At 45.8% G+C, this 72,089-nt stretch overlaps 1 long non-coding RNA gene across 1 annotated transcript; it reads left to right on the plus strand.

The window, feature by feature from the left end:
- The first annotated feature begins 18,937 nt into the window (after nucleotides 1–18,937).
- LOC138522121 (uncharacterized) lies at nucleotides 18,938–59,090 on the plus strand. The gene is made up of 2 exons (XR_011283245.1): nucleotides 18,938–19,202; nucleotides 58,557–59,090. It is a non-coding gene; the product is annotated as an uncharacterized lncRNA (long non-coding RNA).
- Nucleotides 59,091–72,089: the final 12,999 nt, after the last annotated feature.

Raw genomic sequence — 72,089 nt, forward strand, 5'->3', positions numbered from 1 at the left:
TGTCTTCCCCTGTGTTCTCTAGTACCCCCATTGTCTTTTGTGGGGGTTTAACCATGCAGTTCCGGAGGAAGTGACCAGATTGGCCGCAATATAAGCAAAGTTTGTCCTGACGCCTCCGTTCTCTCTCTGCCTTGGTGAGTGGTCCCCTGAGAACACCCAATTGCATGGGCTCTGAGTGTGTTTCAGAAGCCTGTCGATGGGACGCTTCCTTTGGTCGGACATACACTTGTCTATGCTCTGATCTGGTTCGGTCGGCCTTGCGATCCTGTAACCGGTGGTCTGGTTGCATAGTTAGGTCGATGTATCCACTGTAATCTTCAGGAGAATTAACCACTTGCGCCAAGACATCTTTTAATTCTACTCTCAGTCCTCGATAAAATAACGTTATTTGTTTCTCCTCTGGCCAGCCTGATTCGGCTATTAAGCGATTGAATGTGGCTACATATGAGATAAGATCCTGACCACCCTGTTGCAGAGAGAGTAGCTCATCATCCAGGGCCTGACCTTGAGTCCAATGGGCAAATACGTTCACGCTGAAAACCTGGGTAATTTCTCAGTAAAGGTTCGTCCCTAAGCACTAATGGGACAGACCAGTCCGCCGTGTGCCCTCCTACATAGGAGAGGACGAAAGCTACTTTTGCTTGGTCGTAAGTGTCTGGTTTGCATATGAAGTGTAGTCAGCATTGATTCATGAACGCTCCAAATTTCTTGGGATCCCCAGAGAAGCGTTCCGGGGGTGCTAAATGGATGTTGCCTGGAAGCAATACCTGAGCAGGTGTGGCTACAGGTGTCACGGTAGGCTGCTCCTGAGGAACTCCACCTGGTAGGGGTGCTAGACCAGCTTGGGTCTGTAAGAGCTGTCTTGCCAAGTAGTCTGTTTTTTCCCTGTTGACTACCAGTTCGCGCCGTAAGGCATTTGTCTCAGAGCGGGCTGCATGGACCTCAGCCCGTAGTTCACCTAACAATAGGGAAAGCTGGTCTACCTCGGAGGTTTCCATCGCTCGGGCAGAGGTATTGAGGAAGGCTTTGTGTTCTGTCACACTCACCTGTGTCTCTGCAGGAGCGATGGACGAGCCTCTCCTGACCCCGAGTCTTCACTTCCCCTGTTTCACCCAGAGGAATACCTGTAAAATACAAGGTGTACACTCAGACCTGAATTCACCCGATTCCCCTGGGCCCTTCCCTTCTCTTTACTGTGTGCTGTGATGTCCCCCTATGGTCTTACCTTGATCTTTAGTTGGATGTGCACTCCATCCTGCATTTGCAGAGGCGCGATTCACTCATGTGATTGTTGCCAATGTCTGTAGGCTGAGTTCAGATGCCAAAAGCTGTTTTATGCTTACACAGCGAGGCTGAGAGTACAAGGCGGCAGTTTCTTCACTGGTTAGAAAGTCCATCCCACAAGTGAGCGTTGCGCGGAGAATGTTGAGTGTCCAAAATTATCCGTATTGTCTTTGTTTGCTGGTATTTTTGTGGGTGAGCAGTGCTGCGTGTAGAAGCTCGCTGCTGGTAGGTTTGCACAGCACCTTCAAATCTAGCGCGCCTGTTAATGTCTCTCCCTTTCCCTTGCAGAAGAAATTATGTGGTATTAGCGCCTCGAGTCTGGGTTCAGCGCTACTGGAGACTTGGTGATTTTGCACCGCGTAGAGAGAGAGAACACAGTGAAATAAGTGTCCACGTTATTGGAGCGAGCGCAATGAATAATGTCTCTTCTTTCTTACAGTGGTTTGTGCGCTCGTGCAACTAACCTGGATTCCATTGTCGTGGGAAGATTCGGTGAGTATGCACAGCGTTACTGATGTGCGCGTGTTAACGCTGTTCTTCTTTGTTCTTGCAGGTGCCGGTGTAGAAGACCCCTCTTGACTGGAGATAGCTGCGGCGTGGAGTAAGAACCAGGTAAGCTGAAGCTGAATGATCCGGAGCGGGTAAGCAGAAGTAGGATGATCCAGAGCAGGTAAGCAGATGCTGGCTGATCCAGAGCACGGCAAGTGCGTTGCAACAGCTCACAGTAAGCAACACGAAGCACTGGAAGAATCTTGGGTGTGGCTTATATAGCCAGCCACACCCAAACACTAGAGAGCTCATGAATCATAATGCACTTCCTGTTTGGCAACAGGAAGTGGTAACCAGGAAGTTGCTACAAACACTAGGAAGGGATTAAAGGAGGGATTTGCTATGGGTTCTTTATGTGCTTATGCCAGGCCTGCCAAGCCTCCACCGAGCTTGCCCCAACTACCTGCCTGTTACCCATGACAATCCTGCCTCACATCAGGGTAATTGATTCCCATGCAGCCTTTTGTAAGGCCATCAAAACTAGACTCTTTGTATCAAACAGCCTGTTTTCCCCAACTCCACTCTGTACTTGTAACTAAGTAACCTGATGTGCCCCTATCTCTGTATACCCTGCATTGTACCTTGCTCCAAGTCTACTTACGATGGGCAGCTTCACTGTAACCCTGAATCAAGCCTTCGTAAGCACTGATTATAGCGCCTCAATGCCTGCAGGCTGCAGTGCGCTCTACAAGTCCAAATAAATAAATTTTTGAGACTGGCATCACAACCTTCTGATAGAATTAATTGTATCTACATTGCCCCCAGTAAACTGAAACTCAGAAGCGTGTTTAAAAAATTCCTGCCAGTATTGCCCAATTAAAACATGCAAGTTTGATCATGTGGTTTACGAGTTGCATTGCTATATTTACACTGGCATCATCATTATGTCTGGGGTAACAGATACTAGCATGCTAAAAAAGAATTCCGCTGGAATAATAGCAATCGAGGTGCTGTTCACGCTAGAATGAAATTGATCATATATAATTTAATACAGCAGTTTGAAACTGACTCTGCATAGTTGAAATTGGCTTAGCAATGTTTAAACTGAAAGACTGCCACATTGCTGAGTATTGGCATGTTAAGTAACCTGGCATATTGGGCACCACACTTGCAGCTAATTCTGACTGATTGTTATGTTCCGGCAGCTAGATTGTATTTTAATAAATTGCATATGATAAATGATGGGTGTACCTAAAAAAGACGGATTTTTTTTCGGTCGATTTTGAGCGCTCCTCAGAAAGCGGGAAAATTACATGCCCGTGTGAACAAAATAAGGAATTCGAATGCTGGACTAATATATCCAGAATATTGGACAGATATTAGAAAACAGAGAATTTTGAGACAGGCACCGGTGAAGTTTGAATTACCCTGTCACATTGGATTTTTTTTAGATTTAAGTTTTCAAGTAACATGCACACTTAAAGATCACAAAATCCGCCTGAATATTCACCTCAGCAGGTGGTGAAACACGTATAGAGGTGTAAGTCAATTGAGTAAACAACTGATATAAATGAATAAGACAAACAGTCAATATGAATAATAAAAGTTATATTTGAAAAATCAACATTTTACAAGTGTTTGGTGCATCAAATCATGCAACCACAAGTACATTTATACTACTTCAACTTTTGGGCAGACAAAAAAAAGTAGTGGATTTAAGGAAAAACAACCAATAACTATTTAGGATCATCACCCTGTGAGAAGATTTAATGCCGGCACATTAATTCCATAAAATTAAGCTTGCATATTGTGGCAACACACTTGTAGCTAATTCTGGCTGATTGTTATGTTCTGGCAGTCAGATTGTATTTTAATATTTATTTTCTTTTTTAATTCGGGGGTTTTCACCCCTTGATCCCCTGTTTGCTCCTCCACACCCCACCCTCTCCCACGGGATTACCTCCCCACCCAAGACTCCCCCAAGCCAAAACACACACAGACACATGACATACACACCGACACACATGCACACACACATTTACCAGCTCTCCTTCTACTCCGCTTCTGGGTCCTGGTGAGCCTGTCAATCCTTGTGCGCACTCGTGTGCGCCAGGGGCATGACAGTTCAATTTAGAAATACCTCTCCATGCAGTCACAGAGCAGTCTTTCTAAATCGATTTTTTTTCCATTTGAAAAAAAAGGTAATTTGACCTAGAACGGTTAAATGATACATTCCCTGGCACTATATTAAAACTTTCTTCTTGCAAAAGTTTTACAATTTAATTTCCATTTCTTCTGACGCTGTAGTGGCACACTATATTAAACACTATTTCAGCAATCCTTTGGAGGATAGCTCACGTTTAAGGCACTCACCTGTGACATGGGGGTGGCATGCAGGTCACAGTTTCCAACTAAGTTCCTGATAGGACCAACTCATCCTACTGCACTTCCGTATTTGATGGAGTACCATTACATTTCTAGTAACAACTATTATTTCAGAGCTTTGAAGCGGGAGGAATCGAGCATGAAGTGCTAAATTAAAGTGCTAAATTAAAGCTTGATATTATTATCATTATGTGGCACATATTTGTCTCCTGTGCATTCATTGTTTCCATGGCATGCCAAGCAGGTGATTTGATGCTTCTAAATGCTCCTGTGAACTGTTGGGGACCTGGCATCTGAGGTTTTGAAATATGTCATGTGTTCTCCTACTGAGCTGCCTTTAACTGCTTGTCACAAACAACGCCTCCTACAAAGCACACAACCAACATTCAAATAAAACTCCACCACTGAAGAAACATGGCTCAAACCCCACCCAACAACTATTATCCCTGACATGTTTCCACCACACTATCTCACCCATGACAGAGACCTTCCACACAAACAAGGCAGTGGCATTGCCATCATATTTAAAGAGTCACTCACAATTAGAAGCCCCACTCTCATACACACACTTTGAAGCAGTCTCACTTACTTTCCCCGCTCTATTGCAACCACACCCCATCTTCCTCTACCTCATTTACCACCCCCAAAACACAATCCCAACTTCCACACTGATTGGACTGACTTTACAACTAACAACCACAGCTCCCTCGACCTCTTTTTCTACCTTGGTAATATTCACATCCTGACAGCAACCCCATACTAAGGAGTATTTTCACTCCACTCACTCCCTATGACTCATCACCTATCCCCCCAAACCCTCCACACACAGCTGGCAACACCAAGCACAATTTGAAAATCGAATCTGGGTGTTGGGGTCAGACCAGTTTGCAATCTCCTTCACGCTCACTTTACCACACAAGAACCCCCCACTTGCCATACATCCCTCTCGCATCCCAGCCAGAAAAACCGAACACATTACAGACACATCCTTAGCATCACGTATGCCACCCCACTGCCCCAAACACACATCCCTCCACTCTCCTCAACAATTACATTGCCATCATCACACAGGCACTCAACACAATTGCCACCCCTCCAATTACAAAACCGTGCAGCCACCACCATAAACCATGGTTCAACAGCTCTCTCCTCTCTATCAAGAATGAAGCCAACCACCCAGAAAGAGCCTGGCAAAATAAACCATGCCCAGCCACCAGAACACCACTCAAACACTGCAGAAACAAATACAAACAGCCATATGCAATGCCAAAACCACCCATTACCTCCAAGATTTTCAATCCACCACCAATTGTACATATAAACTACGCAACCATGGCAATTTCTTCTCCAAATCACCATCCACACCTTCCACACCTCCCATCCTCTGCATTATGCAGCTCCCTCATGGACGGCTTCAACTCCAGAATACAAAACATGAGGCACGCCCTCCCCACTGCTCTCCCACCCCCTGCTCCCAAACATTGCAACCAACACATGGGACACCTTCCACCCCATCGACACAGACACCCTCATCACACTTACTACAGAAACAAAACTGACACACATCCTGGATGATGCTTGCCCACCTCGAGCTGCATTCAATTGCATCAACGCTCTTGCTCACCACTGACTCTACACCAACTCTCGCATGGTACTATGCCATCTGCACACCAAACTGGACAAATCTCACTCCTCCTCAAAAAACAATTGTCAACCCCATATTCCCCAAAAATGACCACACCATCACTATTCCGCCGTGCCTCACCAGAAACATGGAACACTTTGACACTACCTAACTGCAACAACACATCAGCGCAAACAACCTACTTAACCCTTTCCAATCTGGATTTCGACCTGGGCACAGCACTGAGACTACTACACTTCACATCCTTGATAACCTCCAGAACATCATAGACAAACGACACATAGCACTATGAATACTCCCGAAGCCTTCAACATCATTGACAACACCATTCTACTCAAAATCCTATCCCACAGGATGAAATGCTCAGGCACCATTGTACCTCCTTCCTTACTGACAGGACACAATTTGTCTCCTTGCCCCCTTTTTGATTCGACCCCACCCTGGTCAGATATGGAGACCCGCAAGGCACCTACTTGTCCCCACTTCTCTTCAATATATAGGTTGAATCCCTGGGACAGACCTTTACCAAAAACAACGTCCATTTCCACCAATACGATGATGACACACAAATATACTTCCAAATCCCATTACCCTCAAAACTCCACATTCTGAAAAGTTGCCTTTTCACCATCACCACCTGGATGGTCAGCTACTTCTTGAAGCTCAACCTATCCAAAATGTAATACCTCCTCATCTGCCCTCTGCACCCCCCCAATCCCCAACCCAAACTCACCCCCTGGATCAAAGATCTCACCATGGAAAACCCACACATATCCCTCTACCCAACTGTCAAATCCCTTGGCTTCAACATCGACCCTCGCCTTTCCCAGCACTAGTTCTCTCCAAGCTGGATTTCGGCAATGCTCCTCCAGTGGACTGCCCAGCAGCACCCTTGTCTTCATGCAAGCCATACAAACTGCAGCAGCTAGACTCATCTTCCACCTACCAACATATTGACACATCACCCTACCTCTCACTTAGCTCCACTGGTTCCCCATACCACAAATCATTTCCTTTAAAGGACTGTGCATTGTTTTGAAAGCCTTAAGATCAGGGACTGCATCTCTCCTGCACTAAAAAGTCTTCACTGGTTAACGGTTACTGGATGTATTAAATTCAAAAGCCTCTGAATAATCCACAAGGCGGTCAGGGCCCAGGAAGCACACTATCTTCAACTTTATCTTACTAAATACTTTCCCTCTAGGCCACTTTGCTCCTCTGGCACCAACTCTTTGTGTGTAAAGCGTTTTGCTAAACAGAGGGCAGGGGGTCGCTCACTTTCCTCTGTGGGCTCCCTCCTTTGGATTAGACTCCCACTATGGCTTGAGCAGGATCTTCTCAAATTCCGGACGCTCCTTAAGACTTTCCTCTTTTACTCCTCCTTCGCCCCTTCTCTCCTCTGCTAATCCCACAGTTGCTGAATTCAGTGTCCTTGGCCCTTATGCATCTTCAGGGCCTTGACCTCCCACACCAATTCTTCCCAGCTCCTGTCTATCCACAGCACTTTTCATGTGCACACCCTCCGCTCTGGAGACTCACACTTACACTAAAGACCCTTGCACTCTGGAGACTTCTCTCTCCACTAAAGACAAATTCGCATAAGCTGCCTCCACCTACAAATTCGCCATCTTAAATGCTAAAAAAGAGATCTATAACTTGAGAATACAAAATGCCAAATCTGGCACTAAAGAACTTTTATCTATACTAAGAGAACTTGAATCACCATTGTCCCCTACAGAGAATTGCATCAAAGACAAGGCCTGGTGTAACAATATCCAGCTCGCCCTCGCCAACAAAATTGCCCTCTTACAAACGAGGATAGAAGCAAAAAAAGCTAGCCTGGCCTCCAAGCAGAACCCCAGCAGCAAAATAAACCACACCAACCCTAATTGCCCCTCATTCCACTTCTCACCAGTCACAGAAGAGGAAGCAATCAAGATAATCGCCAGTCTCAAACCATCCAACTGCAAAGGTGACATTTGCCCCGCATCTGCCATCAAAGACGGTGCTAATGAGTTAGCCCCTCTCATCACCTCTCTGATCAACTCCTTCAAAAACTCACTGGTCCCCAACAACCTTAAAGAAGCGTGGGTCCTACCCCTGCTCAACAAACCAAGCCTAGATCCCAACATTCCCACAAACTACAGGCCCATCACCACAGTCCCATTCCTTCTCAAAATCCTGGACAGGGTAGCCTATCTCCAAATACAACAACATTTGGAAGACAACAACCTCCTAGGCCTGCGACAATCCGGCTTTAGACCAAGGCACGGGACTGAAACTGCCCTCTTGGATCTAAAAATCCAAATGGATGACGCCAAAGACAAGGGCAAATTGGCCATCTTGCTCTTGTTGGATCTCTCCGCTGCCTTTGATCTGGTTGACCACCAGATCCTCACTCAACACCTCTCCTCGGCTGCTGCATTCTCTCAGAATGCCACTAAGTGGATCCAGTCATTTCTGTCTGACAGGTCGACTACAGTCTTCACCCCCACTGCGGCTGCGGACCCTACCCCAATCACATGTGGAGTGCCCCAAGGCTCCTGCATTTCTCCTACACTTTACAACATCTTCACAAAGCTCCTATTTGACCGTCTTGACGACCTGGGTGTCAGCTACACTAATTATGCTGATGACACCCAGGTCCTCATCACGCTCACTGGTAGCTATGAAGAAGATGTTGCAAAGCTCAATGATATCTACTTAGAAATCCAAGCCTGTATGGCTACACACAGTCTTTGCCTAAACGACGATAAGACAGAATTGCTTATCGTAGGCTCCCAGGCTCGCCTCAACAAACTGGACCAAAGGTACCAATCCTTTACCATTGATGGCAACATCATAAAAGTATCCAAAGAGGTCAAAACACTAGGTGTATACCTCGACTCTACCTTGTCACTAAAGAAACAAATAAACTCTACCATCTCAGCTACCACATACACCAATAAATTGATCAATTCCTGTAGGCCTTTTCTCTCCACCTCTAGTTGCCTCACCCTATCTAGAGCGCTGATACTATCTAAATTAGACTATTGCAACACACTCTACTTAGGTACTACCACAGAAAACTTGAACAGGCTCCAGATCCTGCAAAATAATGCACTAAGATGTGCCCTCAACCTCCCGCGCAAGGCGCACATATCCACGGTTAGCAAAGAAGTCCACTGGCTCCCGATCCGCGACAGAATTAAACTAACAACACTGGTCATCACCCACAAGTGCCTGTCACGTACTGCCCCAGACAAATTCTCTAGACATTGCCCCATTAGACCCACCAGAACTCCTTACCTGCACCAACTAAAGATCCCTAACTATAACCTAAAAACACAAGAGGCTCCAGTTTCCCAGTGCTCGCAGCACAATGTTGGAACACCCTCCCTCCTACAATTAGATCGGAAACTGCGTTCTGGCCATTCAGAGCCATGGTAAAATTGTGGCTAACCTAAACATCTAGACTCTCACCGACACGACCGGCCTGCCGTCTCTCTCTACCTGCAGTAATGTTTACTCTATCTGCAGCCTATTCAGGACCAACCTGTAACCCAGTCCTCACTCGCCACTGTAACTACTTTGTGCCTATTCTCTGTACATTCCATTCTCTGTATATTCTACTCTTGTATGTAAACATTCAGGGCCTGGTCTAATGTATGCTCTGTCTGCTGTATTATGATGTTCGTGTAACGATATGTAACTCTGCTGTGCACATGATTATGCGCCCAGCTACTTCAGGGTTCGGATGCGCTTTATAAATAAACAAACTAAACTAAACTAAACAAAACACCTCCCGCGGCCCAGGTCGTGTAGCACTCAACATTCCTAGTACTTCATCCATGGCTCACCCAAAGCTCGGACTCCCCAGCACTTACCCCCTATTCCCTCCTCCTTTCTGCACTTGCACATTCTGAATACTCACATGGCATAGTAGGTTCATCCCTCTCCCTCTTCCCCCACTGCTCTTAAATATTGTGTTGTAATGCATTCCCCCCCCTTCATCCCTGCCCTGTGGGCGCTTTGAAGCAGTATATTCGTATTGTATAAGTGCCTAACAAGCAAATAATAAATAAATAAAATACCCGATTTTATCTTTGTAAGAAACACCAGACGAGCAAACCAGCATCTCCACCACACTCCACTCTGCAACATAACATGCACTGAAAAACACGTATTTAGCCACTGGGCACACAGGGCAAGGAACATCCTGCCTCTTCAAATCCACACTGCATCCTTCATCACCACTTTCAGAAAGAGCCTCAAAGCATACCTGTTTCCCCACGCATAAGCCTGCACCTCCATCTTCCCATCTACCACTTGTCTATCCTAATCTTTCTATCCTATGCTGAACATTTTTGTAAGTTCTATTTCACCTCCTACCCTTTCAACCTTTGAAACTTGTACAGTGCTCCAAGACCCTCAGGATAGGTCAAGCGCTGAACAGGCATTCTAATAAATACATTTAATTCCTTTTTGTTTTTTATCTAATTGCACAGAAAAATGTGCTGTAAAAAACAGCCTTTTGACCCACCATGCAATAAATGAAACTACAAAATACCAAACTAAAGCTTGAAGCAAGGATTGCCTGAAACAGGATAAGGTCTTGCAACCTGCTATCATCAGAGGGATCAACATGCAAAGTGGGAAATCCTTATATCTTTATGGCTGCATCTGCCCTTTGGCAGTGTTTTTTCCAAGAGGATATTGCGTGTGTTTCGGGCCTGTTAGAGACACTGCAGCAGATTTCTGAAAAAATGACGACCAAGCCTCACTATTGACCCATTGGGTGTAGGCCTAATGTGCAAAAGCTCCAGTAGTGCCTACCTGGGCTCCACTGGGTACTGCGCCTGTACAAGGCGGGTTAAGGCATGAGAAGCCACTCACCCTGCCACTCAGGTACTTCTATAGGATAAATGGGAGCCTGCCTTTCCCATATCTAGCAAAGGTTTTTCCTCTCAACGAAAAGGCCCATGCCTCCCAGAAGCCTTGGAGTAAAGGGTGGTCTCCCCTCGCAGCCCTTTCCCTGATCAGCCACTCCCTGATTCTTGTTGATCACTGAGTAGAATACATCTATGAATATGAGAGACACCGAGGGGGAGAGATGGGCAAGAGATAGAGAGAGGAATAGAGATAGGAATGGCCACTGTCTGCAGAGGCCAGTAAGAGGGGTGTTGTGAGGAAACATTTTGATCATTTCTATATACTTTCGTGACTTGTTATGCTATATTATGTGATGTTAGGCTATGTCACAGTATGTCTTATGATGTTCTGCAAGGGTGCCAATTCAGGGGTCATAATTTGTAATTGTTTGCCAAAGACCTGCCTTTTAACCCATTACTGACATCTCACGGATATTGCAACCGCAGCACCATTTAGCCTTACATGGGGTGAAGATACAATGAGGCCGGACAGGCACCATGAATTAGCAACTCACATATGGCCTTGTTACAAGTTATGCGGTAATGGTGTTTCCACATCGTACCTGTTGTATTCATTATTTGTTTATTTATATTGCGCCGTATCCCACGGGCATCAGAGCGCACACAAACACAATGGGCAACAGATAAGAACAGGACAAAGGCAAGCGAGAAAGGATTGAATTTGGTCTAAATGAAGAGGAAGGTTTTCAGTGCTTTCTTAAAGGTACTCACGTTTGGGTCTGATCGCAAGGATGTGGGGAGGCTAATTTCCTAATTCTGGAGGATCAGTTTGCAAATGATCTACCTGGCCCTTTTGATTTCTTAAAAGATGGGCGAGCAACAAGACGGGTGTTCATTGATCTTAACAAAGGTAGGGATTTATAACATGAGGTGGTAGACTTCAGGTAAATGGGAGCTTTCCAATGCAGACACTTGTGAAGAAGGCTGCGACTGGTAGCCAGTGTAATTCCTGCTGGTAAATTGAGATAGGGCATCCTCTTGGGACCTTTTTGATGATCCGGACCACATCATTTTGAATGATTTGGAGGCACTGGGTGCTTCTCCACTTGATTATGAGGTGTCATGCATTTACCATATACAGTATTCCTAGGAATGCCACATGCACCAAAAACCTCATGACAATGGGGCTCATTACGAGTTTGCCGGTATTCCGGTGGTAAATCTGCTGGAATACCAGCAAATGGAATTACAGATACCGCCAGATTACAAGTAGTGATTTGGCAGTGTACATCCCGATTTTTGGAGGTAAAGTGGAGGAGTTACCTAGAAAAATCTGTGGTAACACCATACAGTAATGCTGCTGCAGGTAATACCAGCATACTTGTCGTTTGTCAGTACAGTAATAATTGAGGTCAATGGAATTACCTCCTCTTTTTCCCACATCGCCAAACTCAAAATGAGCCTCAATGTGTTTAAATACATCATATACCATCTCCAATTTTTTCCTGTAAAAACTCCTCTGAACTTATTTTTACATTTTTTCCGGCATTGAAGGGAAGTATAATGACTGTCGGAAAAGATCTAAAAGGAGAGAGAGAGAGAGAGACTGTTTGTAACTGGTCTTCAAAAAAGAGGAAAACCATCGAGGCGGATTGTCTGATACTGTAATCTGACCCTCTGAAGACAGTGAAGTAAGCTCAGATGGTCAAACATATCAAACGCCACAGAGAGGTCAAGGAGAATCAGAGCTCCCACTTTGCACGGTCTTGAAGCAGGGCAATGTCATCCATGAGAGCAGCTATCAGTTTGCACTACTGAATGCTTTGTCATAATATTGCAGCTGCCACTCACTGCTCTTTGTTCTTCTAGTGGCAACGCTATCTGCTCCACTGTAGCGCTGCATAGCCACACCCCTTTGCATGCGAATGCTCCAGCCAACCCAGCCTATGCCATTTATTCGCTGTATATAAATTTAATACTTACAATAACTTCAAGTCTGTGGCCTGCTGGTTCACTCATGGTGCCTTTCCAATGAAATATGCAGCCCTCAGCTCGACCAACCCAACTCAGCTGTATCACCTTTAACTCACAGCTCTTGCTGCATAGCCCCCCATCTGCCACCTACTGCCGATGCCTTGCACCTTGTTCTGCACAGAACTTCCCAACGTATAATGCGCTTTAATGCCCTAGCCTAGCACTCTGTATATTTGGTCACTGCCGAGCAGCATGCTCACCATTGTAACCCTACCACTGCTAATGTGCTTCAATGCCCTAGCCTACAACATTGTATATTGTATCAATTGCTGAGTAGCGTTCTCACCAGTGTACCCCTACCACTGCTTAATGTGCTTTAATGCCTTAACCTAGAGCTCTGTATATTGGTCACTGCCGAGCAGCATGCTCACCATTGTAACCCTACCACTGCTACTGTGCTTCAATGTCCTAGCCTACAACACTGTATATTGTGTTCATTGCCGAGCAGCGTGCTCACCATTGTAACCCTGCCACTGCTTAATGTGCTCCATTGCCTTAGCCTAGCACTCTGTATACTGTGTTTTCATTGCCTAGTAGCATGCTCCTCACTCTAACTTCACCACCGTATAATGTGCCCCACTATTTTAGCTTAGCCCTCTATTTAAGGTGTCCAGAGCCCTAGCCTATCATTGTGTAGAACAGATCCACTGCCACAGCCCAATGTATTAGTTCCAAAGTGCCTGCCCCACACGTTATCACTGCTGCTGCAACTGAGCATCCTGCCCATTACTTTACTCTTGCATCTGCTCACTTACTTTGGCGCATGCCACATATGATGCTCCTGCCACTGTTGCTCAGCTTACCCTACTGGCCACTCTACTGTGCACCTATGGATTCAAAACTACTGCAAGTTGCAAGCTTCTATAGTGCCCTCTCCTGCGCAAGATGACCATTTATTTTTTTTTTTTTTAAATATTTTATTGATTTTATGTTTTAGAAAAACAAACAACACACAACACAATACAACTGTTAATTATTTACAGAAACACCAAAGAAAATACGAAAAAAAAAAAAAAAAAAAACTCCCCCCACCCCCCATCAAGCCAGAGCCGGCTCCCTTGTATCCTCAGTCGGGGCACTGTCAGGTGGAACATTGTCCGTAGGCTCCTCTTCCGAATTCTCAGATTCGTCCAAGCCCTGTTGTGGATTGGTCATAGAGGCCACCAATTGTCGCCAGGCCAGCAAGGGCCCTATCTCCTCCTCGCCCCCTCTAGTGACCGCTTCAAACCATACCACGGATTCAGCCTCCGCCCACCTCATAAGGTCCGCCCACCATAGTTCCACTCTCGGCCTGCTAGCCGATTTCCAGTTCATGGCAATCCTGCGTTTGGCCAGAACATAAGCCAGGTCCCTCAGCTTGCTCAGGTGCCTAAAGTGTCTGGGCCTGGGGAAGATCCCAAGCATACACGACCAGGCAGATCCCACGTCCAACACCACTGCGACCTTCATCTTAACCTCCTCCCAAAATCTATACACTTCCGGGCAGGCCCAAAACATGTGTAGCAACCCAGCATCCACCTCCCCACACCTGGGGCATTTTGCGCAAGATGACCATTTGTCTCCCCAAATCAGATGATATCCCTCCTACCCCCTTCCTACCAACCCTCTAATTCCCAAAAAAGGCACTTACCTTGCCTGCCAAAGCCTTCTCCAGTCCTCCAGACTACCTTGACCGCAGACTTTCAATGCTTAGGTCTAACACCAAACCTTCACAACATCCAAGTCCCTCTAGGCCAACGGACCTCAGGAACCTCATGCTAGGCACACCATTTTGCCTCCAGATGCACAGACGCAACCTACTTCATGACCACAACCCCTCCAAGAATTTCGACTAACTCACTTTCTTCAAGATTACTGACACCCCTTGATAATGGCACACCGAAGGTCAGCCTATCGCCTTCTACTATCTCCCAACACTCCCTGTACACTAGGAGTCCTCCACCCTCTCCCTACAGCGCCAATAGTCTCTCCTTCAACCCGATTAACCAATAACAGCACCACTCTCCCTCCCTTCAAATGCACCCTCATAAATGCACGCTCGCTCTCCGCACATGCCACCGAGATCAGTGACCTTCTCACCAATCTTGGCCTGGACATCTTAGCCATCACAGAGGGCCTCATTACGAATCAGGCGTTAAGGGGTTAACGGCGCCGTAAACGGCGCCAACCCTTAACGCCTGATTACAAGGTCCCTTAGCGCCATGGTGATATTAACGCCTGCTTTTTGCAGGCGTTAAAATCCATGGCGCTAAGGGACCATGGTGCTAATTACGCCACCGTAATTTACGGTGGCGTAATTAGCGCCTTCCCCACTCCCATTATGCCCTATGGGGCAAAAATTGGAATGGGGAAGGGTAAAATGGGAAATGGGGATTTACCGCCCCACTCACCTTGGAATGGGGCGGTAAATCCGCCATCCACCATGGTGTAAACGTGGTTTACACCATGGTGGTAAGGGTACGACCCAGGCGGTAACTTACCGCCTGGGTCGTAATGAAAACAAGAGTCTTGGATTCATGAAGCAGCCAGTCCAGCTAACGCATTAGCCCTCCCACTAGAATACATCATCACCGTCAAGACAGACAGCACATGAAAGGAGGCGGAGTTGCTATCATAGTCAAAGAAGCACTATCCTTTAGAATAGTCAATTGCTCACTAGACGGAAATGCTGACACTGGGCCTCATTACGACCCTGGCGGAAGACCATGGTGCTATTAGCACCATGGTCCATGCCAGTAAGTTACCGACTCCACTATGGAGAAAGGGAGAATTACCACCCCATTACAAGGTTGGCGGGGCGGTAATTCCCCCTTCCTCCATGGCCCTTTCCCATTCCCATTTTTGCCCCATAGGGCTCAATGGGAATGGGGAAGGCGCTAAGTACGGTGCCGCAAATTGCGGCACCGTAATTAGCACCAAGGTCCCTTTGCGGGTCCCTACTTTAGGGTCTACACCAGCCGTTAAGGTCAGGTCCCGCAAAGGGACCTCGTAATTAGGCGCTAATAGGTTAACGGCGCCGCAGCCTTTTATGGCGCTGTTAACCCATTAGCGCCTGGGTCGTGATGAGACCCACTATCTCTGCCAAACTGTCCACATCCCCTAACTGCACTATTACCATGCACACTGTCTACCGGCCCCCAGGTCCGGCCGCCAACTTTCAGGGTAACCTACTCCATCTCCTATGGGATAACCTCAAAACGTCCACCAAAACCCTTCTACTTGGTGACTTCAACTTGTGCATTAAGGACCTTAAAGACAAACCAGCCAACGCACTTGCAAAGGAACTCATGGATCTGGGTTTCATGCAAATACTCACCAACCCCACCAATCCCAGGGGTTGCATCCCAGACTGGGTAGCCGACAACAATTGCTCTGCCACCATCAGTTCCAACACTCCTTGCCCTTGGACTGACCACCACCTTATTCAATTCACCATTCCCAGATCACTCCCTCCATCACACACACCTCTGCACCACCCACACTGGCCAGAAGTGCACTTAAACGTACTAAAAACAACCTCCTACCTTTTCTCGAGGCTCCAGCCTTCAAACCTCTGTTCTCAAATGACCCTGCTGTATTAGCAGAACTGTACAATGACAACCTCAAAAAAGCAATTGATGCCACTGCTCCATTAGAACCAAAAAAAGGCAAAAAATCCATGCACATTAATTCATGGTACACAGCAGAACTACAGGCGCTACGCACCCTCAAATGCAATGCTTTAACCAAATGGCAAACCAACCCCAGTGACTCCTCTAAAGAATAATTCAAAAAGTTGGCTGCCCAATATAAACAAATCCATTATCCAAGCCAAAGCCAACTCCTTCAACACCAGAATAACAAATTCTCAGTCCCACTCTAAATAAATGTTTGCTATTTTCAGAGACTTAGTCACCCCCACCACTAGTTCACATGACATTGGTAAAGATGAATCATGGTGCTCAAGTATTCAATCAGCTTTGATCAATAAAATAAACCTCTTGCAAAATAAAATCCAAGCTCACTACAAAGCCCTTACCAAGTCCGTATCGCCTATCAAAAACACCACGCTCCCAGACAAGAGCCTCTTCTCCTTCAGAGATGTCACTGAAGCAGAAGTCCTTGACCTCCTCAAACACCTAAAACCCTCCATTTGCAAAGGTGACATCTGTCCAGCCAATATCATTCAAGATTGTGCCGACTCCCTTGCACCTTTTCTGACAGCTTTCATCAATGCCTCATTCACATCCGGTCTGGTCCCGCCTTACATCGGTGTGCTCCCTCTTAAAAAAACCTTCCTTAGACCCCACTTCACCTAACAGCTACTGCCCCATTACCACAGTTCCGTTTCTTCTAAGAATCCCTGACATGGCAGCCCACATTCAAATCCAACACTTCCTCGAGTCCAATGTGGCCTACGCCAAGGTCACAGCAAGGAGTCTGCTCTTCTCGATCTTAAAAACCAAATAACAGAAATTAGGTATGAAGGTAAACTAGCACTTCAACTCCTTCTGGATCTATCTGCTGCTTTTGATTTGGTGGACCACAAGACTCTCAGTAATCACCTCACCAACGCAGCTCAACTCTCCCATCAAGCCATCACTTGGATCACTGCCTTCCTAGAAGGGAGAGCCATGAAGGTTTTCTCCAACCAGGCTTGTGCAACACCAACCACGATCCACTGTTGAGTCCCACAGGGTTCCTGCACAGCACCAGCCCTTTACACTCTGTTCACTAAGCCCCTTTTCGAGAAACTAGACTCCCTCGGCATAGCATATACAAACTATGACCACGACAGTCAAGTCCTCACACCTCTCTCTGGCTCTTACGGGTCAGACACTGAGTTTCTCCAAAACAACTACTCTATCATCGAAGCTTGGATGGCAGCTAATGCGCCTTGTCTCAATGGAGACAAAACAGGGATTCTCATAGTTGGCCCTAAAGAAATTCTCAGCAAACATAGTGAACCATATAGCGCCTTCACTATTGATAACTCAATTATCACAGTCTCATCATCAGTAAATTCTCTCAGGGTATACTTGGACTCCACTCTCTATGTCACAACAGGTGAGCGCAATCACCTCCTCTGCCTCTGTCACGACCAAACTAATAAACGCAGTTAAACCTTACCTAACCAAGGAGAATTGACTCTCTATAGCCAGAGCCACCATTGGGACAAAACTAGACTATTGTAACATCCTTCTAGCTGGCACTCTGGCAAAGAACCTGAACAGACTCCAAGTAATTTAGACCAATGCACTTGGGGCCACCTTAAACATTCCCATAGAGATCACATCTCACATGCCAGGCGCACATCCCATTGGCTCCCTGTCAAAGAAAGGATCACATTCAAAACGTTAGCCATCACGCACAAGTGCCTTGCGCTCACAGCCCCCTCTTATCTGTCCGATAAAATTGTCAGAGCCACATCTTCCATACCTAAGAGAGCTTGTCATACTAACCAACTATGCATCCCCACAATAACAAAGATCAAAGCAGAGGGCACTAGCTTCCTTCATCTTACTCCTAAGCATTGGAATGCCTTACCCAACACCCTCAGGGCTGAGACCTCACACATGTCCTTCGAAAAACCCTAAAAACAATGCTATTCAACACATCCTACATCTGGTTCACAACTGTTTCAGCCCCAGTCACAGACTACTTCTCCATACTGCCCGCCCTGATACTACATTCTTCCCACTAGTCTCCGCCCTTTCCATACACTAGTATTACTAACTGTTGCCTGCTGCTAGCAGGTTCACTGTAACCTCGAACCACAGTCAGGCTCTTTCGTTTGCTTCCCCTGCTCCTCTGCCCCCGTTCTGCTCTTTCTTGTAACTAAGTAAGTTTGTTTGTATCAGCGCCACAATGCCTTCGGGATGCTGAGCGCTTTAAAAAATGTTAAACAAAATAAATAAATAGGTTTGTGGTCATGCGTACTTGAGTGAATGTTCTGCAGTAAAAGGATATGTTCGAAAGTAGCATTTCTCTAAGTACACAACGAACAGAGGAAACGAGAAAGGCCATTGTGGAATGTTTGCAGTGCACTCAGAGTGCCATGTTTACATTAGTTGTGCTACCATATTTCTTCGAAGTAGTGTTTTAGTTGGGGTTTACAAGACAGATGTACACAGAAGGAGATGCCAAGTCGTGTAATGCTTTACTGGGAGGACCTAACTCACTCCCTGGCAAACAGATGGTAACATCGACAGGTCACCTGCTTTAGCCAAGTGCCGGCCAGTAAAGGAAGTATAAATAGACTGACGTGCTTCGCCATTGTCCATCTTTCTCCTGCTGCCTCCTTTCGCATTGAATTTTGCAAACTGCCCGGATCAAGATGAGCGCATCGGTTCTAGGTTTTTGTTTCCTCTCAATACTGGGCGCCAATTCTATAGTAATAGCAGAAAACGCGCCTGTGAAGCTTTGTGGGCGGGAGTTCATCAGAGCCGTCGTCTACCTGTGTGGTGGATCCAGGTGGAATAGACAACTGGATGGTTCTTCTCAGGAGCTTCCAGGTAGGACAGCATTACTGAATGCTTGCGTTCTGGGCTGGCTCCGTTTACGTTAACTGTGACTTTCCATTGAATGGAGGACAGCGTTGCAATGGGCAAGTCAGCAAGAGATGTGATCTGACCACTAAGTTGCTGGCACTGGAAGTTCGAGAGCTGTGATCTTCAGTTGCCAGCTTGGGCACATGAAGGTGTGGTTTTTCGGGCACCACTTTATCACCCTGTTCCCCGAATTGTAGCCATATCAAAATATGTCTCACGTAAATAGGCAAACTCATAGAACTTGCTGTCTACTATTGTCTCCATTATAAGCGGCCAGAGACCCTGGGATTTGTAATCCAATTGCAAATGGATTCCAGACACCACCCTGTCCTGTGCACAGCACTACCTGTTGGAAATGGTCTTGTTACAGTAAAGTGTCTCTATAAAGTTCTCATTGGAGCTAGATCCAGGCCAAATCTGGTAACTAGGAAACCGTCGAAGATAGTTCTGGGTGTGGTTGTGAACTGATGCTTGAAGAATAGTTCCTATAAATTGATTGGTGAGAATTTAGTTGCTGAATTGGCAATGCACCTCATTTACAATGCAAGGAACTTATTAAGTTGGACAGTTACAGCAGACACCTTAAACGGCGTAACTGTCAGACTGTATAGTTAGATAGGCCGTCCGGTAAATTACGCCATGCTTTACTTACTTAGTATAACTTCTCGGGCACCAAATGAAATGGAGTGATGTGCTTGTCTGGTAGATGTGCTTGGAAGCAAGGCTTATCTTGATTATAATGGTAATGTATTTTTGTGTTGAGTATACAAGTCCACGATAAAGAGCGGTGGAAGTGAGCGGGAACGGTCAGGAGCGGCATTCCACTACTTTTATCACACTTCTCCACTTTAACACCCAGTAGCAGTTCCAGGGAAGATGAGGCTGTCAACCGGCATGGCTACAACCCTTGAAAAACGTGTTGCACTTTGCTCCCTTCCTGCCTACGCTGTCCCTCCCAGGGTCCCAGCTCCACTACTTTTTTCGATACACTTCTACCACTGATCATTGAGCAATCCCAGTAAACTATCAGGCAGTTGGTAGATTGGGTTAAAAGTTATTACAACAACAGTCTTTTTTTCGTTGGATGTTTTACAGAAATTAGTTTTTTAGAAAAAAACACTTTGAAAAATGTTATTTTTTATATTTTGGGGGGCCCTGTTCCCCTAATATTTTAACATTATTCCCTACCCCTTACCCCTTATTTACCCACTACCCCATATATTTTTCGATGAGTTACCGAAAAAAAATAATTTGGTAAAAAACCCATTAAAAAAAGACTCTTCGATGTAACAATGCTGTACCAGTAAATTGTCATTATTTAAATCAGCACGTTTGTTCACGCAGATGTTAAACTCATGGCTTCCTGTGAAAACTGCCTTCATTTAACACCTTTCAAATGCAGGGGGATTCCTCAGGCATTCAATGTAAGGGGGTAATTGAATACGGGGCGAGTAATAAATCAAGGCTTAAAAACAGGGCGTGATGCTTCACCTCCATGCCCCATCTTCCAGTCTTTGGAAGGTGGAGAAAGGGCATGGAGCAGAGTTGAGATCTCCGCCGTGCTTCCCTACTCCATCTTGTCAGAGATAGATAAATATTTTATTTCGGTTTTCACCATTTACATCAGATAAAACATGGTACAGTTCAGAATACACAGATTCTTCCTATTGGGACCCTGGCAACAAACTTCTTCCCTTCACTATGGCCATGCGTTCTCCCCCTGCTTCCGCCTCGGAAGCCAGAAACTTCAGAGTCATCTTCAACTCCTCTCTCCTTCCTCCCTCACACTCAGGACATTGCCAAGAAGTCCCACTTTCAGCTTTTCCTTCTGAAAGGAATTCTACCTTTCCTCACCTTCCCCCAGAGACTCAATGTCATCCGGGCTCGGGTTCTCTCTCGGCTTGACTACTGCAATAGCCTCCTCCTTAACCTACCTTCGTCAACTCTGCAACCGCTCCAGCTGATCAGGATTAGGGCAGCAAGACTTATCCTTGGCCTCAAGCACAGGGACCGCATCTCTCCTGCCCTACAAAGTCTCCCCTGGCTCCCGGTCACAGCACGGATAAAATTGAAATCCCTCTGCATCATCCACAAGGCTGTTTGGGACCAGGGTCCACTGTAACGGCCACTATTTCTAACTAAATATTCCCCCTCTAAACACCTGCATTCCTCTGGCATAAACTTATTGTGTGTAAAGCTGTTTTCTAAACAGAGGGCAGGTGGTTGATCACTTTCCTAAGCGAGCTCCCTTCTTTGGAACAGCCTCCCCCTCCCTCTTCCCCTTGAGCAGGACCTCCTTAAGTTCTGGAAAAGCCTCAAGACATTCCTCTTTATCTCTTCCTTCCCTCCCTGCCCCCTGCTAATCACACAGTAGCTTGATTGGTGTGCAGGTCCCTTATGCATCCTCAGGGACCTGACCTCCCACATCTTATCTTCCCAGCTGTTGTCTATGCTCTACACTTCCCTCGGCTCACCCTCCACCACTGGAGGTTGCACTTACCTCTCTTCATAGCACTTCACCTGCTGCTCTCCATGAGTACAACAGCACCTATCCCTTACCTCTCTCCCCTCTGCACTTGCACGTACTGAACACTCACAAGGCATAGTAGGTTTGTCTTCCCCTCCCCATTGTCTCATCTTATATTGTTTATTTAATTATTTAATCATTGTTGTAATTACATTGTCTATCATCCCATGTCCCCTCCCTGTTGCCCTGTGGGTGCTTTGAAACAGTATTTGCTTCCTGTATAAGCGCCTAATTGAAGAACAATAAATATACAATAAATACAAAAGAAAGAAAGAAAGTCTCCATTGACCTTGAATAAATACAAGTCAGTTCAGAGTGCAAAAAGAGATGCGTTAAAATGTACAATACAAATTGCTAAACACTTCGAATTTTTGGACCACACGTTTAAAAGCCTCAGTAATCTACTACATTTTCGGCAAATAAATACAAAATTAATTAGATCCTCATTCACCCCACTTCCGCAGATACGAAGCTTTGTACTAAACAACCACGTCATCCGGGCCCCCGGTGGTAAAACATCCAAACGCACCATTGCAATGATACGTCTTTGCACCGGAGAGCGAATGAGCCTTAGCGAGAATTTCTCACAATAAATGCTACAAGCCCTCATCAAGTGGCCAAGTGAGAATACATTTTCCATACTATTTATTGCAAAGGCAAACTCTCTCCTTCTGGCTTTCATGGACAATTGTCGTTTTGTAATACAGCCACCCCTTAACTCATCAAAGGCAATTCCCCCTTTTTTCACAAGATGTAATGCTTCTTATACCAGAGGTAAATAACATAGGTTGCTGCATTTACTAATTCTTCCCTAACATTCGTAATTTTAGGGTTCACCACCAGGACAGAATATAGTTTACGACAATACTCTAAAAACCTACATTCAGCCTGAACATCAATATTTGGAGCCCCAGACTCCAACGCAAGGGGAGATCCCTGGGTGCTGGACAACACGCCCAGCAGCTTTCTCAGGCAAACGTGCAAACGTGTAAAATGCGATCCAAAGAAGTTCAGCTCACACTTCCCCAGATCTCACTGCCATACAATATGGCGGAATAAATCTTAGCGTCCAGCACCTGAATACATTTATCAAACCAACCAAATCTTTGAAAAAATCTCCTGATCCCTCCCAGACTTGTCCTTAAATGATTTTCTACTGATGCTAAATGTGCAGACTACAAACAGCAGCCTGAGAACGTGACTCCCAGTATGAATTGGCCACAGTTAACTTCATATTGTCTATTCCCCAGTTATAGGTGTTTTCTTTTTTGACACGAAAACAACAATCTTAGTTTTCTTCAGATTTAATATTATACCATTGTCTTTAAAATAATCTCATGTATATTTAAGACTACTGGCAAGATCCTTTGGGGTCAGATCTAATAGTATAGCATCATCTGGATAAAGAAGAGTGGGGTACATTACCCCATTCAGAGAGGGAGGAAAAAGGACTGGCAGATATGAGGCCGCCATAAATCTTGATAAAAAGATCATAAACAAAAGCGGAGCCAGTGGACAACCCTGGCGCACACCTTTATTGGTGGAGAACACGCTAATAGGACTTCCTCTGGGATTATCTCTTACAGAGGCGCTGGTGTCAGAGTACAGACGAACAATCAATTGTAATAGGGGGACATGACCTACGAACCGCTGGAGTTTATTCCAGAGAAGAGAGCGATCAATATAGTCAAATGCTTTAGCTTGATCCAAGAAACATGCATATACCACACCCCTCCTAATCGTCACATATTTATCCATCTTGAAAGTCCACTTAATTTCACGCTTGCATGACATTTTCATGAAGAGCAAAACAAATGGATTTCTATGGCATCCGCCTCCATTGAGCAACTGCTAAAACTAGGCGGTGCCATAGGAATTCATTGGTAAAGCATAATTTGCAGGCAGCGTTTACGTTTGTACAAGAGGGTACATAAAAGTAAAGAGTAAAGGCAATATCACCTGATTTTACTCTACTTTTACACTCTGCTTTGCGAACATTGAAAACTGCATGCAGTGAACCCAATAGCAATTCATTCCTAATGTTGGCAGTTCCCTATATGCAATTAACACTTCATAGAAAATTCCCTCCAAAATGTGGTCTGTAAAGCTTATTTGCGGGCTGATCAAAATTATTTTGCTTTAACTTTCCACTGCATCATGTGCAAAATTGCATGCCAAAGTCCACATCCAATGGGGGTGTAATAGGTACTTTCTGATTCCTCAAATGTGGAAACGTTGCACTATATGATACTGGATCTGGGTTGTTTGACCGAAGTGTAATTATTCATGGCGGAATTGATCATAGTCAATTTTGCTGTGAATCTATTTTCACTTCGGCCAAACAACCCAAAATGTACCTTTCACCACCCCCACACACCCTCCCCTACTTACCTGCTCGCTCGCCGCCACTTCCCCTGCAACCGTGCAGCATCAGATCTGTCCCTCTAACGCGGGTCGGATCCAATGCTGCAGGGTGCCTTTTTCTTTTCTTTTTTTCTTTTTCTTTTTTCCGGTCTCCCAAGCCCCAAAATACCGAACATGGGGAGCGGAGAACACCCCCCAACTCCTACATCTACATGTTCGGTATTTTTAAAAATCAATCAAATGGAACTGGCCGAAATCGGTCAAATTGTACCATTCGATCAATTTTCATTGGTCAAATGGGTAGTACCAATACTCCTACTCAGTCATTAAGTTGGCAGCCTGGGTAGGACAAACAGCCTCTATCTGTACAAATTAATATGAATAGCACATTTGCCTAAGATATATGACAAATCGCCAGAGAAAAGGGCCCACGTGGCCATGAGAGCAATGAACTGGAATCTCTTGGCCTCCCCAGCACCTGATTGGGTGGTGGAGAGTGGGCTTATGCTAACAGGAAGTACTATATTGCTTGCTTCTCCAACTACCACCACACCACCAGTCACCCGCCACAGGCCCCACTTTTGTCATCCTGACCCCCTTTCCTACATTCTGCAAGTGCAGGAACGCCATGCTGAAAGAACAGTGGATGGAACACAAGCTTAAGGGAAGAGATAGACTTGTAAGTCTGTTCCTTAGTGTATGAAACTGAAAGACTCATATGCTCCGACCCAGCCTCAGGCAGCCACTACACCCACTATGCCTCGGAACAACCATCATCTGGTTGGAAGGAACCGTCTTTTGCCAGGCTGGGTATACAATGTTTGCTTCTGAGCATATGACAATTATAGTACATTTTATGAGAATTTACTCTTTATATATTGGTAGCATCTGAGCCTTAGAGGTTATACCTTGCAATGAATATCTATAACTAGCATATTAAGCTTCAGCTGGCATATGAGACAGTGCTGGTATAGGATGGCACTATATAGGCATATCAGGCTTCAGAGGGTGTATGATGGTAAGAACTGGGCATTGGGTGACCGCACCTTGCGGCCCTGCATCCCATAGAATGCAGCTGAGTCTCACAATAAATTTGGTCCAATTATACACATAGGTCTGACACCTTTTCCTTCTCATGCCTTCCTGTGCATCTTGTCTACCCCTCGGCCTCATCCCAACTATCTACCCGACTTTGCTGTTCGAATGTTCTCTCATACTCCTCCTTTGCCTCTCAGACAGTGAAAAGCGCTACGGCGGCATGAACTACAGCAGTAGGTGCTATGCAAATGCAAGATAGCATAACGTAGCATATGATGTGTATACCTTGCACGTGCAGCGGTACAAGGCATAGGATATCAGCAACTGGGTGTGTGAGGGTTCACCTGGCAAAGGATTGCACATCCTGGGCATGTGAGGCATCACCTTGCATGTGTGGCCATACTTACCACACCCGCCATACAATGGTGGCAACATTTTATGGGGGGCTGCAGTTGTCACATGATGGCAATACCTGGGCATGTTCTACTGTTTTTATCCGCTGACCAAACCTCCCAAATGAGTCTGTAATGGCAGACAATGGCAGTGCCCATGATCTTTAAAGGCTATGCTCGGTGTGCTTCTGGCAAATCAGTGTTTCTCCCTAAATAAATCCTGAAATATATCCTTAAATGGCTGTTAAATAAAATAGCCTGCAGTCTGCTCCTGTAACGTTTTAGTATTGTATACATATATATTACCCTTGCAGAGTATTATTTGTTTTACTTACCTGTTGTTTCTTCATGTGATGTCATTAGGGTGCATGATGTCACTTGACTCCCAATGGCATATTATTATTCACTGCTAATGAAGGTATCTTCTTTCAAGAGCTGGAATAGCAGCAACTACTTATTTCTGTCCCTATATAAGAATAATGGTTTCATACATTTATAGCATTTAAATCCCAGGGAAGGAGATATTATAGATACTTCCAAGGCTAGCTCTCCATTTTGACTTTGTAGTATCACACTGAGAATAAATAAAATTAGCACACTTTGGGGCTCATTACAATTGTGCTGGTCCGGAGGAAATGCTGGAACAACTGCTGGCTCTGTCATTTTTCCCTGATGGGCACAGTACGAGTTTGCCGGTTGGGGCTCTGCGTTATGGGCATTTTGGAATTTATCTGGGTACAAATGAAGAGATATCACAATGGTGGAAGCCATCACAGTTCAAAGGGAGAGATATAGGTTTGATGGAACACATCAGGATACAACAGAAGAGATACGGCTATGTAGGATACGTACATTGGGCAAGCAATGGGTTTGCTGAAATAACAGGAACACATATGGATAAACTGGAATTAATCTGGGGATCTGGGTACACTGGAAAGGATATGGGTAGACTTTGATATGTAGCATCCAATTCTGAATTCATGCAAGGTCATTTGACTCTGTGGTTGAAGGTATACGTCCCTGAACTGATCATGAGTTGTGAGTCGTCAGAGGATAGTTGGAATGGCATGTTCAATGATTCAATTATGGAGGGAAGAATCGTCATGCAAATATGGAAAAAAACAAAGATGGCTGACTGGACATAGAGATTTGAGCGACTCCGGAGCTGTTTACTCAAGAAGCATAGCAGTTTTTAATGTATGCTATGTGATCATGTGATGTTGTTTGGCATTGATTACAAGTTTAAACATACTGTTAGAACGCTCGTTTTTACCTCTCTTGTGACAAGCCTGCACTGCGAGCAGGTTACATGGAAAAGGTGCAGAATCTAAAACAAACACACAGGAACTGGGTAAAAGGTAGAAAGTTTTTTCTATACATTAAGGATGCCGAGAGAATGCTGGCTTGTATGCTAGGGAATAGGCCAGGAATATTTTGGGACCTAATTAAACCAAAAGGTACACAAGATTATCTTCAGGCACATGCGGTCAGTGACATTGGTTGGGTGAAACATTTCACTGATTTGTACAGGGTGGAAGGTTTGGACCAATCAGTCACCTGGGCAGAGGCGGATTGGAAGGGTGCCCTAGAATGGGACTTGGAGGATATAAAGAATCTGATAAAGAAAAGCAAGTCCTCGAATGCACCGGGACCAGACGGTCTTTCTAATCTGACCTATAAAGGTAACTTAGTAGTATGGTCACAGGTACTGTCTGCCTTATTCTCGGATATTCTGGCTAACAATTCGTTCCCCCCCACCTGGTCAGCAGCAACCTTAATCCTGATCTTTAAAGGCGGGGATAGGTCTTCTCCACTTTATTATAGACCTATATCCTTGTTGGATGCTTCAAACAAAATATTTGCGAAAATGCTGCTGAAAGCCTTGCAAAAATGGGCGGTGGAATCTGATTCCCTAGATGCTTTTCAGTCAGGTTTTCGGCAAGAGCTGAGTACATCCACTAATTGTATGGTGTTAGATTTATTAGCACACCAAGCAAAGGTCCAAGCACGGCCAGTATTTTTCGCTTTTTTAGATATTAGTAAAGTATTTGACATGGTTAATAGGGCTTTTTTGTGGAAAAAACTATATGATAGGGAGTGTCCGGTAGCTCTGTTGAGTATTTTGGTGGCTCTCCATACAAATACAAGGATTAGAGTAAGGCTGGATGAATTAGGGAATTATTCCCCCTGGATTCAGACAAATAGGGGTTTAAGACAGGGGTGTGTTTTGGCACCCTTTCTCTTTTCCCTGTATTTACTGGGAATAGGAGGTTGCATGGAACTTGTAAAAACTTTCCCTCCAAGATTGGGTGCTATGGTTGTCCAATACTTGCTTTATGCAGACGACATTGTTATATGTGACCTCACAGCTATTGGGCTCCAAAGAGCATTAGTAGCCGTGGAGGGGTTTCTAGAGAAACTAGACTTATCATTAAACACTGCAAAATCAAAGGTTCTGGTGTTTAAGGGGAGTAGGAAAAGTTGTAAAATAATGCCTTGGTACTTGAAAAATGGTAAATTAGAAGTTGTAAATAAATTTGTATACTTAGGGCTGGTAATTTATTACAAGCTCTCAGGTCCTGAATTACAGGAAGACTTAAGGGTAAAATTTGCAGGGGCAGGTGTACAACTCCGAATTTTCGATGGGAAATTCGGTAGATACTCTCTTTTACCAGCCCTAAAGTTATACAAACAACAGTTAATCCCAAAATTAATTTATGGGGCCCAAACTCGGAGTCAGCTGATTAACTGGTCACAACTAGAGGGGGCATTATGGAAAGGCCTACTTCAACTCCCGCAGTCAGTTCCTTTAGCAGGGATTTTGTTTGAATTAGGTCTGTTACCTATAAAGACTATGGTGGATTGGGGTAAGCTTCAGTTGTTGGTAAAAATACTGAACCCTCCAGGGGCGTCAATATATGAACAGTTAAACCTGGTAAGAGTTCAGGGTAGCTGTAGGGTTCTTGGGGACTGGGTTTTGAAATGTCAATTGATGCTTCAACAGGCAAATATTCCAATGGAGGAATTGGAGCTGACACCGAATTGGAGCTGACATCGCCAAGTTAAGATGGTGTAGATATGTATGGTCTAACCTGAGAACTGACATAATGGAGTATAAATGCTTTGGGGATCACTTTCTTTGGTCATGTAAAAGTTTTAATACTCCAGCTCCTTACCTTGAAAAGCACCCGTCGAGATCCTTTACGACACAAGTGCTAAGATTAAGGTTGAATTTGTTACAAACAAAAGAAGTATTGGGCCGCCGTGTGGAAATTCCACAAGAACAGAGATTATGTCGGCATTGTAACAAAAATATTGAGACGTTAAAACACTTGTGTGTGACTTGCCCTAAGCTGGAGGACTTACGGTCTTGTTTTTCAGCAGGCTTGGTTTTCTCCTCTGAGAATGAATTATGGAGGAGGATATTGAACTGTAATGAATTAAGCTTGACCATACATGTTTTTGAATTTTTAAGGAAAGCTGCAGTAATTTTATAAATGTTGGATATATGTACATTGGATTGTGTATTTTTGTATATGTGTTAAAAGTACTGTGGTACTGTAGAACACAATAAAATAAATAAATAAATAAATAAATATGTGATCATGTCGTCGTCCAACCTATCACGTGCTGGAATCTGGAATAACGAAGACAGGCCCATCAGATTGGCTTCACCTCTCCTGCCCTTCAGGAAGGCACAATGATTCCCTCGCCTCACTTTAGCAGCACCTCTTTCTCCTCTTGTCCCGCTGCCTCCTCCCAGATCACACTGCCCTTCTCTCTGTAATCTCGCCCCTCATGTTTGTACAGTGCATCATTCCTTGCTTGATAAGGGTGTACTACAAGAAATTCCATGAATACATACAAACATTGTCGAGGGAAGTCAAGATGTCCGCATGATGTCCTGTAGCATGGATGCTGTACTTCTCGCAGGCCTAAACCTCGCCTGATGTTCCTGGCAAAGTATAGTTTGTGTCATCGACATGTTAGAATTATGCTGTTTTCATCAGCTGAAAAAGCTGCATTGGGCACCTCTTTCCGCAATGCTTTGGCCCCAGTGTATCATTGGTGCTGGAGGTACACAACCTTTCGTGATGCTATTGCTAATGTGTGGTACCTTGACACTGAATAGTGGCCAAGTGCCCTTGCCTTCTTTGTCTGGCCTCAGGGATGGCGTGAATGTGGGGAGAGCATGACATAGTCGTCCACTCAGGCATATAGGCGTCCAGATGACCAGCACGCTGCATGATGGTGGTGACAGTGGCGGCTTCTAGGCACCTGCAATATATTCTGGAGCACGGGTTTGAGCCTGATGTTTGCCATTCAATTGGCAAGTGGCTCTAAAATTGGCTGGCCTAGATCATTTGGTAGCAGTGCTCAATGGCCCCGTGACTGCCACTTTTTATGTTTAAGGATTTGCTGGGGCAGGCCTGTTCCATTTAAGAGAAGGGGGATACGGTACAGAGTGTATTGTGTTTACTGAACCGTATGTCTTTAAGGCCGCGCTTACTGTAAAGAAACAGTGCTGTATTGTCGTTTAAGGCAGTTTTATATAACCCTCTGTTGAGGGGTTTACAGCCACTGACCTTAGTGAGGGCTAGCACACCTGAACAGAAAGGGAAGCCAAACATTTCTTAAAGGTAGGTAATGTGAACAGAGTAACACAGCTTTACTCTCAGGTAGGGGTAGCAGGCTGATACAAAGGTACAATTATTCTGCACACTAATTTCTAGAAAGTACACCACACGAGTGTAATAAAAAATATAGACTTTGTGTTCACCTATAGATCTCTATTGAGGTGAAATAAGTTCTTAACACATAAAACACAGTGGAAAAAATACAATGGGCCTCATTACGAGTTTGGAGGCAGCCATGGTGCTGGTAGCACCATGGCTGCCTCCAAACCGGGCTCCATTACCGGGTTCCTGCAATGGGGACTTACCGGGTCATTCCCCCATAGGGCTCAATGGGAATGGGGAGGGAGGTAATAACGGGCACATTATAAGTGGCCCGTTATTACCTCCCTCTTCCCCTCGCGGGACCCAGAAAAGACATCTGGTTTTACCAGACGTCTGATCCGGGTCCCGCAAAGGGAACCTTGTAATGGGTGCTCCCGTAATGAAGGGGGCCGGTCCTGTACCGGCCCCCTTCATTACGGGAGAGCCAGGGTCATAATGAGGCCTATAGTATATTATAAAATAAGCGTTTTTATTTAATTCCCCTGTTCCAGTTTTGGGCTAAGGGAAGGTCAGAACTTAATAAGCAACAACTATCAACTAAATAAACATCATAATACTTACAGAATGTTGCCAAACTTTTCAGGTACCAGCCACATGGATTAACTGATTGCGCCACAGAGACCAGTTGAGAAACATGAATAGCAAGGAATGTACTATCTAACATAGCCAAAGCTCCTTTTTCATTAACATAATAATATCCGGAGTCAAAACACACAATTTATATGCAGGAGCAATGCTGGAAAAACTGTGCGTCCCTGGAAGGTGGGGGGCGGGTTGATGCCGTTGTGACATTGTGCTGGGGGAATGCAGGGTAGGGGGGAGGAGAGGTTCAGTGGCTGCCCTCCTTTTATGTTGTTGTCTGTCCCGGTTTTTTGTCTTGAAAATCTGGTCATCCTAATAATGGTGCTATCTGGCCAAAAATGGCAACAACTAGCAAATGGTGTTAACACCTTGTTATATTAAGACAGGGCCTGACATATGCCTTGCTAATGGCTATACAAGAGCCACAACTATTGGCTCTGTCAATGCATGTTAGCAACAGGAATTCAGTGCAAGGAACAGGTGCAAGGACCTGTATTGATTACAAACCAAGTTCTTGAAGGCAGACTTGGTTGGGACATTTTTATTATACCAAGAGCTGGTTTATAATTGCAAATATGTCGTTACCTTAGAAATAACATAGGCTTCCACTTAAAAGCACAGAGCTAGCTAAAAGAGATCTTGGAGCAAGGGTGGTTTAGACGGGTAAAGGCAGGTAGTGGTTGAGAATGGTCATAGGGACTGGCATGGCCACGGGTGGTCAATGGGTGTTAAAAATCCCAACAATACCCACAGCATGTACCCCGGCCTTACCTCCCATTTCTGTAAGCTTCACTTCCCATGACTCAAGTTGTGCCTTATAGGCAGCACTTAAAGCGTCACCTATTTGCCAAAGCTTAAAAACGATTGGAGAATCAACTTCTTTATCTCATTCTGCTACTACTCTTTAAACTTGTGATTCCAGGGCTCTCAAGTTTCAAGCGCACATGCGTTATAAGGCCATCAAGTCCTGTTTTACCCTTCGTATCCCGAGACTTGTATTTTCTTTTCCGTTTAAAATTCATGAAAACTACAAGTTCCAGAATTTTAAGCTAACAGGACTGAATAGCCGTCTGATTACTATGATGAAATTCGAATGGTGCTAAGTATTAATGCCCAACATATAACATGTATTTTGTTATGTGGTAGTATATTTTGTGATAGTGTATTAAATGTCTTTTTATCTTGTGTAAGGTTGGAATGTTTAACCAATCACAATTTTTAAAAAAAGAATGGCTGGCTCACGCATGGTCATGGGAAACTTGAGAGTTCCCTCATCAAACGTTAAACGTTTGTACTCGGACTTCAGTGTTATCAGTGAGCTCAAACATACTTCAAGAACAGATTTTGATTTACCTCTGTCTACAAAGCAATAGTTAGGGAGGTATATTGCAATGAGTCTGTATCCACTCTTCCACTCCAGTCTCTAAAACAGTTCAAACGGAAAATAAAAGGAGTCGGAGTAAATATTTCAGAAAAGGTTATTGAAAAAGCAAGCATATGACATGTAGTCACTCAAAAAGCAGTCACACAGAAAGAAAGGTGTGCGTAGGCTTCGGCAAACTGCCAACGGAGCGCTCAATACACAGAAACCAAATTTGCATTGAACGAAATAATGAAGGACGTGGAAATATTTACCTTTTGAAAGCTGCCATTCTTCAAATGTCCCAGCAAGCGCAGTAACAAACCCTGGGTAAAAGGGAATCATTCTCTTTCGAAAATCAATATCATGGATATTGCTTTCCCTCGTCCTCAAAAAATTTTGACCAATAGTTACCAAAGGTATTCAAGTAATGGAGGTCATGTGTGAATAAGACATTTTGATATGTCAGTGGACACTGCTCATTTATTGAGCTTTAAAGTGATGGCCACTTAGTAAAAGTATAGATGTAAAGAAAATGCAATGATTGTGTGCAATGGGCTGAGCTAGTTTAAAGCTGCTAATGAGCAATCACAAATCAGAACACGTTCTTGTACCTGTAAGTCATGTCTTTTTAAGCACTTTTTAAGGTGGGGACTATGACCTGCATAATAGTGAAATTAAATCACATTACTTTTACATGCTCTCATACTAACCTATATCAGGATTGTATAGTCTAAGAAAGCCAGATACAACTGTTGGCTTTATCAGGGCTTATTTTTAAGGTATGCAGTGTTTATAACGAAAAGAAAGAACGACACACTTTTTAGATGACACCTAAATAACGAAACAACTTTTTTTTAGTCAAAGTATATATGGGGGTGGGTTAAGGGATTAAAAGAGGGGAGCGCAGTTGGGGGAGGGTAAAAAGGCACTAGAAACGGGAGATTTGGGGGACCCCCCCAAACTAAAAAATAAAATTGACTTTTTTTCGTTATTCAGGTATCGTTTTTATAGTATTTCGTTATTTTGGGTGTTGTCGTAAAAATATGGAACCTTTTTTAACAGGACATTAGTGCAAGGAACATATATAAGTGCCTGAACGCACGCTTGGCTAAGATATTTTTGTTACACCAGTAGCACATTTTACAGCTGTAGGTATGCCATTAACTCAGCAGACAGCTTGGAAATAATACAGGGAGCCCAAAGTTTGATGTTACTGCATGATAAAAACGGGGCAGAAATGGCAATAGGAATTTGTATGGCCATGGGCAGTCAATGGGTGGGTAAATAACCAAACAACGCCAACACGCTTTGGGCCTCATTACGACCCTGGCGGTAAGGGGTTAACGCCAGCGTTAGCTGCGCCGACCCCTTACCGCCAACTACGAGGTCCCTTAGCGCCATGGCGCTTTTAACACCTGCTTTTAGCAGGTGTTAAAATCCATGGCGCTAAGGGACCATGGAGTTAATTACGCCACCGTAATTTACGGTGGCGTAATTAACGCCTTCCCCACTCCCATTATGCCCTATGGGGCAAAAATGGGAATGGGGAAGGGTAAATGGGGATTGGGGACTTACCGCCCCGCCGACCTCGGAATGGGGCGGTAAGTCCGCCAACCACCATGGCGTAAACGTAGTTTACGCCATGGTGGTAAAGTCACGGCCCAGGCGTTAACTTACCGCCTGGGTCGTAATGAGGCCCTTTGTCCCTTATCACATGCCATCTCCCTCCTGGCTGAATTCCAATGCAATATTTTCAGCTGATAGGTAGCGCTGAAATGCCACCAAATGGCCAAAACTAAACAGTAGATCTCTGTTAGGACTCTTCCCATCCCACTGCCTTGAAGAATCCGATGAAGAAGACTCTGGGAGGCAGAAGAACCTGTGAAGATAGATCAAGCACCAAGATGGCAAATCCTTGCAGTAAACTGCCCAGAAAACTGTTCCAGCATGGAAGGCTCGACCCAGTACATGAGGAGAAGCAGAAGGAAAATTCAGGATGCCCGTGTAGAACTCTAGGAGCATAAAGAAAACAGGCATATTCCCAAACTACTGCATTCAGTCAGTATGGCCATGTGAAAGTAAAAAATGGAAGAGAGAGAGAAATTGACTAGGCTGAGCCTAAAGTACCACTGCAAAAAGGGGCTGGACAATGACTAGAGGAGGCTGGAGGCAAAGGGTCAGGTGACCAACCATACTGGTTGGGCAGTACGACTGCCACACAGCCTCAACCATTTGCATAGGAAGTGACAGGGACAGCCCAGTGACGTATGCTCATCTAAACCAGTTAAAACCAATATGGAGTCTGCAATGTGGCTAGCAAGGAAGGCCATTTTGAGACTATTTCTAATGCTACTTTGATGCAACATTTGCCCTAAACAAAGGAAACCCTAAAATACAAAGTGGGTGACAGGGTGATTACAGCTGCCACCAACCACTCGTTAAAACCAACGTAGGGTGATAAAATCATCTTAGGACAAAAAAGGGGTATCATATACTTCAATTAAGGCAAAAGGGTTCAAAATGTAGGGTGACTTCAGGAGAGGTCCCTCAGGTAACCAAATATAAGTCAGTGATCCATTAAATAAGGATAACAAGCAAAATGTTGAGGGTCCAAAAAGTGATCTAGAATCCCCAAAAATGGGAACTATGGGCCTCATTACAAGTACGGCGGTGCAGTAACAAATGGTGGTAATAGAGTGGTAATTCTATTACTGCTTCATTACACACTGCTGTACTACAATTTCAGTAGTGAAGTGGAGAATTTACCTCCAGCAAAAAGCAGGAGGAATTCACCACTTTACTGCTGGAAAAACGGCAGAATTACCCCTGACAGCAATTTACAACTAAAGAACTGATGTCTATTTCTTGGTTACATTGCACACTTTTAAGCGAGGCTACAGCACAGGTACATCTACAGTACTCTAGATGCACACCACAGGTTCCATAAACTCAAATACGACTCCAATTAAATGTATCTTGTTCACTCAAGCACGATGGGCAGGGCCTTCTTGATGCATTCTATAGTCTGCAGACAGGTGTCAGGTGTCAGTACCTTAATCTAAAACATAGTGATCTTGCCAATCAGTTCTGCCTTTCTGGATGTTTTATGCACACATTTCAGGTACCACTTGAGATGGGCCCGATCATCTCAATGGGGTTTACATCAAGCGATTCAGGCTAGGTTTGCACCCAGTTCAGTCCTTGTTCTGCAATAAATGCAGCCAATGCAGAGTGTTTAGACTAGTTTTCCTAGATGACAGGTATTTTTAGGGTATGCTAAAGGTAATGGTGCCATGCATACAGAAAGACACATCAAATGACCCCGCTCAAATTGCGCAAAAGCAAACCCAGACCACATCTGAACGCCTGGTTCACCCCGGAACTTAAACTACTACGCACAGAGAAAAGAAAACTTGAATCGTTATGGAAAACAACCCCATCTCCAGAAAATAAAGGCAACCTATCCAACATCACTGCCACATATGTAAGCGATATAATCCACACCAAAAAAGAAACTTTCAATGACAGAATAAACCAGGCAGGATCCAGCACCAGAGAGGTATTTAATATTCTAATGGAACTGGAAAACCCTAACCCGCTGCAGATACCTGCACTAAGGAAAAACCTTGGTGCACCAGAATACAAAATGCTCTGTCCAACAAAATCACAGCACTCCAAACTAAACTTTCTGACAAACGGCACCAACTCACCTCTGGCATTATTACCAGCCCAAACTTACCGTCTATGACACACTCACATTTAGGTTTCAAATTCAACAATGTATCCATCCCTGAGGTACATAATATCATAGCATCATTGAAACCTTCCAACTGTAAAGGTGACAGTTGTCCTGCCAAGATCATAAAAGATGCAGCCAGAGATGTATCCCTCTTTATCACCAAATTCATAAACACCTAATTTTCCAATAACTCTGTCCCAAGTAACCTGAAGCAATCTTGGGTTCTCCCATTACTCAAGAAACAAACATTATATCCTTCTATACCCACCAACTATAGACTGATCACCACAGTTGCCTTCTTATTGAAAATCCTAGATAGAGTTGCATACTTGCAAATCCAAGACTATCTAGAGACAAACCAACTACTAGGAACTCGACAATTTGGCTTCAGACCTCAACATGGCACGGAAACGGCCCTTGTTGACCTTAAAATCCAGATCTACGAACTAAAAGATAAAGCCAGAGTTGCCATCCTACTCCTCCTAGAACTATCGGCAGCCTTTGATCTGGTTGACCATAAAATCCTATGCAACCACTGTTAAGACGGATTTCTGAACTCTGTCCTGGTGGCGCAGAAGTTCAGAAGGCCAACCTAATTACTTGGAACAGGGTAACCTCTAGACGAGCCAGACCAATCAAGGTAGCGATCGCGGCGGTCAAGACTAGGTCTCAAGAGGGGTGAGGGTGACTGAAAGCCCGCAATGAGCACACAAAGCAAGATCACTTACAAACTACTCCAAACAGTTGTTATATCAAAAATATATACACATTTATTTTAAGGCCTTTAAAACAATGACCGTAGCGAGAAAATCACAGTATCACAATATTAAACCAACACATACCATATCAACACAATATATATACAAATACGACAGTCGCAAGCGTTATATGCACGAAATGTGTAGTCCACCTGCAAGGGAAGGAAAACAGGCAGTGCGATACAATGCTTTAGACTCAGTTCGCCTTCAGAGGCACCTAACTAGATGGAAGTCCGAGCCCTGCGAAGAGTGGAGCCTTGTGCTCAAAAGTACCTGCACACGCTGGTGCCAACGGGCAAAAGGAGAATCTCTTCTAAGGAAATCAGGCAGTTCAGTTCAGTGCACAAATGAAGGAGAACAAGTTCCGCGACTCAAGCGCAGCCTCCACTGTGGGCAGAAGCAGAGCGCGAGTACGGCAAAAGGGTGCTGTTTTACACAGCGGGGAAAAGCAATGGGCTCATGCAGGAGGGCGACCAGATCCTAGCTAAACTACTCACCGGTCCCCGATGCAAGCAGGCCCAGGCTTCTCCGCGTCAGTTTCAGCAGCTGGCAGGTTCAGAAGAGCAGGGAACGCCTCGTCGTTGTGTTGAGTAAAAAGACGTCCCAATCGAAGAAACCTGCACAGTTTTGTCACCACAGCAGGGCAACGGAGCGGCCGTGTGTATCTGAGCCAAATGTACACTACTCACTTCCGACCTGGGAACGCCAAGTGTACGAAGCGTGTGAGAGTGACAAGGACTCGAAATACAACACAACCTGGCGGCGGTTACAGAGCAAGACTCCCGTGTAAGCTGGTCAGTCAACTGGATGGCCCAGAGACGCTTCCGAAGGCTTACTGGCAGGAGATGATGAAGATGCTGAGAATAGCTGTTCCCGCTATTCCAAGGGACGAAGCACCAGTACAGGCCTTCTGGTTCGATCCAAGGTGGAAAGGGTTTCACAAGGCGACAGCAGTGCAGAGCAGAAGTCCTTCAGTGGGTCACCAGCGATTCCTCGGTCCAGCCTCTTGTTTGCAGGATACTTGGCTCCTGTATTCCTTCGTTCGTGAGAACTCAGGAGATCGACATGGTAGTGGTGTTTCCAGCCCCCTCTTATCCACGGTTCCCTTCGCGCCAAAACGGAGGGGACCCAATGGGAGATCCGCTCATCAACACTCACACCATACGTGGACCAATCACGGACCACGGTGGTCCCAGGCATTCACACCACCCTAGACTCTCTGGCACCCAGGATGTGTATTGGGACCAGACATCCCAGCCCACACCCTGGAGGCGCACAAAAGACATGTAGAAGCCCGCGAAAGCATCCGTGTTTCGTGGGAAAGTACATGCCCAAATAAGGAAGGCCCCGGGTCGGCTCGACCTGGGGAAGGTGAAGGGAGCAAGACGGTCAGCGGACAGGACAAAGGAGCCTCGTGGTCTGGCCATTTTGGGAGCCAGGCCACCATTTTGGGTTAAGCGCAGAAAACGTGCTTAGAACGGCAAAAGGAGCTCAAAATATAAAGAAACGATCGCTGCCACCATTCCCGTCCCTGAATTACTTGCACCGATCAAATACAATCCTAAACGAGTATCTAGGGCCTGTAGAAGGCTAGAGACCCAAGAGAGCTGTACCTTAGCTTACAGTGCCCTCTTGTGTCATGTTGCACGAAAGCCGCAACATGATAAAAGAAACTACGGGAAACAGCGTTCCCCGGTACTGACTGTCTTAAGGGCATGTCAGTTTCCCCGTAAGAAAGGAGCGAAAGCCCAGAGGAGTGCGGCAGAAGGCTGCACTTCTCTGGCAAAGTCAAGAACAAGGTGAAAAACAACAGCAAAAAGTTTAGGGGTTGCCACATGGAAGGAAAATTACCTACAATTACGAAATCTTTCCTAACACTCGCCCCTCCCAGACTATGGACAGGGGGAACTAATCCACCCCTGGATGAGTCTCTTGTTCAGGTCGGTTAAACATTCTGGACAACCCATCAGCATTGCTATGTTGGACACCTGGCCTATGCTCAATAGTGAAGTCGAAGCCTTGTAGACTTATGGACCACCTAAGCAACTTTGGATTCTCCCCCTTCATGTTCATTAGCCACTTTAACGGCTTATGGTCAGTTTGCACAGTGAAGTGGGTCCCATAGAGGTAGGGCCTCAGCTTCCTTAGGGCCCACACAACAGAGAAACATTCTTTCTCTACCGTGGACCATCTGAGCTCTCTGTCCTTAAACTGGCGACTAATAAAACCGATAGGGTGTTCCTTACTCTTCTCATCTACTTGTGATAGTACAGCTCCTATCCCAGTGTCAGAGGCGTCCGTCTGCATGATAAAAGGTCTTTGATAATCAGGGGCCCTGAGGACAGGGGCCTGGCACAAGGAGTCTTTTAAGCCATTGAAGGCCTTCTCACACTCGTCGGTCCAAGTTACCTTCTTGGGTTTCTTCGGAGTTGTGAGGGCAGTCAGAGGGCAGCTATGGTGCCATAGTCTGCCACAAAATTGCGGTAATACCCCGTGAGTCCTAAGAAGGCTCTCACTTGGGTTTGCGTAGTGGGGGTAGGCCAGCCTTGTACTGCTTGTACTTTACTGGGAAGAGGCTGTATCCTCCCTCCACCTACTTCATGTCCAAGGTAAACCACTGAGCCTTGTCCAATCTGGCATTTACTAGCCTTTATGGTCAGGTGTGCTTTCTGAAGAGCCTGGAGCACAATCCCGAGGTGTTTCACATGGTCTTCCCAGGTGGCACTGAAAACTGCTATATCGTCCAGATATGCAAGACAGAATTCGTCCAACCCATTCAACACATGATTCACAAGCCTCTGGCAAGTGGCAGGTGCATTCTTCAACCCGAACGGCATTACCCGGAATTGGTAAAGGCCGTCTGGAGTAGAAAATGATGTCTTCTCCTTGGCATGTTCTGCTAAAGCTATTTGCCAATAGCCAGCAGTGAGGTCAAACGTGCTGAGGTACTTGGAGGCACACAAAGTATCCACCAGCTCATCTGTTCGAGGCAAGGGGTGTGCATCTGTCTTGGTGACAGCATTCAGAGCCCTGTAATCCACGCAGAACCTCAATTCAGAAGTGCCTGCCTTTGGAACCAAAACCACAGGGCTGGACCAAGGACTACTAGAGGGTTCAATCACCCCAAGGTCTAACATCTTGTTGACCTCGGTCTTAATATAAGACCGTACTTTGTCTGACATCCTGTATCCCCTACTTTTGGTAGGTACACTGTCTCCTGTGTCAATGTTATGTTTGCACCAAGGTGTCAAACCAGGCGACTGTGAAAACAGGGGGGAAAACTGCCTAAGCAAACTTTTCACCTCAGCCTGCTGATCAGAAGTCAGGTGAGGGGCCACTCGGACACCCTCAAAGGAGCTATCTGAAGGACCGCTTTGGAACAGGTCGGGGAGAGGTTCAGACTCCTCTTCCTCAAAATCTGAAGCCAGTAGCAGTGCTGCGATTTCGACTCTTGGGACGAAAGCCTTCAGCCTATTCACGTGAAACACTTTTGGAGCCTGTCCAGGCCTTCCAAGGTCCACTAAATAGTTAACCTCACCCAGGGGCTCCACCACTGTGAAAGGGCCTGACCATTTGTCCTGTAAAGCTCGAGGCCTTATGGGATTCATGATCAGGACTTGCTGACCAGGTGTAAAGTTGATGAGGGAAGCTTTCTGGTCGTACCAATGTTTCACCAGCGCTTGTCCTGCCTTCAATTTATCACTAGCCAAGCCCATCAGAAGTACCATCCGTTTTCTGAGCCCTAGCACATAATCAACTACGTTGGTACTAACAGGGGGAGTGGGCATCTTCCATCCCTCTTTGACGATGGCTAAGGGTCCCCGTACGGGATGACTAAACAGAAGTTCGAAGGGGCTGAAGCCAACACCCTCCTGTGGTACCTCTCGGTAGGCAAACAGTAAGCATGGTAACAGAAGATCCCATTTTCTTCTCTGAGGCTCCTCCAGAGCCCCAATCATGCTCTTTAACGTTCTGTTGAAACGTTTCACCAGACCATTGGTCTGGGGGTGGTATGCAGAAGAGAACTTGTAGGTGACCCCACATTCTTTCCACATAGCCTGCATATTCGACATAAAGTTGCTGCCACGATCCGACACAACTTCTTTAGGGAAGCCAACCCTAGTAAATATGCCAAGTAAAGCTTTTGCAACTGACTTGGCAGTTACAGTTTTCAATGGGATGGCCTCAGGATATCTGGTTGCATGGTCGACCAGCACCAGGATAAACCTATTGCCTGAGGATGTTTGCGGGTCAAGGGGACCAACGATGTCGATCCCTACCCTTTCAAATGGTACCCCCACCACTGGGAGCGGTACCAACGGAGCTTGGATTGTCGCGCCAACCTTACCAGACAACTGGCAGGAGGCACAACTCCTGCAGTGACTTTCTACTTGCACCCCCATCTTGGGCCAGTAGAAGTGCATGGATAACCTTTGCTTGGTCCTCTTCATACCAAGGTGACCAGCAAGGGGAACTTCATGCGCCAACTGCAGGAGGAAGGGCCTAACAGCAAGGGGAACCACCAACCTCCTATGGTCTCCTTCTGTAGACTCTGTGGGCTCACTATACAGGAGTCCACCTTCCCAATAAATCCTATGCGTCCCAGGAGGTTCACCCTCAAGCTGGGAGCAGGCCTGTCTCCTTAGGCCTTCCAGAGATGGGCACTCACGTTGGCCTTTACTGAATTCGTCCCTATCAGGACCTCCTTCAACTAACAAGTCTTTTAGTTCAGGATGATCGTTGGGGTCAAATACTTCAGGCATCGCCACCTCCTCGTCAGGCCCGGGCGATTGACCAACTTCCTCCACCGCAGTGGTAGGCGAGCTCGGGGGAATATTCTCTTTCCCTCGTCGTGACTTGTCGACTCCTTTCGCCTTGGGTTTCCCCTTCGGCTGGGGCGGCGTATTGGACTTGGCCAATGCTGCCCGTGCTTGAGACCGTGTGTAGGGTCTTTCGGCAGTGTCTCCTACGAGCCCTAAAGCTCTGAGATCATTACCTAACAAGACCTTTCCCGGGACGTTTCTCTGAATGCTCACTGGAATCCTGACTGCTGTACCATTTAAAGTAAGATTTACAGGTATTACTGGGAACATACGGAGTGGGCGTCAGCCAACTTAGTGGGCATCAGAGTAGCTCTGGCAACTTCCTCTGAGTCTACCAAGGTAGAATCCACTACAGTGCGACTGCACCCACTAGCCCTAAGAGCTGGAGTATCTACTCCATTGATCAGCACACTGTCTTTAAAGTAGTGCTTGGTATTATCCAGAATCCTAGCATAAGTCTCTGCGACTTTAGGCTCCCAGGAACCCAGGGACACTAAAACTACCTCAGCCTCTATCCTGCTGGGAAATGAGTCTGAGGAGAAGGATGCTCCTGTAATCTCTTCTTCCTCGTAGGAGGAGAAGGCCAGATTAGCGGAGTGGACCCCCAAAGGTCTAACCTTACACCGGGGATCCCCCTTCACGTGGTCAGTTGCTCCACAAGCGAAACAAGATCCATTGGGTCTGTTTACATAGGGAGGCTTATTGTAACCAAAGTTCTGTTTCGGAGGCGGACCTCCACTACCCTGCGAGTTCTCTTGTGTCTTACCCTTATTTTTCTTTTTGTGGCCCTTATGAGAAGAAGATTTATCAGATTCTCCACCCTCCATATCTTTGGACTTTTTCCCTTCCTCCTGCTTACCAGGATGAGTTTTGTCCTTATGGGACACTCGATGTGACACCCATAAGTCTGCTGCAATGGCCAGCTTCTTAGGATCTATCTCCTTCGAATCGGCCAAATGCTGCTTAAGCTCCGGGGAAGAAGATGCAAAAATGTGTTCCAGCATGACAAGATTTATCATGCCTTCGAAGGTAGAAACCTTATAACCTTCGACCCAGCCAGTTAAGTTTTTCAAGGATTCAGTGACATAAGATACCCAAGTACCACCTTCCTTTTTCTTATACTCTCTGAAACGTTTCAAATATTGGGCCGGAGTCTTCCCAAACTTTAAAATGAGAGTTTGCTTTAACATTGCGAAATCAGCTCGCTCAGCCTTCGACATTTCCATAATGGCACTACAGCCAGAATGGGGCAGTCTGCTGAGTAACCAGGCAATCTTATCAGCATTGTCAACTTGTTGAACTTCGCATGCATACTCAAACGCATTCAGCCAGTCCATAATGTCATTCCTTTCTTCATACACACTGAGCAGATCTTTCGGAAACCGTGGATGAGAGGAGGCCCCAGACCCATGTCCAGGACCCTTGGACCCATTTGCAAACTGAAGCTTGGCCAGTTCCAACTGGTGATCCCTGTCTTTTTGTTTTTCTGCCTGTTCGATTTTTAGTTTGGCTATGCTGAATTCAAGCTCCTGCTGCCTAAACCGCAGCTCTTGCTTCTTGAATTCAAGCATAGCCTCCCCATCAGCACTGGCAGAGGAAACATTAGACATCTCGTCCTCCCTGTCCTCGTGGTCGCGATGGATCAGTGCGGCGGCAGAACCGTCGGTTCTACCAGTGAGAGCAGCCCCACCTCCTTCCGCACTGTCCTCAGAAGTTATAGCGTCAAGCTGCGCTTCTTGCCACGCCACGATTCTTTGGATCATTTCCAATTTCGTGCTTTGAGAGGAAACACCTCTCTCCGCACACATCTTCTTCAATGTTTCTGATTTGGAAGCATTTAAAGTTAACAAGGTATTTGTTTCCATACTGTTAGATAGGACTATGGCCTTTTTAAAGTTATACTACAACAATTCACTACGTGTCCTGGTTGGAATAACCTGAAATGCCTTAGTTCGTGCGCAACACTGGATACCTTCAGTCGTATCCCACCACTGTACACCAATTTGTTAAGACGGATTTCTGAACTCTGTCCTGGTGGCGCAGAAGTTCAGAAGGCCAACCTAATTACTTGGAACAGGGTAACCTCTGGACGAGCCAGACCAATCAAGGTAGCGATCGCGGCGGTCAAGACTAGGTCTCAAGAGGGGTGAGGGTGACTGAAAGCCCGCAATGAGCACACAAAGCAAGATCACTTACAAACTACTCCAAACAGTTGTTATATCAAAAATATATACACATTTATTTTAAGGCCTTTAAAACAATGACCGTAGCGAGAAAATCACAGTATCACAATATTAAACCAACACATACCATATCAACACAATATATATACAAATACGACAGTCGCAAGCGTTGTATGCACGAAATGTGTAGTCCACCTGCAAGGGAAGGAAAACAGGCAGTGCGATACAATGCTTTAGACCCAGTTCGCCTTCAGAGGCACCTAACTAGATGGAAGTCCGAGCCCTTGCGAAGAGTGGAGCCTTGTGCTCAAAAGTACCTGCACACGCTGGTGCCAACGGGCAAAAGGAGAATCTCTTCTAAGGAAATCAGGCAGTTCAGTTCAGTGCACAAATGAAGGAGAACAAGTTCCGCGACTCAAGCGCAGAGCGCGAGTACGGCAAAAGGGTGCTGTTTTACACAGCGGGGAAAAGCAATGGGCTCCTGCAGGAGGGCGACCAGATCCTAGCTAAACTACTCACCGGTCCCCGATGCAAGCAGGCCCAGGCTTCTCCGCGTCAGTTTCAGCAGCTGGCAGGTTCAGAAGAGCAGGGAACGCCTCGTCGTCGTGTTGAGTAAAAAGACGTCCCAATCGAAGAAACCTGCACAGTTTTGTCACCACAGCAGGGCAACGGAGCGGCCGTGTGTATCTGAGCCAAATGTACACTACTCACTTCCGACCTGGGAACGCCAAGTGTACGAAGCGTGTGAGAGTGACAAGGACTCGAAATACAACACAACCTGGCGGCGGTTACAGAGCAAGACTCCCGTGTAAGCTGGTCAGTCAACTGGATGGCCCAGAGACGCTTCCGAAGGCTTACTGGCAGGAGATGATGAAGATGCCGAGAATAGCTGTTCCCGCTATTCCAAGGGACGAAGCACCAGTACAGGCCTTCTGGTTCGATCCAAGGTGGAAAGGGTTTCACAAGGCGACAGCAGTGCAGAGCAGAAGTCCTTCAGTGGGTCACCAGCGATTCCTCGGTCCAGCCTCTTGTTTGCAGGATACTTGGCTCCTGTATTCCTTCGTTCGTGAGAACTCAGGAGATCGACATGGTAGTGGTGTTTCCAGCCCCCTCTTATCCACGGTTCCCTTCGCGCCAAAACGGAGGGGACCCAATGGGAGATCCGCTCATCAACACTCACACCATACGTGGACCAATCACGGACCACGGTGGTCCCAGGCATTCACACCACCCTAGACTCTCTGGCACCCAGGATGTGTATTGGGACCAGACATCCCAGCCCACACCCTGGAGGCGCACAAAAGACATGTAGAAGCCCGCGAAAGCATCCGTGTTTCGCGGGAAAGTACATGCCCAAATAAGGAAGGCCCCGGGTCGGCTCGACCTGGGGAAGGTGAAGGGAGCAAGACGGTCAGCGGACAGGACAAAGGAGCCTCGTGGTCTGGCCATTTTGGGAGCCAGGCCACCATTTTGGGTTAAGCGCAGAAAACGTGCTTAGAACGCCAAAAGGAGCTCAAAATATAAAGAAACGATCGCTGCCACCATTCCCGTCCCTGAATTACTTGCACCGATCAAATACAATCCTAAACGAGTATCTAGGGCCTGTAGAAGGCTAGAGACCCAAGAGAGCTGTAACTTAGCTTACAGTGCCCTCTTGTGTCATGTTGCACGAAAGCCGCAACATGATAAAAGAAACTACCGGAAACAGCGTTCCCCGGTACTGACTGTCTTAAGGGCATGTCAGTTTCCCCGTAAGAAAGGAGCGAAAGCCCAGAGGAGTGCGGCAGAAGGCTGCACTTCTCTGGCAAAGTCAAGAACAAGGTGAAAAACAACAGCAAAAAGTTTAGGGGTTGCCACATGGAAGGAAAATTACCTACAATTACGAAATCTTTCCTAACAACCACCTGTCATCGGCAGCACACTTCTCAGACTCTGCTGTCACATCGATCCAAGAACTATGCAGGTCTTTTCATCTACTGATGCGGCTAACCCAATTCCCATTACTAGTGGAGTCCCACAAGGCTCCTGTGTATCGCCTACTTTGTACAATATCTTTACAAAGCCTCTATGGGACAAATTGGACCATCTGGGTGTCACCTACACTAACTACGCAGATGACACCCAGATACTCCTAACACTATCAGGCACCTATAACACAGATGTCTGCCGGATCAACAAAGTCTACACCATCATGCAGGCATGGATGGCCACACATGTCCTCTGCCTGAATGATGATAAGACGGAGCTGCTCCTAGTCGGCTCACCCAACAATCTTCAGAAGGTCAGCCCAAACTATACAAGTATCCTCATCAATGGTAACAACATACCTATTGCCAAAGAAGTAAAAACCTTAGGCTTCTACCTCAATGACAATTCCAACCTAACCAAACAGGTAAATATGACGGCCTCAGCCACTGCCTACACTGGCAAGCTGATTAGGGCTTGCAGACCCCTCCTGTCTTCCAATATCTGCCTCATTCTTGCCAGAGCACTCATACAATCCGAACTGGATTACTGCAATCGCCTTTACCTAGGAGCCAACAAATCTATAATCAACAAATTGCAGATTCTACAAAATAATGTGCTTAGAGCTGCATTAAACATACCAAGAAGAGAGTACATCTCGGCCACCAGAAAGCTTTGTAAATGGCTTTCCATACAAGAAAAAAATGACTTAAAAACCATCTGCCTTACCCACAAAGCTTTGAACCACCGAGCCCCACCATATCTCACAAATAAATTCACACTGAAAGTACCAACTAGAATCACAAGATCTACCAACACCTCTTGCCTGGTGGTGCCCAGGTACAACCTAAAAAAAGCTGGTGGAACCAGTTTCCTGGTGCTAGCCTCCCAACTATGGAACACATTTCCACAGGACATCAAATCTATCCAAATCTTTGATAAATTCAGAAAGCACGTCATCACATGGCTACTTAATAAAAACAAACATCACTTAACAGACTTCAAACGTCATTCTGCTCCTACACGCTCCTAATCTTATTATACGCAAGCATCTTCATCCCTTTTCCCTGTTATGTACTAACCTCCTTTATATGTCTCCTATCCCAATATGCCGTTGAATGTATTAACTTTACTCTGTCTGTATAAACTGCATCATGTAACCGTCATCTTCCCTTAAAGCACCCAGATACCCCTGGGTCAGGCACGCTATATAAATAAAATAAACAAACAAACATTCTACACACAGTATACACTATCCCCTCAAAAACATCACTGGCACTTACCCCTTCTCGTAGATGCGACTCCAAAGATGTATCTTCAAAAGGTGCTTTGCACAAGACTTAAAAAAGTAATGTCAATTCCTCTGAATGCCATCTGGTTAAACCTTTCGAGGGCAAAACAATGTTCTTGAAGGCTTCACAGTCTCCATCAATTCCTTAACGTGGGCAATCTGTGCATCAAGAAGATCCTGTGGATGAAGAACAAGGGATGTCAGAATTTGATTATTGTAACACTATTAAGACAATAGAACATTACTACTGTAATAAACCAGTGATAAAACAAAACAAAAAACAATTATGCTTAAGGTGACTTAAAAAAGGTAACATTAACCCAACATTATCCTAGTTAGGCAAATGCTTCAAACTAAAGAGGATTGCTCTACAAATATGCAATATTCCACATGCACTGTGCTAAGGGCACACACCTTGCTGTACAAGTATACACATATATGCACTGCATTAAGAGCACAAAACTCACTGTGGGCACATACCTGGCAGTGACTACACATCTCAGCATGCACTGCATTAGGAGCACAAATCCTGCTGTATAAATGCACAAGATTGCACAAGAACTACTTTAAGAGCACAGAACCCACTGTGGGCACATACAGTATCTGGCAGTGACTAGTATATGTCCCAGCATTTTCCGTTCCTTGAGCCAAAGATGGCCCACCGGTACATATTGTGCTGCATATTAACAGGCAACCGCACCTGGCTGTTTTCCATTTCCACCTCACTGCCTGACACGTACAGTAGATTGTTCCTGTGGTTAGCTTCAACCCATACTTCTGCAATAAGATTACCTTGAGCTGTCAACTGTCCTCTCGTCACCTTGCTGAAGGAGTTGATGAATAAGGGTCTATGAATGCCTTCATGGGAGGATAGAAAATAAGACAATGCCAGCATAATATACCACATACAGAACTGCAGCTCTGCCCATTGTATCAAAATACTTACTTGCCAATTGCTTGATAATTCTCTTTTGCGGGTGGGCTTTTTCACGGGTGTGGTAGTAGTCGAAGTCCTGAGAGATAGCAGCAATTGGTGGATCTGACGAATGGTGTACCCAGCACCATCAAGCTGGGCCTCGCAATTGGAGGGTGAGCAGTAAGTGGACGTAATTACACTACAATAGCAATTAAATTCACAATTAATAAATGTCCTCCAAAGAAGTCTGCCTTTAAAATGGGTTGCAAGGTACAGAGGAGGAGCAACAGGGTTGTGTGAGAATGAATACATCGGCTGATTCAGCACTGCAGAAAGGTGAGACATTTATGCATGGTGCCTCCATTAACCATCAGAATGAGAGGTAATGTCTCCCTGAGGTTGTGGCAGCACGTGTTCACATCGACCTGAATACGCTCAGGTCATGTCACTGGAGGCATCCCTGACTGTGAGGCACACTGGTGTGGATAGCTCTGTGCCACCCATGCCAAATGCATGTGAGGGCCAAAACATGCTCAAAGGTTAAAAACAAATGTTTTAAACACTTCAAAGACCACACAAAGGTCAGCTAACATTTCCACTTCACAAAGACTAGAGTAGTAGAATTTGACATTGCCTGCCTCAGACTTTAATTCCTGTAAAATGCAACAATTAAATGCATCAAATAAAATTAAATAAATACATAAATAGAGCCGAGGAGTAACCCGTTTGCCTGCTCACACTTGGTGTTATCGAGATTTATAATTTCAGCTAATATTCTGTGTACCTTGACCCTGAATGGTACCCAAGCTTAGTGCTTGGCAGCCACCTGTTAAAATGAAAATGGAGAGGTATAAACTGTTTATTGTACAGTACTGTACTGTATACTGAATGGCGAGAAAGAACTCTGAGCAATACCCTATTGTAAAGTGTGTGCCACAGTGCACTTGTCCAGCAAAACACATGAATCTCTGTCACAGAAACAAAAGGCTACTATAACCTTGTGGCGAGACAAGGCTTCTTGTACTGTCTGCCACTCCTATTGGATACAGAACGTGTAGCATAGCTCGGCTGCTTAAGGTGTCACACCGTGGAGAGATGCCCACATGAGATGCACACATCTTCGAAACACAGGCCTATCATTGATAGCAGGATATGGATGTGGCTGGAGAGATGCAGGCATTGTGCACGGGACCTGGCTGCTGTTGAAGTACAGTGTTATGTTTGCTTTCTAATAGGAATCATTGTGCTTATATAAGTAAAGAGTAACTCTAATCAAAATCACCAAATATATTTAAATTGAAAGGTTCTTTTTAAAATCATTAAAGTAACACAATACAGTAACACCCTGGTCCTAGTATAACATTAAAAACATGTCCTTAGTTAAATGTTCCATAACATCTTAAAACACTGAATGCTCGGTTTGAGTTTGTAAGCAAGCTATGAAATCCATCACATCAATATTCCCCTTAGGCTCCCACCCCTGAAGTGGCCATAAGATGACATATAAGCACTTTACAAACCCCCTTGAATAAACAAATGAATGATGTCATTTTCACACTATGACCTTTTGGGCGAGGTCTCCTGTTATATATTAAAGCAAACCTTTTGGGGGGAGTTGCTTTCTTACACGGCGCATTGGATCAAACAAAATATACAAATAGAAAGTAGTTGCCAACCATGCATTGTGTCATTCTTTTAATGTCACATATAAAACTGTTTTTATTTTAATTTTTAGAAGTTCTTTACTTTGGTTCATCGGAGGTTGATAAATTGACTGACATGAAAGACTGCATTCTAGTACTTGAAGTAGAATGTTGACAATCTATCAGCCAATCAGGAAGCTGGTCTTCCGGGCAGTAATCATCCATATGGTCGGGCACACTAATGGCCATCAAGTCATCAGTAGCCATAGCAGCTGTTCTGGGTGTCTCATGCTGCACTTGCTCCCTCCCACTTCACCACCACTTACTTGGATCCTCCTCACCTCCTCGACCGCAGTCTTCTTCCTCCTTGCTGCTGCCTCCTGCCACCACTTGACCTCAACTGCACCATCCATCTTGCTCGCCACGCTGGAAACAGAGGACAGACTGTAAGTGCGCAGCTGCTACTAAGCGTCTTTGGATTGGCAGCCATCTGAAAGTGCTTTTCCTCGCAATGACCCTCAATTGTTTTAAAAAATGAGAGTCAAACCCTGTTGGCTCTTTGGCCTCGCCCCTAGCACCTGCAGGTATTCTTCTCTGTGTGCGGTCTCTTGGTCCCAATCAGTTGAAAAGCTTTCCCCCTTCCCTTCTGGTTTGACTAACGACCAAAAAATAAACATATAATGACTTCTCTGTGGTCTCCATTAATCTGAAATTATCTGGGGGAAAACTCAAAGTTCTCAATAAAGTCACAAAGAATCTGAATGAACGCAAAGGTGCCCTGATGCAACACAAAGTCTCACAATGCAGCGTTCCATCCCAGAACATATTCGGTCACTCACAGTCTGGGGGCTAAAGGGGTCCTGTACTTCTTTCTTGGTTCGTAGGCTCTTCAGTCTCAGAATGCTTCTTCTGGTCTGATTTCCTATAGTTTTCAGAAAACCCTTCTCTGTGGGCTTTCAGGCACGAGTGTGTTTGCACCCGAGGCATCCAGGAGAGAGTGGGAAGTGTTTTTCTAGGCAAGGTGCCAGAGTTGCAACTAAGACTGGGTGACTTTAATTGGTTTGTGGGCGGAGTCTGATAATTAGGTTTTTCTCCTCGGATGAGGATTCTAAGTCTGCTTCCCAACTCCCCCTACTTGTCTACCTCCTCAAGTAGTCGTAAAGTTCTCATGACTAAAGGAGCCCCTAATGTCAATCCTAGACTCTCTCTCCTTGCCACCTCCTTGACTCGCCAGCATGTGCTTGTATTCCACCTCTCCTCAGGCAAAGGGTGCTTCTGTTCCTCCCACCCTGTTCCCTTTTCTCCACCTCCACTCTTCTAACTCTTATCAACCACTGGTTCTCCTTCAGTATTTTCACCAACCACCAATTAATCTTCCTTTATGGTCTTCCTTCCTTAATCTTCTACTCTCCAGCCTCCCTTTTGTCCTCCCCAGCTCCTCTTTCTTCTTTCTGTCCTTTTCCTTCCAGCCTTCTTCTTTCCCCTCCAGCTCTTCTTTCTTCTCTGTGGCACCTTCTTTGACCTTTCCCTTTGGATCCCTTGTTTCCCCTCCAGCTACTCTTTCACCCTCCTGGTCCCTTCATTAGTCCTCTCTCACCAGCTGTATCTTCTTTCCTCCAGCTCCGGCCTAATTCCTTCACTGCCCTGAAATCTTCTTCAACAACCCTACTCAATTGTCTCTCCTGACTTTTACAGGAGGCAGATACTAACCACGAAGAACCCCTCTGCCTAACTACATCTACCTGTATCTGCATATTGGTGCTAGCACAGTATTTCTGTGTTTGGAAAGGTTTGGGGCATCTCCGCCTCTTTGTTAGCCTCGCCCCCTCTGATTCCACAAGGCAGACCAAGCATTCATTAAGATTAAAAAGGATTGTTTCAGATCCAGCGGGACTAGATGTGGAGTGCACCAAATTGTTGGACACATTTTCAGAGAGGGGTTACCCGCAAGAGTACCTAAAAGAAGCAAAGGTGAGACCATCCAATGTGAGCAAAGAACAACTATTGACACCACAGATTAAGAACAAAGTAACACCACTACTGTATATCTCAAAATATTCCCGCCAGACGCCAGAGCTTTCAGGTGTGGAGAGCGATCAAAAAACATTGGGGAATTCTTCATAATGATCCGCTACTTGAAAAACTATTTCCTAAGTCCCCTATGATGGCATTCAAAAGAGGCCAGAACTTAAGAGACAAACAAGTTAGGGCCGGGAAACCCCCCAAAGAAAAACAGACATTCTTACAAACTAAAAAGAAAGGCACATTCCCATGCTTGGGATGCTCCCACTGTAACAATGTGATTAAGGGCGATAATGTAATACATCCACAATCTGGCAAAAAATGTAAACTAAGAGATTATGCAACATGTATGTCAACTGGGGCGATCTATGCAATCAAATGCCCATGTGGCAAATTATATGTGGGGCAGACTACAAGATCAGTTAAAGAAAGAATAACTGAACATAAATCCAACATTAGATGTAAGAACATGAAATCCCCATTGGCAAGACATTTCTCAGAACACCATCATACAGTAGCCCAGAAAAAATTCCAGATCCTAGAGATAGCCAAGAAACCCTACAGAGGGGGAGATTACCACTCCATCCTATCCCGCAGGGAAACATTTTGGATACATTTACTAGACACATTAAATCCACTAGGTCTCAATGAAGAGTTTTCCCTGAGGTGCTTTATCTGAACATTTTTTTAAAAAACTTACAGACTTTTACTTGTGATTTGTTGTTGTCCTCGCTTTGGACATATAGGGCCTCATTACGACCCAGGCGGTAAGTTACCGCCTGGGCCGTGACTTTACCACCATGGCGTAAACTACGTTTACGCCATGGTGGTTGGCGGACTTACCGCCCCATTCCGAGTTTGGCGGGGCGGTAAGTCCCCAATCCCCATTTACCCTTCCCCATTCCCATTTTTGCCCCATAGGGCATAATGGGAGTGGGGAAGGCGTTAATTACGCCACCGTAAATTACGGTGGCGTAATTAACTCCATGGTCCCTTAGCGCCATGGATTTTAACACCTGCTAAAAGCAGGTGTTAAATCCGCCATGGCGCTAAGGGACCTCGTACTCAGGCGGTAAGGGTCGGCGCTATTTACGGCGCCGTAAACCCCTTACCGCCTGAGTTGTAATGAGGCCCATAGTCTTTCTTCTATTTGTCGGAACCAGAGTAAATGTGTAAAACAAGACAGAATGTTCGTAACACACTGCCTTCCACAGTGGAACAATTGTTAAGACATTAGTAGTCTGGGACATGTTTTACCGGCCCACTGTATACCATCAAATACTTATGAGCATTTGGATATATTTAAGGTAGAGATCTGTGAAATAATGTAACATAGATGCTAAATCATTAGTATCTTCTCGGTTGTGGCCAGAACGCGTTGATCATCCACATGCAGAATGCACACAGTTCATTACTCCCTGAGCTTCCTCACCTGTTAATTTCAGTTTCTTTTTTTCCTTACTTTCGACAATTCTGTGCTTAGGAGCACACATCACTTTACATCCTCTCTGTGTAGCAGTCCTACGCTACACTCCTACAATTGTTGCAATCACGTAGCTTAGTATTCATCAGTAGTCTTTTACTGGACTTGTTTGACATTCCAAGATGGCACCCATGTAAACATTACCCAGCTAGCTCTATTAACACAGGCATGTGTAGTTGTCCATCCTCTATTTTGGTGGACGCCCACATAGAATGAAGGTGATGGTCTGCCGACAGCCTCTGAGGGTTGTCAGGGAGACGGATTAGCCCACCGCAGCACGGAAGAGGACCGCTTCCAGCTGTTTGACTCCAGCACGGCCGTGGGTAGAAGCATTTCGATTAAGGGCATATTTCTGCATGCGCACGTGGATTTACTGATCCACATTGCAGCGGTAAGCATTTGTTAGGAAACATTGAGCAGTACTTGAGTACACAATAGTCATATGAGGACTTTATAAGTGTGTATTCGCACTCTGGAGTTTTTTATCTACATTTTTGTCTCGCACACAGTAATTGACGGGGTTAGCTGCATTGACATTGCTTGACACGCCAGAAAACACGAGTTAGACGAATCTCGTCGCATCAACCCATACACTTCCTTTCATTTTGAGAGGTAAGCCTCTTTATTTGCTATGTCGGTTCCTTTATATAAAATAGTCATATATTGTTGTGACTCCCTTTATTGCTAGCGTTTGAAAAACATTGAAAATCATTGAGTACCATTTTGGATAAGAGTAAACATCAGTTACTTACAATAAGTGTGCTCTTTCCAGATCTGCTAATTAATACTACTTCTTAAAACCAGAGTTAATATGGGTCACGGCTAAATTCTACATTTCTAAGCATAGGTGCTCTAGTCCCAGGAGAAGAGTGTTATTTCTTACTGGTGTGTGAAGATGTTGAACACACTCAGTTAACCATCCATAGTGGAAGACACATACTTCCCCCACCCTATATGCAAGGTATGTTCACTCTAAACAACATGATGGAGCATGACGTTTTGTTAACAATATTTTTTATATATTTTTTTTAATATAACTGTAGCGTGCATTTGGCATGTATTGATCATTTTGACGCCTTCTGGCCATGACAGAGATCTTTGAAATTCAGGAGAGCTCCTTTCCAATATGCTAGAATGTCTCGAGTATTGTGCCAACAGGGCTACATTGACAAATTTATGTCGGAACTACAATTGTTCTGAATACACTTGAGGAAAGGCATTTTGTTGATAGGAATTTCATAGGTCTACTGTCTAGTTGATTGAAATAGCTTTATCCATTTATGTTTTGCAGTTGATTTCATTTGGCTCAAGAAGAAGGGATAGACATCCCGAAACGCGTCAGCCACGGTTGAACTGTATACATGGATTATTATTCTTTATGAACACACTGTGCTAACAATCCGCTTGGTTTTTGCAGTTTAAATTCTTAATGGTGAATCCATTTTGACTAATTATTAAAACCTCTTTGAGGTCTTTTTATGAATCTAATGAATCATTGCCTGTTTTCTTGATATCAATCATGTATTGTTGAATGAATATTAACAATCATACTTGACCATGTTGAACCATCACTTGATGGACTTGAAATAGAGTGCAGGAGACGGGAGGGTTCCTACATTTGGATCCTCGTTTCTTTCTCTACATATTTGTTGTAGTGACCCTGTGCCAGGGTCACTTTTCCTCCCCCGCACCTAAAAATAATATCTAAATTACTATCTACTAATCAGAAAGCTAACTCTATACTTTAAATATTAGGTAGTGCGCCTACTAAATTTCTTTTTCACAGTATGTTGTATATACATTACCAGGTATGAATCACCACCTCTTTCCCTTTCGATTGTACCTCTCACAATGGAGAGCAGATTTTCTGATGCATTGAATTTTGGTTTTAAGATATAGATTAGTTTCCTTTGGCCAATGTTCAAAAATACATCACCCTCAATTCAAGATGGATTAGAGACATTGGTGTACAATGGGGCATTGCCAAAGTCCACCTCCGAGAAGGCCTTTCCTACCTACTTAGCCATTTGACATATACACACCGGCAGACGCATCTAGATAGACGTTGGCCTGCGTCGCATCTGGATAGGATCGATTGAAGGATAACATGCCCACGCCCAGAAAAACGTGAATGCTAACATGTGCCACACCTAGAATTGAGAACACCAGCCTGCGTGGCGCTCAGATGGAGTTGTGAATGTTAGCATGCCCACACCGGACGGGTCCCTAGACACTAGCCTGCGCCGCATCTGGATGGGGATGTGAGGGTTGGCATGACCACACCTGGATGGAGTCCTAATCATTGGCCAGTGCCGCCTATAGGTGGGAATATGAGGGCCAACAGGTGTCACACTCAGACAGAACTACGAATGTTAGCATGGTAAAGGTCAGGTAACCCACTAACCAATATAAGCTCAAACTCTGCATACTTATCTCACTCAAAAAACTCACAACCATCTCTTGCACATCAAGCCGCACGCACTTCACAACACTGCAACAACACATAAGCCGGAACAACAGCACACGTGGATAGCCTCACCAAAGCTCAGCACCCGGTGTATACTGAGTTGAAGCTGCCAACAGAACACCACTCCTCTCACTATCCTACTCCCTTCTTCACCTTACTAACCCATCCCACCTTTATCGTTTACAGATCCGCCTGAGCGCCTGGGGACCAATTCCGTTGGCGACGGTGCGCGGTACAAATACCTTTAACATTTAACATTTAACATTTGGATTCAAGCCTTATTTTGACTCGGCTCTGTGCAATGCCAGGAGACACATGCTTTGTTTATAGGTCTGAATAATAGGAAGAAGGAATCCCCCTCATTTTTCACATTAGAGCCCTTAATGCTGGCATAGTTTGAGCGGATTTATGTGGGGGTCAGGAGGCCTAATAGGTGCAGGTATTGGAATGTGTGCATGGGTGGAATGTAGCCTGTGGATGTGTGCTTGAGAGAGTGGGTGTTCTTAGGAAGACAGCTGGAGGATGACTGATTGAGGTGTGGCCACATTGGTGGGTTTCTGTACAACTGTACTATATGGGATTCACACTTCCTTAGAGAAGTTCTCTGGCGTACTGGAATAAGCAAGTATTGACATGTCCCCGGTGTTGACCGCATCATGCTCTTGACATCAGTTTACAGGCCATATATTATTAGCATCATTTGTCTTTGGCAAAACTTAGGCCTTATAGTGAAACAGTATCCCAAGTAGCAATATTCCTGAACAACTTCTATAGGATAATTTGCCATCCTCCAGGGAAAGTTATTGCGTGTGTATTTCTTAGTAGTTTGTTATCACAAGTGAACTTCACCACAACATTAATATTTCTCTGTAGGCCTATTCTGGTTATACTTATTATCCACATGTGGAAGTACCAGCTACACGAGCCCCCTTCTGAGTGTTACTATGCAGCAATATGAACATCAAATAAATAGTCAATGTTTACTTTGTCCTGGATCAGAACATTCTCAGATCTTAGATCAAAAGAAAATAAGGGGTGATTTTGGGGTGCAAACAAAAAAATTAATTATCTCTCTTCTTTCTCTCCCTCTCTCTTCTTTTCCTACCTCTCTCCAGGAAATTCCAGTTTGCATGTGGGGAAAGCTAAAGCAATTATAGCAAAAAAATGTAATAGAAACTCCTATTAAAACTGAAAAAAGTACACAAGGGCATAAGTGCGCAAGGTGTAAAGAGAGACGTGCCCCAAAACCCATACAATAAAAAAATCCAAACGGCCAAAGAACCATTGCACCGCTTTAAGGGAAAACAAGGTTTATTACAAGCAGAAAGTTCTCAGACGGTCCCATAGAACCGACCTGACACAGAGATCGTCACACCCCAAGAGGTTACAGGTTATATACCGGAAAAAACGCATATTAGCATACATAGGTTATAATGTTATCGCACCACCCTCATTGACTGCCACCTATAGAACATGCTTACACACCCCTATATTCCTTGGACCGATTGTCCACAAGTCATCTAAACCCATTCCCCTATTCACGTGGCCCACTACATCATCACTAATGAATCTAGGTACATAATTGGCTACCGGTACAATAACACACCTTATAATCATGACCTTCACGTGATTGGCACCCCTCCGACCCAGATACATTCAAAGTAAACTGGCAAGGACTGCCTTGATAAAACATGGGCCTTCTCAGGAAACCAGACACCGCGGCGCACACACGCTGCACCCTCTACATTTTACTAAATTTACTGGAATCACCTCTGCTCCTCTTATCCCAACTCACTGAACGTTCCAGACACTGCTCCACTTATCTCCTTCAAGGCACAGGTGTCCAGTAATGACAATAAAGATGTATTTGCTTTGGTTATAGTCTACCTGTAGTTCCAAAGGGCTGACCGAGCCATGGGTGAGCAGAGTAGTGCTCTAAATCTTTGCCTGGCCTATTGGCATCACAAAACCATGTGCCCTATTCTCAGGAATTTGTCCTACAAAGGGTGCATCCCTACCTACCCTCTCCACAGCTAACATTCCGTTCCCACCACATTCAGGCTCTGCAGCTGGATACAATTAATGTTTACCTGTGCACCGTAGGTGCCTTTTAGCTTGGCTTCTATCTAGGGGTACAGGAGAGGGATTTATCTTAGAACTAAGCTAAATAGAGCTGCAAATCCACATCAAGGCCTTCACTCTGTTCACTGTGTACTAGGCCTTAAAATCCAATATGGTGGCGCTCCTGCCATGTTAACACGCTGACCTCGCTCTTATCACAACACCTTTCTAACTACATCTTCTTCCTTCTTCAGCTCCCTCTCTGCACCTCACTGCAAAACAGAACTTTGTGTACTAGTTCTAAGCAAAGGGCCTATAACAGTGCCCCATCTATAACCTCTGCAACCACACCATTAATATATTTGTTTCTCCTTGGGCGTCATTAGGACTCTGGCGCTAAACCATGGTGCTATTAGCACCATGGTCCATGCCGCAGTCCGCCATGGCGTAATGGGGAATTACCACCCCATTCCGAGGTTGGTGGGGTGGTAATTCCCCATGCCGCCATGGCCCTTCCCCATTCTCATTTTTGCCCCATAGGGCTCAATGGGAATGGGGAAAGTGCTAATTACGGTACCGCAAATTACGGTACCGTATTTAGCACCAAGGTCCCTTTGCGGGTCCCTACTTTAACGGCTGGTAAAACCATGTGGGTATCTAATATGTGTCAAAACTAACTACAAGTGATACGTGCGCCTTCTGCCGTGCAAACCTCAACCTACTCACACTGTGGTACGTGAAAATAGGTTTTTCTCAGCCTGAACCTTTTTGCCTGGTTGGGACGCTGTTAGTGCATCCCAACAAAGGCCATAGCTCAACTACTCTTTGCTGCTGCTACGACACTACATATCTATGGTGGAAACTAAAGCGCCTATATTTCATATGTTGTAATTAAGTATCTTGCATGACCTAAGTGTGGCTTACCATTGGAATTAAATGTAATTTCTTAATTTCCTTCCCAGAAAGTAGAAGTCATTTCGACATTGCTGCTAGAGACCCCAAATCGGAAGCAATTGGAAGGGTTCAAGTGCGGATATTGGAAGTCCATTTTGAGCTTCGCAAGGTCACAGGGCCTCAGCCTACACGCCCAACGGTGCAGGCCCAACAGAAAGCAAGACGCGACCTCAGCAGGGACCTGGCTGTTGAATGCTGCAAAAATGGATGCACTAAAAAGGACTTGACTCCCCTTTGCTAGAGGAAGCCTTTCATTCTGGGGGCCTTGCCCCTCACTTGAGTTCTGTGTACTGTAAGCATACCGGAAATGCGCATCGTGAATGCCTTATTTTACTTCAGCTCGGTCTTGCATTACACGTTAAAAAAAAAAATGTTTGTTATTTTTTTTTTTACAAAATGCAAACGTATGCCCAATTCTCATGCACACTAAGCTTTCGTGCACATTGTATGTATTTTTCAAGGGTGAGTGCATTCTTCAATGAAAAAAGCTGTGCTTCCTCCGTTAAGAAACGACAAAAAATCAATAAAGAATTGGCCAAATATTGTTCTTTTCTTTGATGCCTGGGTGCATTTCACAGTCAAGCTTGATTCGAGCGTCAGACAGGCCAATGAGAAGAAGCATGTATGAAATGTGCGCTGCCTGAGTCCCCTTTGCAAGTCATCCAGAAGCACAGTTTGGGCGAGGTTTTGATGCACACCAAGTCATTCAACAGAGATCAATGGTCGTGATACTGAAGACACCCAGTGTCAGCCGTAGGAGGGCAGCTTTATGCCATAGCCTATCACTGAGATGGCCGCCAATAAGTGAGTTAACTTGCCTAATCCTCAGCCTCCTGCTTGCATGCCTCGTATTGCACTACATATTGAGTTATTACACCTTTTGGTTTTGGGGCATTTGATGGAGCTGGCGCCCCCCCTCTCCCATTCTATTTGCCTAGTTCTCTATTTCTCTCACTTTCCATGTGTGTCTCTCGCTCTCTTTGTGTGTGACTTTCTCGTTTTCTCTCTCCCCACTCACACCAATCATGTTCGCTCCTTTCTCTGAGCTTTGGCCTTGCGAGCCTGGTAGACAGAAACATCAGAGGCAGTGATGCCAACCAAAACCTCAGTATACTGGCATATTCATTAGCCAGTCCCTTGAAATGAGATTCTGTCAGCCGAATGCAGCCACCTCTCAGAGATCGTCATCAATCACACACTGATTTTGCCCTACTGCTGGCAAGTTTTTCTGAAAAAGGAGGGTCAAAAGACAGCTAACACTAAGAGAATAACTACGATGTATGGGTGCACGAGGGTTCTCAGAGAGAAATGCCAGCTACACAAGCCCTCTCCAAAGACAGCTGCGGGGTGTGGGGGGACGGGGCGGGGGGTGCAAGATGGCTGTATCAATGAACCAATGAGCAGGTAGGTGTGCAACTTTACTTCAAACCTGATCAGCACATTGAGTTACTCTGCAGATTTGACTCAGGGCAAGATTCCATACCTAGGCTTTGATGGGAAGAGTGTCATGTTCTTCCCTCTGCTAATTGCACGGAGAGGCCCTCTCTCCTTAAGACTTGCATGTTAGCAGTTGTCCGTGTGCAATTTTGATTGCACTACAAAGAACGAACCGCAAACAATGCATACATTCCTTTGGAATTGTCCAGCGTTTACCAGTGAGTAAAAGCTGGCAGATTCCATGGGAATTGCATGCATGTCGAGCATCATCAAAATGAAATGCGGGTGGATATCTGTGTGTTTTTGTTGTTAAGAAAGATGTTAATATTGGATGTCAAGCTAAAACACATCATCGATACATATAAACTAAGCTTTCCAGAGGAGTTTTAACTAAGAGGGCGCAATGTTGGTAGGTAACTGGAGGCAGTGTGTGGGCTTTCAGTTCGAAATGCCCCATCTCAGTTCCAATCCCCTAAATATTTGCACATTAGAAAAGGCCCTACTGAGAACAAGTACATGTGGTAAAAAAGTAATTGCCAGGCCCACACTCTCAGCATACCTTTTGGTCTGTAGGGTGGGACGGGGAGGAGACATGATCATCGTGCCTTGAAACACTTGTGTACAGGCGCGGTATAAATCCACATCATATCATACCATGATCATCAGACATTGAGTGTGGGGGAGGGAAGCGGAGGGAACAAGCACAGCTTTCCCTGCAAAAATGGCTGAGAATGATTTCATGTCCTCCTCACCACGTTACTGAGTGCCAGTACTCTCCTTAAACCTGGAGACGTTCTGGTCCTCAATATTGCCAAAAAATGTAAAGTGAAGGTATAGAGGGTCGATTCGGACTTTCTGATTTAACACTGGCGCCACCTACATGCCAAGACAATGCTACAGGTAAAGGTGAGAGAGACATGGGTTTTAGGAAGAAGACTCTCTGATTGGCATAGCAATGGCCTACGCACCAGTAGTGCAGGCATTGCACCAAAGAGCGCCTTCATCCTCCTTTTATGGAGACCTGTGAGCAAGGGCAGGACACTGACTGCTGCAGAGTGTCCCTGGCGGCCTGGCTGCTGTCCATTCTGACACTACCCGTCCCCTAAGGCTCCCTCTTTCACCCATAGTTGTCCCATGTGATTTCTCCTCCGTTAGGAGCAGTGGCCTGCTCCAAACAAGTAGGGACTGAGTGCTTGATTTACAAGCACCTGCCTAACATCCAACATCCAGCACTGTCCAAATGATACATGGCATGTGGTTTGCAGACATTTTACTGTTAGGATGAATGTTCTGACAAAGTAAATGACAGAGAGCCCATGGTGCAGTAAGTGCTGAGAAGGATTTCATGCTTGAGTCACTATCACAGACTGTCTGTGGTCATTCGTATCTTGCCAGAATGTTCTTTTATTGTAAGCCAATCACTGCTAAACCACATTATTGCTATTTGTGCCCCTCCCCCTTCCCATCAGTGATTCATGTACAGATCGCTGTACATTTTCACTTTAAATATAGAGAGGAAACACGTGTAAGTAGGCAGCTATAAGACAGCTTTGCCAGTGGCACTTCCCTTATCACAGTTATATCAGGGAAATATAATTTCCCTGAGATGAGTATATTTGACTTCTTGTGAGAACATGGGCTGCCCCTCAGTAGAACTGCAGACTTTCAGCCATAACAAGCGATTGACAACATAGAGAAGAAAGAATGCAGTAGCACTGACAACATACAGATGTCCTCACAAGAAATCACATTTCAATCCGCACTCCACTCCTTTACAGGAAAACAACAACCAGTTTGGTCATATATTTTAGCCATCACATGTGCAAGCAAATCATTTCCCAACTAGCCTGTCTCACTCAGCAGGCACTTAGTTTGGCCACATAGGCCTGCATTGTGGTCACCTGAATGTTCTGCATTCTTTCTGTGAGGTTTGAAGTTAAAAAAATAGTACTGTGCGTGCATTTTCTTTTTATTAATGTTGCTTTCTTCATGTCTATATCAGTTGGTTTCTAACCAGTTTCTACTGTTATGTGGGTTGTTTTGGGGATTTTTACAGAGGAAGCAAGTTGTTTTGGTCTTCTCTCAAAGGTGTGCTGGGACTTTTCCTTCAGACTTAACAACACAGGATCAGGAGAGCGGGCGACAGCTAGCACCAAGCCTTGTTACAAAAGCATTCAGGTCAGTTATCAGTGAACCCCAAGTAAAGGAATTAGGCTAAGATGGAACCCGCCAACCCACAATCTGTTGTATTATATCTCAATGCCCACACTCCTTTGTACAATATTTGAACAGTCCGAATTGTGTTCATATATCATTCATATGAAAAAGAAACCGGTATGCTGTTGTGTCGATTTGACTTCTGCCCCGAAGGAGTACAAGGATGAGCAGAGGATAAAGCGCCTACTCGGCCTTCACACTTCTACAAGCCAAGAGCAACACAATCTTAAAGATAAAACAGGCAAAGTTAAGAGATGTACCTCCTTCACCTTTTGTGTTAACGTGACCCGGGGGAAGGCTATACTCTCAAAAGGGGTGTGAAGGTCGTTCAGTTGCAACTCAAACAGCAAAGTATACCAGTCCAAAATAAAGAAAAGTCCAATCAAGGTTCTATAAAAAAATATATGCTTGAATTAATCACACCATGGACAATATTAACTTACTAGAAAACACTGTAAAGCTCCACCCCTGTAGTAAGAACACAGAATATGAAAGATAGCAAGATGCAGCACTCTGGTTGATGAAACAGGGGGAGAAAAGATCACAAAAAACCACAAGGTTCAAAGGGTATTTTCATGAGTTGCAAAGAGGGATTCATGTGACCTAGCCACTCTCTGGGACACATTACAGCGAGTGACAAAGGCAACTCCGGAGCATCCTATTGGTTCTATCTGGGAATCCTGGCTGTTTTCGATCTCAGGAGTTTGAGTCCCACTCCAGGATCTAAGGGAGAAGATGAGCCCTTTTCCTGGCCTCCAAAACAAGGGGGAGGCTGGCACACACCTTCCAGGGTCCCATGAAAACATTGAGGTCCTGGACATTAGTGTGACTGGCAGAGATGCAGGTCTTGTTCCAGCAGCCGTTCACCCCAAATGGCCCCTGGCACTGGGTAGGAGACAGAGCTTGCCTCTGCCTTGGAACCACTGCCTCCAACTCACAACTGGAGCACTTTGAAAAGGACTGCTCTCCTAATGGAGTCCAATGAAATCCTCCTGAAGGTTTGAAGTACAGAGATGATTCAAAGAAGTGGTGTGAGACCCCTTCTTTTTAAGGCAAAAGTCCTCAGATGATTGGGCTAAACAGGTATACTGCTTTAGGGGGTCCAATCCCAGTTCTTGGAACAAGTGGACTTTGCTATCTGACAACACAACCAATGTGCTTTGTGCTACTGGAAGTGCAGGAGACAGGAAGGACAGATAGAGGCAGCGAGAAAAAAGCTGGTGGAACCTTCCTCCACTTTTAAAGAACTCCCTTTGTCTATGCTAGCCTTCCCAATAGAATTAAAGGCCTTTAAATGTTCAGCACCTTAGTGTGAGGCTACTCCTTTTGAGGATCGGTGTCCCTTTGATTACCTGCACTCACAAAGGAACAAACAGAGGCAACCCCTAAGGCTGCAGTCTTGCTGTGTGCACTAAACAGCCCATCTAGGGACATACCCATAAACCTTCCACAGCTGGGATCGCAGGGTTGACACATGTTTTATATGAAATTGCTGTGGCTGTAATATGATATGATATTTTATTTACATTGCACCCATAGACAAGTGTTTCAGGGCGCGGCGAGGGAGGGGTACAGAGATGACAAAACAACGATCTCACTAGGCCGAGTGACATTTAGAAAGCGCAAGTGCAGGGGAGGGGCAAGGGGGAAAATGCGGGGGCAGGGGAGGAGCAGAAAGTGCTCAATACAAGATCAAAACAACAACAGGTAGTGCGGCCAATGGTTGGCAAGTGCATGACTAAAGCACAGACACTGGGTGTCTAATAAGTGCAGGTGAGGTGACTCTAGGGTTGCAGATACAGACCTGAGTGCAAGGGTTGCCAGGAGGCAGTGCGGGTAAGCAGCAGGTTGGGCAGGGATTTGGGCCCAAGATCAAAGGGTAGCCAGATGCCCAATGCAGAAACAGACAGAGATCAGCAGGGGCGAGGAAGAGAGAAGGCAGAAGCAAAGAGTAAGGTCTTGAGGTGCTTCTGGAACCAAATATGGTTCTCCTCAAATTTCTGAGAGGCAGGTAGGCTGATCCAGGTGGAGGCCCCAGCAGAAGAGAGAGAGCTACCACCAACTTGTTGCTTGGAGTAGCGACGGACCCTGAGGGAGTTGGAGGTGGAGGAGCGAAGAGTGCGAGTAGGAAGGTATTTCCGAAGGGAGAGTGGAAGGCATTTTGGACCCACGCCCAAGAATGCCTTGTAGACAATACAAAGGGTCTTGAACTTAATCCTTACAGTCACCGAGAGCCAATAAATATATTTCAGTGCTGGAGAGATACGATCCCTGGGCTTGAGGCCAAGGACAAGTCTTGCAGTCGTGTTCTGGATGAGTTGCAGAGGGCAGAGAGTAGTAGAGGGCAGATATAGGAAGAGGCTGTTGCAGTAGTCCAGTCTAGATAGAACCAGTGCTCTAGAGACAGTGAGCTTTTGGGGGAAGGAGAGGAAAAGAATAATACCTCTGAGGAGGTGCAGTTGGAAATTTGACTTCTTAGAGACATCAGAGATGTGTGGAGAAAAGGAAAGTGTGGAGTCGAAGATGACCCCGAGGTTCTTAACCTCACAGGTGGGAGCAGGGAGGGGGCCAAGGGAGGCCAGCCAGAGAGTGACAGGAAAGGAAGCTACAGGAGTGCCAATGAGGAGGATCTATGTCTTGCTGGCATTAAGGCAAAGGTCGCTGCCCCGCACACCACTCCTGGATTGCAGACAGACAGTCAGAGATGAGAGGGAGAGGAGGTGGCAGAGGGGAGCCGGAAAAGGAGCTGAGTGTCATCCGCATAGCACTGAAAGTTGGAGCAGAGAGCAGCAATGCGGTGGGCGATGAATGGCAGGTATTGGCAGAAAAGCCAGGGAGAGAGGTTAGACCCCTTGGGAACACCACATGTAGAGAGTGAGATAGAGGAAAGGAAGGACCCACATTGGAACTGCGAGGGTCGGTTGGAGAAGAAGGAGGTCAGCCAGGCCAGGGCCTGATCAGTGATACCCTGGTTATCACAGAGGTGGTTGAGCAGCATAGCATGGTTGACCCTGTCAAAGGCAGAAGAGAGATCGAGTAGGATGAGGATGAAAACAGAGGGGAGATTAGAATCAAGGTTGGAGTGTAGGTCTTCACGGATGTTCAGGAGAGCAGTTTCCAAGCTTCTGGCAGTTCTGAAGCCAGACTGATGGACATGGAGACAACCAACAGAATCAGTGTGAAGATTAAGCTGGGAGATGGCCAGCTTTTCCAGGAGTTTTCCCAGGAAAGGAATGATAGAGATCAGGCAATAGTTAGCCAGGCAGGAAGGGTCAGCTGGGGGTTTCTTAAGTGCCAGGCTATTATTGAAGTCTATGTAAAAAGGACAAGTATACTCGTCCTTGGCACTTAAAAGATTAAGCAGAGGGTGTACAAGAGACTGCTTCAGGGGGAGGAGAATGCTCCAGTGGTGAAGGAGTGGTTGCAGAAGTCGGCCAGGGCAGGAGCGAGGGTGTCAATATGGTCCTTGATGGTTTTGGACGAGCAGGGAAGAACCTGTTTTGACGAGACCTTCATAGATTGGACTTGTCTAGAAATCTCATCGGGGGAGAACAGAGGAAAGGAAGAGAAAGAGGAAGGCGAGGTGGCTGCAGGGGGTCCGGAGGTAACAGAGAGGGCAGCTGGAAGAGGAGGAGAGGACGAGAGGGTGGACAGGATGCACTCCATTTCCTCTTGGCCACCCTACACTTGCGTTTAAGGGTGACAAGGTCAGAGTCGTACCAAGAGTTGCACTTGGCTTTGGGCTTCAAGCGGATCCTCATAACAGGGCCAAGAAGATCAAGAGTATCAGAGATAGCAGAGTGGAGCTTGGAAAGGGCAGTGTCAGGATGAGAGTCAGACAGAGGTGGGGGAGGGGGAGAGAAAGTGGCAGCAAAAGACTCGACTGACAGACACTTCATGGGCCTGATGACCAGAAAGGTAGGAGGCAGTGTTGGAGCTGGCTTGGCCTGTGGGGTAGAAAAGGAGAGATGGGAGGAAAGGAGAAAGTGGTTTGTCCAGGAGAGAGGAGTAGTGAGAGGGCTAGAGAGGAGGAGATCAGAGGAAATGAGAACATCAAGAGTGTGACCTGCAGAGTGAGGGCCTCATCACAAGTTTGGCGGTAACCCTTAAATGTGGCGGTAGCGCTATTACCGCGGCATTTACGGGTCTGCCAGATCATGGCCTTGGCGGATTTCCCCCCAGCTCAGAGCTGGGGGGAAATTCGCGTCAACATTGCTGATTTTCGGCGCTATTACCGCCGTCAGGAAATCTGCCAGCAGTAATAGCGCACATTTTCCCCATTGGGCCCAATGGGGAATGAGGAATTCCCGAATGGACCCAATAGGTAATGGGTACTAACCGTTCTGCCAAACCCGTGATCCGGCGCTAATAGCGCTGGGGGGTATGGCGGTAGGGCTAATAGCGCCGGTGGTAATACCACCGGTGTTAATGCCTAACTCGTGATGAGGCCCAGAGTCGGGCCAGAGGGAAGAATAGAAAAAGAAAGGGAGTTGCAGAGATCACAAAAGAGTGCAGAGGAGGGACAGGAAGCATCCAGGTGGATGTTGAGGTCAACGAGGAGGAGGAGTTGAGTGGTCGAGGCCAGGAGGGAGGAGGAGATGTCAGCCCACTCGTAGAGGAAAGAGGAAGTTTGACAAGGTGGCCGATAGATAGTAGCAATGGTGAGAGAGTGACCAGGAGAGATAGAAAGCCTACCGACAAGGCATTTGAAGGAAGAGTAGGCCTGCACAGGTATCACAGAGGCAGGAATCCACTCAGGGAAGATCAACGCTATGCCCCCACCAGGACGGTTGGATCTGGGCATGGAGAGGATCTTGGGAGGATCAGGGAGGGGAGTGTAGAACCTTGTGACAGAGCCAGCCGTGAACCATGTCTCACCGAGGTCGAGTTCGTCCAGGAGGCGGCAGATGTCAGAGGAGTGTTTGATAGCAGAGCGAGAGTTGAGAGTGGCAATATGGAGAAGGTTGCCACCCATGAAAGACTTCCTGGGAGGGGTACAAATCATAGGTACGCCCTGAGGAGGTGCAGAAGGAGCCCGAGGGGGGCAGCAGAGGCAGGAGGAGAGAGCAAGGTACCCAAGGAGGAGGTAGAGGTGGCGGGCAAGGAAGCCAAAGAGGAGAGAGAGGGCACAGCAGGAGCAGGAAGGAAGTTGATGAGGCGCAGGAAGCATCTATCAAAGAGGAGAAGGTTGGCCTGAGGGCCTTGGACCAGGATGGTGCTATTCAGGTAGACATTAATAATTACCTTAGAAGAGTGGAAGGGGTCCAGGAGGGCCTCCCACTGGGTGCCTCCATTAATGGGTGAAGAAGAGAATGGAGAGAGCACAGAGACCATATGAGGAGTTCAAAGGTCAGGCGAAGAAACGACAAAGAGGATGTCAGTGAGGGTCTGTCTGGAGGAAGCGCTGGTGTAGGTGTCCAGGGTATCCTTTTTTAACTTCTTCCTACAAGACTTAGTGAGAATGGTAGGATAGTCAATGGAGAAGCAGTTAGTGTAGATAGGAGAGACAGAGAGCGTGATAGGTGATGTGGAGGAGGGGGAAAAAGAGAGCGGGGGGAGGGAAGGGAGTGAGAGAAGAGCAGAGGGGGGAGACAGGAACATCAGGACAGAGTAGCACAATGTATTAAGTGGGCACAGCCAAAATCAAAGCACAGTACAGCCACAGGGCACAGCTAGAATCACATTTTAGCAGTAGATGAAACACAGCTAGAATAACATTTTTAGCAGTAGGTGAAACACAGCTAGATTAAAATCTTTAGCAGTAGGTGAAACACAGCTATATTTACATTTTTAACAGTAGGTGAAAAACAGAAAAAGTACATTTTCTTGCGGTAGGTGAAACACAGCTAGAATACATTTTTAGCAGTAGGTGAAACACAGCTAGATTCAATTTTTTGCAGTTGATGAAACACAGCTAGATGCACATTTTTAGCAGTAGGTGAAACACAGCTAAATGCAAAAAATGTTTAGCAGTAGGTGAAACACAGCTAGATTCAGATGTTTAGCAGTAGGTGAAACACAGTCAGCCACAGGCATTAAGAGTGGGAGTCCAGGTGAGATGGAGTGTGGGTGGGAAAGTCAGAGGGGTAGGTGTGATGCTGGAAATACATCGGAGGGACAGGGCCCCCGTATCCTTGTCCTTTAGTGCCTTTTATCGTGTATTCTGTCGTGTTTTGGTTTTGGTGAACAGGCCCATGGGATACCTTTATGGCACCCATGGGTGGGGGTACAACCCTGTGCCCCTAGTGTATGTTTTTTGGCACCCGTGTGTGGCCGACAGAGCAGGGTACGGGCTTGTGGCAGCTTCGTGATGAATTGACTGGTGCCCTGAGCGTCCTCCATTTTGGGATGTCCAGGCCCTGTCATTGGAATCAGTAGATTCCTGATGGAGACCAGATGGGCCCGAAGGCCTCTTGCCTTTCATCCCCTGTTACCTTGATCTTCCCGAAGTCCCGGGAAGCCCTGACTCTGTCCCTTCACCCTGACTGGCTGGTGGGTGGAATTTCCATATATGGTAGTGTGGGGAAGTGCCGACCAGACTGGCTGGAGCCTTCCCAACAACTGTATGTTGTGGGTACGCCCTGTGGGTGGGACCTGGGTGAATGGAGGTTGACAAATACGCATTCTGTGTTGTGGATGTCTAGTATCTGGTGTTTGACACAATGACTGAGACAGCCCAGCCATGAATGTAGTGTTGTGGATTGAATGGCTGGGTACTTGTCCCAAAACACATAACTTGTTGTGAGTGTCTGGAGAGAAGTGAATGGCCTGAATGAACTATGCACCTGATTGGCTGTCTGCCTGCATGAATGCCCTTCTGACTGATTGGTTGCCTGAGTGTGACCCAGCAGAATGAATGGGAGATCAACTAGTATATCTGGGGGCCTCTCACTGCTAGAATTTGTGTTCAGAAGCTGAAGTCCACTACGACGAGTAACTGGAGTAAACCTGAAGCTTAACCTTGAAGCCCGGCTGGAAGAGAACAATTGTTGTTGCCCTTCTTCATCAATTTGAAAGCTGCTGTGTCTCCAAGGACTGACCCAGAGAGGATCTGGTAAGGCGCCCTCTTCCCGAGCTACGAGGGACCATCGTGCACCAGCTGATCTTTGCCAAAGCTCCCTGGTAGACTGACCTACGACAAGCTGCCGACTGGAGACGGGGACTGCCGCGGAATCCCAAAGAGAAGCGCCCGGACTGTTGTCCACCACTGTCGAAGACCACTGTCGCCGACCAGAGCCGCAGTGTTCCCGTTGCCTAAGAACTTTCGATCCACGAACGCGCTCATCCGCACCACCACCCACCTTATCCCGCCGGAGAAGGCCAGGCCGTCGACGCGCCAAGGAGCATCCGCCGGTGGGTTTCCAGCCACCCAAAGACCACAGAGATGCCGGCGACTCGACGCCCTTGCTGGGCCACAGTTCTTCAAACTCTTTGCGGTCCAGATCTATCGACATTGACGTGCCCCGCACGCCTCTTGCTCGCAGGACGTTAAAGCTTCCCCATCGACGAGCACCGCTAGGAAAGAGGCTGCCACTTCACTGTCGTAGTTCACCCTGTTCTCTGTCTGACGTTCGACGACCCGTGACTCCTGCCTTAAAGGGAGGGCACCCAAGAAAGGCCGTTGATTCCCCGACGACAAACGCTAAAACAACAGGTACTTGGGGGTTGCAGAAATATTGGAAAGTCTCTTGTGAACAATATATGGACTGGGCTTTTGATATATCTTTATTCTACAGGTTGCCCAGGTGGGGGGATCTCCACACAGAACTGTGTCTAAGTATCGGGGCCAGTATTGTGCCAATTGTTCTAACCAACTGCTTTCCTCTTACATCTATCGTTGGTTTCCATTACAAACTGATTTGTGTACCGTTTACCCGTAGAGTTGATACACTTTAAAGAATTCTAATAGTAATTGTGGTACCACGTAGCACTGTATATTTGCCATTATAGATAACCGAGTACAAAGTGAGTTATCGTGATATTGTACATAACCTTGAATATTATTTATATAAAGACTGTGTTTTAACTAATACAGTGTGAGGACATTCCTTTGTGGGTGCTTGGGGACTACACTGTACTTAAGAACCAGCCTGCATCACCTCCTGAGAAGCTAGGCCTTGATTACTCGACCATGTACCAATAATAGAGAATCTTGGTTGGGGTCCTCTGTGCCTCTCCTCTGCCATATAGAGAGCAGAAGTACAGACACCCCCCTCTGGCCTTTACAGTATGAACATTTCTAGGTAGAGGCGACTAACCCATAGTTGGTGAAGTGATAGGCTCACGATAGGTCCAACTTTACTGAGGAGTGTAAGAGTGCCATACCCCAAAGCGATTGTGAGGGGAGCAGGAAAGTCCTCCCGTAAAGTTCCGACAGCGGACAGGGAGCAGACAGGGCCTTAGGTAGTGGGCCTTTGGTGAGGGGGCTGGCAAAAGCCTGTCGGTCCCCAATAGGCCAGTTTCTGCTTCCCAGAGCCCAATAGGCATGCAGAGAGGCAGGAAGGGAAACACTCGGGAAGCCTTCACAGCAAGGTAAATGAAACAGCCATCATGGAAATTGCTGCAAGGACGGCAGGGCAGGCACAAAGGAATGCAGCCTTACAGCACACCAGGCCCTGGAGAGATGAAGGGCACAGGAGGGCGAATGTAGGGCAGTGCTGCAAAACCATGCATCATTAAAATAGATTCATCCAAAGTCGAATCTTTTTTTCTTTTTCTTTTTTAAATTATCCAATTAAAATAGCAAAAAACAGTGTCGCGCAGTTTCTTCAGGTTCCGCAGATCCTCCTACCTCTCAGCATGGTGGTTGGCGGAAGGCACGGCCTCCAGGCATGCTACCAGACCAACAAGAAGGAGGGAGCCGACATATTGGTGCTCCAGATGGTGGGAAAAGGCAGGCAGTGTGGATGCAGGTCAGGTAGTGGGCCTTTGGTGAGGGGGCTGGCTAAAGCCTGCCGGTTCCCAATAGGCCAGTTTCTGCTTCCGAGAGCCCAATAGGCATACATGGAGGCAGGAAGGGAAACACTCAGGAAGTTTTCACAGCAAGGTAAATGAAACGGCCATCATGGAAATTGCCGCGAGGACGGCCGCGAGGATGGCAGGGCAGGCACAAAGGCATGCAGCTTCACAGCACACCAGACCCTGGGGAGATGAAGGGCACAGGAGGGTGAATGTAGGGCAGCACTGTAAAAACGTGCATCATTAAAATAGATGTATCCAAATGCCAATATTTTATAATAATAATATGAGAAATGCCATCCACCATACCATAACTTAGGAATTACTTATATTTAAAAATGATCTTCCACCAGGACCGTAAACTCATAAGTACGTAGCTTTTGTAAAGGGGCGCACATTTAAAATGCAGCCCCTGCACTGGAGACACTTAGCTGTCACTGCAGCTGTAAAGAGACCACCTGTTGCCAGGGGCGTCATTTCACCAAAATGTCAGGGGTAGCAGAAGTAACATCACACAGTCCTTGGCCCACTGATGACATCGCAGGAAGTGATGCCATTTGACCCTGCCCCCAAGAGACATCACAGGAAGTGATGGCAAACGACCTTCAGATTTTTCAGATGCGGCTAGCACCCGAGTTTCCAGGTGCTCTCACTTCAGCCAGATATAAGAACCGAGGCACAGAGGAAGGCGTGATTTGTCCACGATCACACATTTGAGGAATGTCATTGTCCAGATTTGACGTGGGATCTATATGTGCAACATACATAATGCAGTACTTGTAACAGGGCCACCAAAATATCTAGCGCAGGCTACAGCTGGTGTATGAAACATCTATAAATCAATGGACACAGAAGTAGGAGTTGTCGAGCTGTGGTGTTGCTGTGTTAAAATAGCCAAAAAAAGCACTGGACTGGGGAGGCGTGGGCTG

Source organism: Ambystoma mexicanum, chromosome 1q, assembly GCF_040938575.1.
Source record: "Ambystoma mexicanum isolate Mex_15411 chromosome 1q, UKY_AmexF1_1, whole genome shotgun sequence".
In the NCBI taxonomy this organism is placed as follows: Eukaryota; Metazoa; Chordata; class Amphibia; order Caudata; family Ambystomatidae; genus Ambystoma; species Ambystoma mexicanum.